The sequence below is a fragment of the Benincasa hispida genome, chromosome 1, assembly GCF_027475165.1.
Source record: "Benincasa hispida cultivar pf3 chromosome 1, pf3_genome.v1.1, whole genome shotgun sequence".
Classification (NCBI taxonomy): domain Eukaryota; kingdom Viridiplantae; phylum Streptophyta; class Magnoliopsida; order Cucurbitales; family Cucurbitaceae; genus Benincasa; species Benincasa hispida.
In genome coordinates, this window is record NC_143478.1 from 37692731 (window position 1) to 37764819 (window position 72089).

The 72089-nt window shown below is 34.8% G+C and overlaps 3 protein-coding genes across 14 annotated transcripts; all 3 read left to right on the forward strand.

The window, feature by feature from the left end:
- Nucleotides 1-8920: 8920 nt before the first annotated feature.
- On the forward strand, nt 8921-20998 carry LOC120073949 (Tetratricopeptide repeat (TPR)-like superfamily protein). Of its 12 annotated transcripts, none has more exons than XM_090312352.1 (9): nt 8921-9036; nt 9180-9266; nt 9368-9556; nt 10687-10746; nt 10832-10894; nt 15902-15980; nt 16133-19232; nt 19539-19771; nt 20268-20508. In XM_090312352.1, exons 5-7 carry the CDS (start codon nt 10869-10871, stop codon nt 19172-19174), a joined length of 3147 nt encoding a protein of 1048 aa, XP_090168478.1. In that variant the 5' UTR covers nt 8921-9036; nt 9180-9266; nt 9368-9556; nt 10687-10746; nt 10832-10868; the 3' UTR covers nt 19175-19232; nt 19539-19771; nt 20268-20508. The 12 variants fall into 12 exon arrangements, with proteins under 12 accessions (XP_090168478.1, XP_090168485.1, XP_090168489.1 ...); XM_090312359.1 differs by lacking the exon at nt 10832-10894 and having other exon boundaries at nt 16133-16197; nt 16288-19232; XM_090312361.1 differs by lacking the exon at nt 10832-10894 and having other exon boundaries at nt 8938-9036; nt 16133-17498; nt 17685-19232.
- Nucleotides 20999-23404: 2406 nt separating this feature from the next.
- On the forward strand, nt 23405-29651 carry LOC120070161 (thiosulfate/3-mercaptopyruvate sulfurtransferase 1, mitochondrial-like). Its single transcript, XM_039022014.2, has 13 exons — nt 23405-23751; nt 23904-24005; nt 24107-24295; nt 25358-25417; nt 25503-25565; nt 25741-25865; nt 25959-26121; nt 26556-26615; nt 27327-27385; nt 27650-27731; nt 28582-28645; nt 28809-28876; nt 29334-29651. The coding sequence occupies exons 2-13, from the start codon at nt 23904-23906 to the stop codon at nt 29430-29432; spliced, it is 1134 nt and encodes a 377-aa protein (XP_038877942.1). The 5' UTR covers nt 23405-23751; the 3' UTR covers nt 29433-29651.
- A 20208-nt stretch (nt 29652-49859) lies between these two features.
- Nucleotides 49860-50520, forward strand: LOC120071964 (small ribosomal subunit protein uS9). The gene has a single exon (XM_039024398.2). It carries the CDS (start codon nt 49894-49896, stop codon nt 50326-50328), a length of 435 nt encoding a protein of 144 aa, XP_038880326.1. The 5' UTR covers nt 49860-49893; the 3' UTR covers nt 50329-50520.
- The last annotated feature ends 21569 nt before the right edge of the window (nt 50521-72089 follow it).

The following is a 72089-nucleotide window of genomic DNA, read 5'->3' on the forward strand; positions in this document are numbered from 1 at the left end:
ATTGTCCTATGGCAGAATTTTAAATCTACATGGCATACTATATGCACGTACAAGATTTATTTAATTATAACATACATTCATAATGCATAAATAATTAAATACACACGGATATAGACCAGTTTTGGCATCTTGAACAAACATACAACCAAAATTATTACAATAATAATTAAAAAGGGGCTAAAAAGGCAAACAAACCCAAATCGGTCCCAAACCACCCGAATCGAATCTCTAGGGCTACAAAATGGGCTGAATCGGTCTAAAAGTGGTTACATTGAGCCTCCTTGACCCAAACCGGTTGAACTAGTCCATTTGTGCGTGTGGCTTCTGGGCTGGGATGAACAGCGTTACAACGTTTCATCCCAGTGTTGCAATGCCATGGGAATTTGCTTCATTTTTGGGTTGGCTGAAGAATAGCGTTACAACACTCCAATGGTAGTGTTGCAACGCTGCAAGCCAATAGCTTCTTCTGTTGCTACCAACTGTTGAACTTGCTTCGATTTTTCTTCAATTACAACCTAATTGCAACTCTATTGACTCTATCAAATTTACAGACACTTAATCACATACTAAGACCCATAAACAAAGAGCCAATTACAATAATTAACATTGAATTGAAGAGAAATCTAATGCCAAAACTGAAATTATCCATATCAACACTCATTTTCATACAACCTATGAAAGTCACCCACAAGCTAAAATTAGTGTGAATTAAGTGCTTAAATCACACTAATGGTGGTGACATTCAACATGCGGAAGAAATTAGGATCTTAAGCACTCTAATTATATAAATTTTAGCAAAGAAAAACATGCAAGATCAAATAAAAATATAAGTAGGGTTTCTTAAATTCACACCTCTGTTGAACTCCTCGCTCCTTAAATTCCAGCTCAAATTTCTTCACTAACAAATTGTAGACCACCACTTGATCTTCCCTATTATCCTCGAGGATCTTAGATTGGATTCTGTGATCCAAAATGAGTAGAATTTTAAGGGAATAAAGGAGGATTTTAGTTTGGGTGTAGCATATAAAGAATAACCTTTCTTCTTCATAATTTTAGCATGCAACCACACCCAATTCTCAGCAAACTTCATCTGTTTTAATCCTCTCTTATATGCAATCATATTGCATAAGGTATTGCCACAAAGTTATTCAATTGTAAGTGGATTTTGAGGTGGGATATAAGAGGTTGAAGTGGGATAAATCCACTCAACAAATTTTTAATTTAAAATTGAACAAAATTAAAATTTTCACCTTTTTAAATTAAATTTCAAAATTTAAAATGAAAAATTAATTTTAGAAAATATTAATTCAATAATTAAATTATATAAAATTCATTCATTTTAAACAAAATTAATTTTTATAATTAATTAAATCATTTAATTAATTTAATATCAAATATTAAATCAATTAAACACTAATTCTTCAAATATGAATTCCTATTCATGTAATTAATATCTAAATCATACTTAAATATTATCCAATTCTCCAATTTTGTTTATTTCGATAATTAAACGTATAGTTATATTGTAGATAATTACTAATTCCCTTAATTCGAATTTGAATGTTTCAAATTCTCTCATCACGCTATTCTAAGGTTTAATCTATTTTGTGAGCTAGTTTACCTAATGCACCTACCGATCATGAGCTCCTACAATATGAGATTAATTAGTTAAACTCTTTAAACCAAATTAATTAACATTCGTTAACTACCGGGTCACTCCACTAAAGCTCGTAGCTGTACTCTCCTCACTGTAGATATATTTCTGTCCACTCGATGTAACCATAACTAGCAAGTCAACCCTTCACCGATTGTTCATAATAACGGCTGGGTCAAAAGTTGTTTTACCTCCAAGATTATATCTTGCTCCTTAAGTCCCACTAATCCTCTAATGAATAATTGGTTTATAATCCAATCACCAAACCGAGTCTATCTTGGGCCAATGAGAGAGTGAGGCCCCTTGTTCAAGACCCAGAGTCAATACTTAAGGGAACGATCTCTCTACTATCCCTAAAAGTGGGTAGGAGTGAATTCTATCTTGCACCCTATGTCCCCAACTATCTACCCGGTCTTATCCCCGAAATGGGAGGCTTAATGAGCCAGCGTTGTTGAGTCAACCCTTACTCATGAAAATCTAAGGATGATCCTAAATAAACAGGATTAAGGTCAAGTTACTTAGATCATCGCTTTGAAACAGTCAGTCTTAAATAGTAAACAACGTTATAAAGTAAGAGTGACTTATTTCTCGATCTAGTCTTATACAAACTCTTTGCATAGGACGTCCCCACTCGCACGTCTCTACATGAATAATCCAGGATCACATCGTTTGTACTAAATACAAAGTGGGCTGCATTCGATAGTGTTTCCAAAATAAGGTAGCCAACCTTATCCATATACTACAGAACGTTATGGCTATCTACTCGAACTTGATCCACTCTTATGTCTCCACATAAAGTCCAAGTACTCATGTAATAGTCATGGATCTTAGTTTATTAGATTTAGTTTTTATAAGTGCAATTTACATATTCAATAACAGTTTTATTGAATAAACCTCAATAACTTCTTTATTGCAAATAGAATATGTTTAATTTTACAAACTACGAGTTTTAGGACATACAACCCAATAGCACAGACCGTGATCAATAACAACAATGAAGATCTTGTTGTTGATAGCAAAGGAAGGGGAAAGGAGAAACAATGAGACATGTTGTTCTCTAAAATAGAGTAAACAATGATGAATGGAAAAGGGGATGTACGGAGAGAAATCCATCAACAGAGAGAAAAGAATAGACACCATGGTAATTGGCATGTACTCGAGGGTAATTTCTTATTCTTAAAGAAGAAGAAGAAGAAGAGGAAAAAATAAAAAGAAGAAGAATAAGAAGAAGTCCAGAGCTGACTTGTCCACTGAAGCAAAGCCAATTATCCAATTGACGACCATAAAAAGTATTTTTATGATCATGTGAGGTGTTGAAAACATTTTTTCTTTGATGAAATGTAAAGAGACTAACAATAAAAAAAATATACGATATGAAAAAACAAAGGAGAATAATAAGATAATAGAGAATACAAAAATTTAATATAGAAAATAAATATGAATACAAACAAATGTCTTTGATAGAATAATTAACATAAAATTTGGATGAAGAACATCAAGAAGAGTCTATAAGACCAATAAAATGAAAATCCTTTGGTTCATTCAACTTTTGAATTAAATCTCATATAATAGAGCTTTGACCGATGTGGATAGAATAGTCGTCACCAAGAAGAGTGAGCAAAACAACAATCGAAGAACAGATGTTGCATAGCCAAACACAAAGGACAAATAGAAGGAGATAAGTAATACGTTTGAAGCTTGTAAGAGAATTTTCCAAAAAAAACTAAATACCAACTATTAGAAATAAGGGAATGAAGCAACTCTTTTCTAACCAGACTGCCAAAAGGCCTGCAATAATATAAGAAGTCCCAAAAAGCCGGTAACTTAGATGATAATATTAAATTTACGCATTCCTATTTTTGATATGCCAATAGTGTATCATTCATAGGGCCTACCAAGAAATATTAAAGTCCTCACCAATATACCAAAGTTCAAAACAATATTTGAATTCATCCAAAGAAATCCTCTCTTATAATCAATAGCTCCATATATATTAGATACCCAATAAAAGAACTTACATTGAGTCATAATTTCGACTGATAAAGTGTAACCACCTTTAAGGATCACCAAATTTTCAACCCACATAATAAGAATGCCAACCGATTTTCATAAGCTTCCACAAATATCCAACCGAACTCCTTTGAGCTCCGTAGGGGCGTAATAAAAGGAAAATCTAAGTGCATGTTTCAAGGCAACAATCGTAAACAACCAGTTGTGCATAAGAGGGGGGATGAAATTTCTCGTAGTTTAAACCACAAGCAAAAGATGAGAATTTTGAGGGAATTTAAGAAGTAGGTAAGTAAGAATCACTCCCAACAATCATTTAGGAATAATTAAACGATCGTTTAAGAAATACTAAATAATCATATTGCAATGCCTAAACGATCATTTAACTTATCCTAAGCGATTGTTTATCACTCGAACATTTTAACAACTGCATACCTCACGTAGACGCTAAACTAACAGTCTTATTTTATTCAGTTCTTGGGTAATGCATTCATGTTGCTGATTAAACACATCACCGACTGTCAAGTTTGCCAAATCCTTGCAAACTTCCGATATTTCCGCTCTCAAGATCTTAGAAGGCATTGAATGCTCATGTCTTCCTGAAGACTTAAAGTACATATCTAGAATGCAAGTAATAGTATGTGACGTGTTTGGGATATACTGCTTTCTTTATATCATATGACTCCTTCTTCCTCTGTAAAATGCACTTCATACTATTCAACAAACATTCGAATAAGACTGTCGACCAATCATAATGCCTGAAGACTTTGGTGTCATCGTCGATACCAAATGTCTTTACATCGAATTGTGTCTTCTTCTCTTTTTCCATCACCACAACTTTGATGTATAATGTTAACGCAACCTTCGCGACATCTTCATCGTTTGTAAATCTGAGTTTTTCAAAAGCGGTCTTAATATCCTTGTAAAGTTTTTCCTTCTTCTCATTTGGGCCCTTTAGTCCGAGCAATAAATGTCATAGTCTCTTATTTCTTATATCTCTTTCAATTGTTTCTTCGGTTGGCCACAACCTAGTTATCAAATTAAAATCATCTTAGGTGAATGTTACTTTCATCCCCAATATGTTGAAGTTTTATAACATCTGGATTCTCATCACTGACGTCCTTTAACAAAAAATGGTGGAACAGCTGCCCATTAAACACAGGGTCCACATTCAACATTGAACTAAAGCATGTTTTTCTAAACATCACTATTTGCTTTGTGGTAAGTTTCTTCTTAATCAGATCATTCATTTTGTGGACCATGCAAGAGACGGTAGCAAAGAAATATTTATCAACAGGGACAACCATCTTAGTAAACTGTAACAAATATATATATTGCAGCAATAAGTAGATCGTTTAATAAATCTTAAACGATAGTTTACCAAATCCTAAATGATCGTTTGCACAAAAAATTAAATGATCATTTAACCTAAGTAGGGTGATTGTTTAAGTTGTTGGGCAATTGTTTAAGTCGTTGTTAGGCGATCGTTTAATTAAAGTCAGAGAATCATTTAATTAAAGTAAAGGGATCATTTAATAAAGTGATGAGCGATCAATTTCATTAGAATAAGCAAACCCTAAACCATTTTGTTACAGCTGAATGTAAAAATCAACGTGCGTGGAAGAAAACAAGTAAAATACCTTTAAATCATGAGAACAATGTTGGAAATGTGTAGAAACAACCGGCAAGCAATGTAGAGTTGATCAAAGATAAATGAGAGTTGAGAGAAAACTAACAAAAAAATTTGAGAATATGAAAGGATGTGAATGATCCCTAAGTAAAACGATAGAATAGACGTCTGACTTGTATCGTTTGATTTTAAAAAGTAGGACTAAAATTGGTATTTCACATGACAAAGAGGTCAACAATTAAAAAAAAAAATTCAGAAAGAGGTCATCCATAGAAAATTGATTTTTGGGTTATTCTGTGGAATTTTTCCCAACATAATTAAGTAAAGAAATTGTCAAAATTAATTAAAGAAAGAAAAAGAAATGTTAGTAATGAAATGTGTTGCTTTTACCCTTTGTACTTGGTTCAGTCATCTTCTGCAACCCAATTTCCGCCCCCGGCCACCCCCCCAAAAAAATTTCTTCTTGCTGATGCTTCCTTCAATCAGACTGCATCCAGGCTCCGTCCAAATGAGTTACTCGTTTTCTCCATATTCAATAACTTCTGCACTATTTGGACATATAATCAGTTTGTTTATTGTTGGTTGATTCTAAGTTTTCTTTTCGATTTCAGTATTGACACTTCAATTGGTTTACTAGAAATTTAAATATATTCTTTTGCAAGGGTTATTTCTAACAAGGATTAGTGAGGAACTACAAAAATCTGTGTGTTTTTTAACTAGAAGAAGAAAGAGGAGGAAGTTGAATTGTTCTGCATAGTTAGTGACTTTTAATGTTATCCATTTTTTTAGGAATAACAAGGTAGGAGAAATAGGACATCCACCAATCTTCAAAGGATTCTGATGCTTATGAATAGGTGCAACAAGTCATATCCATGCTATAAATGTTTTAGCCATTCAAATTTGATAATGAGTATAGGATGGCCATTCCAAAAGACTTTCACCAACAAATGTTGATTTCTTGTGCGCTGAATCGTTTTGGGAGGAAAAAAAAAACCCCCTAAACTTTGACTTTCGTTTCAAAAGTACCCTTATTTTTCGAAAGTTACAATATTGCCTTTTGTTTCAAAACTGCTCTTTCAGTAAAATCTTTTAGACTTTTGAATGAAAATTAAGACTTGAAATGGTGTGATAGTGACTTTAAATGAAAATTTCGATTGCCATATTGTTCTAGGTCACCACCATACTATCTTAGTCTTGCTTGAAATTCTAGAGGATTTCCATGCTAAGGTTAGATCTGAAAGATTTACGAAGGGTTAAGGGAATAACAAAATTCAGGGTTATTTTCACAACTCAAGCAAAATTATTTCTTGTTGGTTGCCCCTCAACAAACTATGTTCCTACCTCTATTTTATCCTTTAATTACCTTTGGAGGATAGGGTACGGATGATCCTTAAGTCTCCTTTATCCGAAAATTATAGGACCTTAAAGTATCATAAAATGTGGATGAAGATTATTTTGTTTATGTTCAGTTGTTCACTCTCAACCCCAAGGGATGCCTTGGTGGTAAAGGACTTAGGTGCTTAGAGCTGTTCACCGAGGTCATTATGGGTTGAAGCCAAAGTACCCATTTGATGAAATAGAAAGTTGAGTGTAAAAATTGACATACTTCCAAGTTTAAGGGTGAAAATGTTAGGAATGATATTAGAGTGTTATGAGAATTGATAGGTTATAAATAGGGTGGGAGGCGAAGGGGGTAAACAGGCATTGATTCAATTGGTTTAAGGCACAAGTGATTTTAAGAAAGAGAAGGTCCAAGTTCTTCAAATTACTTGGTTTATCTCGTGAGTTCTTTACCTTTCATATTTCAATATGTTGTAGTCTTGTTTTGATACCCTACCAATCAATTGGTATTAGGGGAGTTTGTTATGGAATTTGGTTATAAATAAGGGTTAGGGGTATGAGGAAGGTAGGCTATATTGTGGTGAGTGAATTAGTCGCTTGAAAGAGATCTCAAGAGGGGAAGTTCAAGTATCTTGAATTACTTGGTTATCTTGTAAGTTTGGTTACAGTTTATTGAAGAAAATCAGACATGAGTATTTCCATGAGCACCAGAATGATCATTCCAAATCCCATTCGAAATTGAATAATAACAATTATAGTCAAATGACGAAAACTTACAAGCCATGCACAATACGAAATTACAGCATGCTTAACAATGAGATAAAGGGAAAGATTATACATACCTTTAAAGACTCATCTTTAAACTCCATCGATCACGAACGCTCATTCAGTCTTCAAGACAGCAATACATGAACGCTTGAACACAACGACCGTAATACAGCATGATCATAGCGAACACGAACTCAATGAACGACCTCTAAAAACCTCGACCTTAGTCAAGTTGAGTAAGACACCACCACAATGGCTACCTTGGTATTCTCTGTGTGAGAATGCAGAAGTGTGAGCTCTGTTTGGACTTGGTTAGAAGAAGAGACCGGAGGAATAACAATTGTGTAAACGATTGAGCAAGTGGGAGATGACAAAAATCTATCATGTAGACGAATGCTCAATCGTACAACAAATGCTCCGAGATCATTAGCAAAGGATCCGCGATCGTTTAGCTACGATCAGTTGAGTGAACTATCGTGTAAAACCATTCTCACTTGACAACAATCCGTGAGTACTTCTGAGAATAACAATTCTCTTCAAAATCTTCTAAATTTAGGAAAACATTTTTCCTTTTATCTCACGGTTACCATAAAATCACCAATAATCTCCCACTCAATTTTTCTAGTGATAATGTACTAGTAGATAAATGGAATATCATCATCTTCTCGATGAAATTAATATGATTCCTCGTATTATCTGTCCACAGTCGTATCATCATAACTCATATTTCCAAACCCCATTCTAATATTTTCGTCCTGATTCGATTTTAGCGTTACAGATAACTGAAGTCTACTAAGCTCTTCTCGGAAAAGAAGGAAGAAAACATCATCATCTTTCCTTATGTATCGTGGAGGGGCTTCATATTCAAGCTTATATTTAACTCTCATTATAAGATCAAACTTTGAAGAACTGACATTTGTAACCCTGTAAATGTGAGATTTAAGTTCTTCATACTTCAGTGTAACAGGCACAATGATTCCCGTCAACTCCCCCCAATATACGAATTTTCATTCTCATCCCAATCACCTCCCTATCAAATAAGAAGACACTTTTCTGTCATTCTATAAAGCAAGAGAACATTTATCATTAAGTTATACAAACAATTGAAGTGTACTCTCACTCTCTTTTAATTTTGCTCTCTCTCTTACTCTTGCTCTTTCTCACTCTCATTCTATCTTTCGCTCTCTCTCCCAATACAAAATTTCGTAATGTTCAATTCCTACCTTTTCAGAAATAACACAGCACAAATAATGAAACAAACTCAAAATAATGAAACACTGTTTTGAAAAATCTATTACATTTTGAAAAAGCCTTGTCTTGGAATCCCCGTTCGAAAAAACTTCGTTCAACAAAATCCTGTCGAAAAACTAGAGAAGTAATCATAGTTGAAATGGAGTTTAGAGTTTAAAAAATCAACATTTTATTGTATTTAAGAATTATAGATTTGAGGCTTTAATCATGAAAATTGTCAAATCATCAGTACATGTACAAATTTCCGCTTGGAGCATAGTTTTTAGGGACAATTCACAAATTCTTACTCGGTCTCTCTCGTTTGCCGCTATTTTTCACTCTCAAGTTCTCAACCTCGGCCCATCACTCTCTTCGGATTCTCTATATTCGGTTCAACATTTTGCCGGTAAATTGTTGTTTAGTTTGTTCTTTTCTTCCTTTATCTGTAATCATATATCGCACTTCAATAGCAAAAACACTCGTTCTTTTTTTCTCTTTAAATCGGTCAATTTTCTCGAAGCTACGAGTTTTTCTATGTTCTTCGTGTAGATGGCATCGACCCTTTTGGTTAATCGATTCGCTCATTCTCTATCATTTCCATCTGGCAAGACCCAGATTCTTACTTCCGTCTTCAGTGTAAGTGAAACGTTTGTTTGTTTTGAATTCATCTTCTATCTGGGTTTTTGGTCTGTTAAAGGGTTATGAATTTGCTCTGTTTTGATTTTTCTGTATTGTAGAAGAAATTGTTTCGCGTTCAAGCTAACTCAGCTCGTGTAGTATATAATCGGACTCGGCGATTTTCTTCTTTCATGGCTTCATCTGTAGCAGGGGCTAGAGCTCATTTTTCATCAAAATCCTTATCCACGCATGACCCTGTTGTTTCCCCTGATTGGCTCCATTCTAATCTCAAAGAGCCTGACTTGAAGGTATCCCCTCTTGTTGGTTTCAATTCAACTGTAGTTTTTACTCCAGTGGTTGTTTTAACAAATGCTGTTCAATATGCTAATTGCGATGAAGTAGTTTTGTGCCTTGTTTGATTTAATTCATTCTAGGCTTGTAAACTTTGGTTTCTTGTTATCTATTGTTGTATATTGGATTCGTATAATTTAGGTTTAAGTACCATTTTGGCCCCTGTACTTCATGTTTCCATCCATTTGGATCCCTGATCAATTTTAGACCCAGTACTTAATAAATCTTAAGATTTGTCCCTATAAGATTTTCCCCAAAATATTTAGTCTCTAATAGTATACCCTTCATAGATTGTGAAAATATATTTGCATAGTGTCTTTTCTTCCATATAAATTATTATCATTATTTAATCTACTTCAATAAAAATTAACTTTGAAGGACTAAATTTAAGATTTATTAAAAATATATGAACTAAAATGAAATGGAACAAGAAGATCTGGGACCAAATTGGTACTTTAACCTATAATTTATCGTGTACTTTAAATTGAGTGTTTAAAGTACTCTTGATTGACATTGTAGTTTGTTATCTTGGATATATATTCCTTTCTTTTTCTTCTTCTTCTTCTTCTTTTTTTTTTTTTTTAAATAAAAATCCATGACTGTTTGGTCTAGCTTGTGTGCACCTCAACTATTCTTATAATTATTTTTCTTAGAGAGAAGCAACACTTCATTGAATAAACTTGCTTGATAATTGCTTGGTCCTCTTGGTTATTTAGATGCTCTTAAAACCTACAATATTCATACGTCCAGTTCTTTTCTCTGTGAGGGTGTGTCGATATCTTGTGTCCCCCAATACTTGCAGTATTCATAATTCAGTCAGTACGCTTATCTCCATCAAGTAATTGATTGTGGTTGATGTTTTATCTTGAACAAGTTTTCACTATGCCCGAACCTAGGCAGTACATATTGCTTTTGCCTTGGGACCATGTCTTTGACGTTAATTTCTGCAGATTCATATAAGAATATTCTGGCTCATTTCTTATTAATATATCTTGATCTTGACTAGAATAATTGTGACATGTAAGTCTCGTAGCTCTATGTTTTGTATTTCTATAACTGTTCTACCTTTTAAACTGCTTGTTTTCAGGTGTTAGATGCATCATGGTACATGCCAGATGAACAGAGGAATCCTATTCATGAATACCAGGTAGTCAATTTATAGATGTGTTGTGAACTAGATTTTATATTGTGTGGTGAAGTATCTGTTCTTGGTGTGGTTATAATTTTAATAGGTTGCTCACATCCCTAGTGCCCTTTTCTTCGATATAGATGGAGTATCTGACCGAAATTCAAAGGTGAAACAATCTCTTTCCATTTTGTTTCCCTTAAATATATCATCATTATATTTTGTGATTGAATTAGAAAAGGAACGTACATCTGGCCTTCATTTGTTTTAATAGTTTTTATAATATATTTATATATATTTTCTTCATTTGTTTTTATTTATTTATTTATTTATTTTAAATTTTATTTCTTAATATAATTAACTTTAACTTTTTATTAAATTTTAAAATAAAGAAATGTTAAAATATTTTTTATTATTAAGTTAAATAAATAAAACAATAATAATACTAACTGATCAGTTTGTAGAATTGCGCTAACAATCTAAAAATCTCCTACTCACTGATCATTATTAAGTTAAATTTAAAATAAAGAACTGTTAAAATATTTTTTTATTATTAAGTTGAAAGCAATGAGTACTCATTTTGATTCAGTTTGTAGTTTTGATCTAACAATCTAAAAAAATCTCCAACTCACTGATCATTTCGTTCATTTCACATCTGAATACGGAAACATTATCATGTCCTTTCGTTGAGTTGCGCTATGTTACTTAAGAGGTCGGCTACAATTCTCCTACTTATTCCATTCTCTTGTGGCATCTCTTGCTTTAGCTTAGTGCTTGTCTTGAAATATTGTTAAAGCTAGCAGTTATTTTATTTAGTTGGAGAATACAGGACTTAGAGCAGGCGTCACGCTCAAGTCGAGACTCTTATATGTCAATAGAGAAAGCAGATTTTGTTTCCCTTTATGAGTACCTATCCCTTATGGGTTCGAAACTTGCTCCTTCCTGAGTTTTTGGCAACAATTCTCTATTACATAGCTCTTCTTCTGTTTCTCTGTATGGAAACTTGCTTCCCCACGGGGTTTGAGCTAACTGTGCCACTAGCCTTTATACCTAAAAGGTGTATCATTTCAATAGAAATATAAAAAAATAGTTATTCTAAATAAAAGAAAATTAAAAAGAAAAACTAATGGTGGGGAATTTTTCCCCCTGGGGACCCGATCCCCGAACGGGGATTCCCCGACCCTGACCCGACTCCTTAAAATGGGGAATGGGGCGGGGACGGGGATGGGGAGCTATAAAGCATTGACACTCCTAAGATGGCGAAGTGTCGGTGTCAAACACCGACACTCAAGTATTTTATTATTATTTTTTAATTTTCAACACGCCCCGACACGGCTGGACATGGCCGCGACATGTTCAGGACACGACACCTGCAAAATTAGAATGAAAAAACAAGGAAACTGCTATTTTTAAGCCCAAAAGTCCATCCCAAAACCATATAATATCAGCCCACCCAAAAATTAGCTTTTAGGGTTATTGTGTTTTTTGTTTTAATTTCTCAAAATCTCAAATTAGATTCCACTTCTACCTAGCCTTCATTCCATTCCTTCGACCTTCCAGCCAACAATCTCCACACCTCCAGGCCCAAAAGCACTCCACACCCAAAACCTTCATTCCTTCGACCTTCCACGCCCAAAGCACTCCACGACAGTCGGCCACACCTCCACGGCCAAACCTTCATTGGTTATTGGACCGTTAGTCATCTTATGACTTATGACATTGGACCGTTAGTCATCTTATCTATTATCATCATTTAATGAATTGTATGGTTGTTAATGATGTCTTTAAATGGAATATTACACAATGTGTTTAATGCACGACATATATTTAATTTTTTTAATAAAAAAAATATGTCCCCGACGTGTCATGTCCTACTTTTTTGAAAATCGGCTTGTCGCCGTGTCACGTGTCGGTGTTCGTGCTTCTTAGACGGGGAGTACATCCCCGGCCCCGCCCTCCCCAGTTGCCAACCCTAGTTATAACTGATATTTCACATTGTAAAAAGGTTAGTTATAGAAAAGTTTTTAGAAACATCCATAGAAAAGTTTTTGATTTTTGGGTTTTTCTATGAAATTTTCCCAATGTAATGAAATGTGTTGCTTTTACCATTTGTACTTGGTTCAGTCACCTTCTACAACCCAATTCCCGCCCCTGGGCACCCCCGCAAAAAATGGAAAAAATCCTTGTTCATCCTTTTTCTTCTTGCTGATGCTTCCCTTCAATCAGACTGCATCCAGCCTCCGTCCAAAAGTTGCTCATTTTCTCCATTTTCAATAACTTCTGGACCATTTGGACATAGTATCAGTTTGTTTATTGTTGGGCGATTCTAAGTTTTCTTTTCAATTTCTGTATTGATACTTCAATTGGGTTTCTAGAAATTTAATTATATTCTTTTTGTAAGGGTTATTTCTATCAAGGATTAGTGGGGAACTACAAAAATCTGTGTGTTCTTTAACTGGAAGAAGAAAGAGGAGGAAGTTGACTTCTTCTGCATAGTGGCCTTTAATTTTATCCATTTTTTGAGGAATAGCTAAGGTAGGAGAAGTAAGACATCCACCAATCTTCAAAGGATTCTGATGCCTCTGAACAGGGGCAATGGGTCCTATCCATACTGTAAATGTTTTAGCTGTTCCAATTTGGTAGTGGGTATAGGATTGCCATTCCAAAAGAGTTTCACCAACAAATGCTATTTTCTTGTATGCTGAATCGTTTTTGGGAAAAAAAAAAAAGACCCTGAACTTTGGCCTTTGTTTTAAAAGTACCCTATTTTTTCAAAAGTTGACCTTTTACTAATGCTTTAAAACGGCCCTTTCAGTAAAATCTTTTAGAATTTTGGACGAAAATTAAGACCTAATGGTGTGGTAGTGACTTTAAATGAAAAATTGGATTGCCACATTGTTGTAAGTCACCACCATACTGGCTTAGGTCCTGCTCGAAATTCTAGAGGATTTCTATGGTAAGGTTAGATTTGAAAGATTTATGAAAGGTTAAGGGAATGGCAAAATTCAAGGTTATTTTTTATAAGTTGAGCAAAATTATTTCTTGTTGGTTGTCCCCCAACAAACTATGTTCCTATCTATTTTTTGGTTGATTGGGGTTTCTTTATATCCGTTACTTACCCTTGGAGGATAGGGGTAGGGGTGATCCTTAAGTCTTCTTTATTTTAAAATTACAAGACCTTAAAAGATCCTAAAATGTGGATGAAGATTATTCTGTTTATGTTCAATTGTTCACTCTCAACCCAAGGGATGCCTTGGTGGTAAAAGACTTAGGTGCCTGGAGTTGTTCTCCAGGGTCATCATGGGTTGAAGCCAAAATACCCATTTGATGAAATAGAAAGCTGAGTGTAAGAATTGACACACTTCCAAGTTTAAGGGTGAAAATGTTAGGAATGATATTAGGGTGTTATGAGGAAATGATGGGTATGTTAGTAAATAGTTAGAGTAGTAGTTTGGATACTCTGGTTATAAATTGAGTGGGAGAGGAGGGGAGTAAATAGGCATTGATTCAGTTGGTTTAAGGCGTGAGTGATCTTAAGAAAGAGAGGGTCCAAGTTCCTCAAATTACTTGGTTTATCTGGTAAGTTCTTTACCTTTCATATTTCAATATGTTGTAGTATTGTTTTGGTACCCTACCAATCAATTGGTATTAGGGAAGTTTTGTTATGGAATTTGGTTATAAATAAGGATTAAAGGTAGGCTATATTGTGGCGAGTGAATTAGGGCTTGAAAGAAAACTCAAGAGAGGAGGGTCAAAAATCTCGAACTTGGTTATCTTGCAAGTTTGGTTATTGTTTATATCTCAAGATATTTGGGTTCCATCGGAAAATTGAATTTTTCCCTAGTATAAGAAAGCATAGTGAAGTAAGGATTAAAATATCAATGTGGTTGTTAGGTACTTAGGTACCTTGGAGAATCACACCCCAAAAGCTAGCTATTGGTGTGGGAGAGCCAAGCCAGTTAAGTACCACATTGGTCATCTATTCTAACTAATGTGGGATAAAAACATCCCATACTACCTTGGTTCCTAACAGTACCCTACCCCCAGAAAGCCAACGTCCCGATGGCTACTCCGACGGTACTTCACTCGGCTACACCCATTTAGAATCCTCCGCTGGTTCCACTTCGGAATGTCAAGAACCGGCTCTAATACTATTGTTAGGTACTTAAGCACGTTGGAGAACCACATCCCAAAAGCTAGCTATTGGGGTGTGAGAGCCAAGCAACTTAAGTACCACATTGGTCATCCCATTCTAACCAAGGTGGGACAAAGGCATCCCATACTACCTTGGTTCCTAAGATTGATGTAGATATTGAGATTTCAATTTTACGGAAATATCGATGGATATATTGATAAAATATCGATATTGACGGATATTTCTGTAAGTTAAAAATTTTATAAACTTTATTTATGTTAATATTTAATTTGTTTTTACTCCCAAACTAAGTTATGAATATTTTTAATAGTATTTTTATTCATATTGGACTAAATAGATGACATTTTTTAATGTTCTACGAGCATTTATAAAAGATATTGAAGATATCAGTGTATATTTAATATCCATACTGAGTCCTTTTATGGGTATATCAACATGTCAACGGATATTTTCAACCTTAGGTAAAACTTGAGTTTTCAGTTATTTATTCATCAGCCAACACTTTTTGTTTCAGTATTTTAGCCTTGTTCTGAAACCAGGGGTCATTGGTTTTTTTATTTGGTTTCAAGACTGATTAAATTCTCTTCTTCAATCTTAGGTATCTTGAAGTATAGCAATAAAGGAAGACTTTTTGGTTGTTGCATTTTATTACTGATTTTGAGGTCAACTTAGCAAGAAGGTTAGTGAGAGCAAACGGGCGAAAAAGGCTGGTTTTTAACTAGGTTGTGAGTGAGTGCCAATAGTTTGCGAACATTTAAGTTTGTTTTCAGTGATTGATCAAATAACCAGTCTTTATAGCATATATAGGATCAAAAGTACAAAATACAGTCAGAGGTCAATCAAAACTTAAGAAGGATATATGAAATCTAAAGATAAAGATTAAATTTCAAATTTACTTGACCAGTCAACTAAGATTGTATATATATATAGAGAGAGAGAAATATATTTTACAAGACACAGAATTGATCTGGGAAATTTTCTCTGATTCCTTGGATTTGATTGAGGTTCATTTTTATGCAGATTTCACGGAGCTCTATCAGAGCCTCAAAATGGAAGAATTGGTCATGTACATGGTAGCAAGTTTAGTCAGTTGCCCCAGGTGCAACAACTTATATAAATTTAGTTGAACTCTTTGAAGTTAAATATCTAAATCTGACTTTCCTGTAAATTGCAATTTTTAATTTGTCGTTTCAATTGGTTTGATTAGTTTAGGAACTTAATTCCTTACATTTTGTTGAACCTTAATGGCAGCCTGCCCATAATTTTCCTACTTCAATCGCTTGGAATACAGAAGTGGGAGAGCAAGCTAGCGACCTGTATGTATCACTTTCTAACCACTCAAATCCTGAAGTCTCATGCTTCTCTCAAAAGGGTTACTCTCTGATCACAGAAGAAATTGTTGGCAGAACAATTCATGCCATTTGCCTAAAGAGTTTGCTGAGGTTGAGTGTGTTCCAAACCAATACATTGATCAATATGTATTCGAAGTTTGGCCGTATAAACTATGCTCGGTTAGTATTTGACGGAATGCCCAAAAGAAATGAAGCTTCTTGGAACAATATGATGTCAGGTTATGTCCAAGTGGGTTCATACTTGGAAGCAGTATTTTTCTTTCGAGATATCTGTGGGATAGGGATTAAACCAAGTGGATTTGTGATCGCGAGTTTAGTCACTGCTTGTAATAAGTCCTCTATTATGGCCAAGGAAGGTTTCCAACTTCATGGTTTTGCAATTAAATGTGGTTTGATATATGATGTGTTTGTAGGTACTTCTTTTGTGCACTTTTATGGTAGCTACGGGATTGTCTCTAATGCTCAAAAGATGTTCAATGAGATGCCTGATAGGAATGTGGTCTCTTGGACTTCTTTGATGGTTTCATATTCAGATAACGGAAGTAAGGAGGAAGTGATAAATACTTATAAACGCATGAGGCATGAAGGAATATGTTGCAATGAAAACAATATAGCTTTAGTAATTAGTTCTTGTGGGTTTCTTGTGGATATATTGTTGGGTCATCAACTTCTTGCACATGTTTTAAAGTTTGGATTATTGACTAAAATTTCTGCAGCTAACTCTCTCATATCCATGTTTGGTGGTTGTGGTGATATTGATGAGGCTTTCAGCATTTTCAGTGAGATGAATGAAAGAGACACAATCTCATGGAATTCCATCATCTCTGCCAATGCACAAAATGCACTACATGAAGAATCATTTAGGTATTTTCACTGGATGCGCTTAGTCCATGAAGAGATAAATTACACAACACTTTCTATTCTGTTATCGATTTGTGGTTCTGTAGATTATTTGAAGTGGGGCAAAGGGGTTCACGGTCTAGTAGTAAAATATGGACTAGAACCTAATGTTTGTCTTTGCAATACTCTTTTAAATATGTATTCTGATGCTGGGAGATCCGAAGATGCAGAATTGATCTTTAGAAGAATACCAGACAGGGATTTAATCTCATGGAATTCCATGTTAGCATGCTATGTTCAGGATGGAAGGCGCTTGTGTGCCTTAAACTTTTTTGCTGAGATGCTTTGGATGAAAAAAGATATCAATTATGTCACTTTTACCAGTGCATTGGCTGCCTGTTTAGATCCTGAATTCTTTGGCAAAGGTAAAATTCTCCATGCTTTTGTTGTCATTCTGGGCCTGCATGATGATTTGATCATTGGAAACACATTAGTTACGTTTTATGGAAAGTGTCATAAGATGGCTGAGGCAAAAAAATTATTCCAGAGGATGCCCAAGCTTGACAAAGTAACCTGGAATGCGCTTATTGGTGGTTTTGCTGATAATGCAGAACCGAATGAGGCAGTAGCAGCTTTTAAATTGATGAGGGAAGGAGGGACATGTGGCATTGACTATATTACCATTGTAAATATTCTTGGTTCTTGTTTGACTCATGAGGATCTTATCAAATATGGGATGACCATCCATGCACAAACAGTTGTGACAGGATTTGATCTGGATCAGCATGTGCAAAGTTCCCTTATCACTATGTATGCAAAATGTGGTGACCTTCACTCTAGTAGCTATATCTTTGATAACTTGGTGTTTAAAGCTTCTAGTGTGTGGAATGCCATAATTACTGCAAATGCTCGTTATGGTTTTGGAGAAGAAGCTTTGAAACTTGTATTAAAGATGAGAAGTGGTGGAATTGAATTTGATCAGTTCAACTTCTCCACGGCTCTTTCAGTTGCTGCCGACTTGGCTATGTTGGAGGAAGGCCAACAGCTTCATGGATCAGCAATTAAACTAGGATTTGAATTGGATCATTTTGTTATAAATGCTGCTATGGATATGTATGGGAAATGTGGGGAACTGGATGATGCTTTAAAAATACTTCCCCAACCAACCAATAGGTCAAGATTATCGTGGAATACAATGATATCAATTTTTGCCAGACATGGAAATTTTCATAAGGCTAAGGAAACTTTTCATGAGATGCTAAAACTGGGTGTAAAACCTGATCATGTGTCATTTGTTTGTCTTCTTTCCGCATGTAGTCATGGGGGCTTAGTCGACGAGGGTCTTGCTTATTATGCTTCAATGACTTCTGAATATGGAATTCAACCTGGAATAGAACATTGTGTGTGCATGATTGATCTTCTTGGAAGATCAGGAAGGCTTGTAGAAGCTGAAGCTTTTATTACAGATATGCCAATTCCACCTAATGATCTTGTTTGGCGGAGCCTTTTGGCATCTTGTAGAATATATCGTAATCTAGACCTGGGAAGAAAGGCTGCAGAACGTCTTCTTGAGTTGGACCCATCTGATGATTCAGCTTATGTTCTTTACTCGAATGTCTTTGCAACCATTGGCAGATGGGAAGATGTAGAAGACGTGCGGGGACAGATGGGAGCACACAAAATTCAAAAGAAGCCTGCACATAGCTGGGTCAAATGGAAAGGCAATATCAGCATATTTGGAATGGGGGATCAAACACATCCACAAGTGGAACAGATAAATGGCAAGTTGTTAGGACTTATGAAAATGGTTAGAGAAGCTGGTTATGTTCCTGATACAAGCTACTCACTGCAGGATACAGATGAAGAACAGAAGGAGCATAACATGTGGAACCATAGTGAAAGAATTGCTCTTGCTTTTGGATTGATCAACATTCCAGAAGATACTACTGTTCGAATTTTCAAGAATCTGCGTGTTTGTGGTGACTGCCATTCTTTCTTCAAGTTTGTAAGTGGAATTCTCGGGCGAAAAATTGTTTTGAGGGATCCATATCGGTTTCATCACTTCACCAATGGCAATTGTTCCTGTTCTGACTATTGGTAGTGAAGTTACTCACAATCTGATCAATTTCTGACTTCTCCACCGATATAAGGAGATACAGGTGAACACTAGAATCCTCCAAACTCAAAAATTAAAGGATACCTTAAAATTCTTGAATAGCTTAATGTCCACGTATCCTTTTTAATCTACTATATAAAAATGGAAATATCTTCATTTGGTGGTAGAATATAATCTTGAATGAAATAGGAAGAAAGAAAACTAGTTTGAGGATTGTTGTACGTACACATCTTGCATCATGAGGTGCATCTGAAAGCATGACTATTTCTTTACAATGTCTTGTTTTAATGTAGACCTGACGTTTTAGTATTAAGTTAGAACGTAAAGTGTCATTTATTTTTTATTACAGGCAAATGGAAAATTGATTCTTGGTCAGGTCTTGGATTCAGAGCTGACCGTAATAGGTGATTGAGAAAAATAGTTTTTGCAGGCCACATTTAATATAATTTGGCCAACTCAATTTCTCTCAAATACCTGAGCTGAATTCAGATGGACAGTGATTCAAATATTAAAACTGAAAAGTTCTTCCTGGCTCCCCTCCTCTATCAGCCTATTTTCTCTTTTCTTCTAGCTTTGTGAAAAGTAAGTGCTTGTATACTAATTTCGTTTCAGTTTTCTATTTCAAAAACAAGGCTAAATTCTAAAAAAGAATATCCCCGCAATCCTTTGTTTCATGAATACTTTTTTTTTTTTTTCTTTACTCTTGACCTTCCATATACGTTCAATAACTAGCATTGGAGTAGAATTTTTCATAGAACTTTGGCAAAAACTCAGGACTTGGAACAATGTCGTGATGACCTAGAGTGGTGTGATGATCCAAAATTTTGTTTTAGATTATTGCCACATTGTTTCCGGTCCTAATTTTTGTCTAAAATTCTAAAGGATTTCTACTCCAATAGTAATTTTATAATGTTTATGGAAAATCAAGGGTAATATTGAAACCTATAAAAGAATAGGGGTTATATTTTAAATAAATGGCAAAGTTCCGAGGTATTTTTCATAATTTACACTTTAAACAATCATTTATTTTGGATAAATTTTCTTTTTCTTTATTCTCTTTCATTGTTCCAATGGATAGATGTGTCTGGCAAAAGCCAAAGCTTGAAAAGCAGGAGAGAAGAACAGTGGCATGGCACCACTGTGGTGATCGGTTCTTGGCCATACGCCTATACCCATCAAGAAGAGGTAGCTATTTATGAGTCCAAAGTGCTTTAGAATGTAATTGGTTCTTTCAAGTTTTCAATTCTTTGTAGCTGTCTCACGAATTTCAATGTTCCTTCCTAATCAAGTTAATGAAATGAGAATGAACATTGTGCCTACTATTCCTCTCCATCAATCAGTGCTTTAAAATTTCTTATTGATATCTTGGTTTCATTTCGCTATGAGAATATTTCAGGAGAAAAATACTTGTTTCTTCTCATACACTTACTCGAGGAGATCGAACAACGTCGTTATAAAGGGAATTGTGGGGTGTTTGATTATGATATAGACAATTCGATTGGAAAACGATGTAGAGAGTTTATGTGCAGGTAGTTAGTCTTTGGCTGGTGGAGTGTTGTTTTGGAAGAAAAGCTCTCTAATGGTGAAATCATTATTTTGAGTTATATCAAAGTTGTAAGAGAAAATTGTTTTGGAAGAAAAGCTCTCTAAGGAGAAAATGGAGGGAAGAACTGAAGCAGCAAGGAGAAAGATTTGAAGATTTTATGAGAAATTTAGAAGCTTTGTCACTCTTTTTGTTTGCCCCTTGGTTTCTAACAAAAACTAATCACTCTTTTGCAAAGTAGTTTCACTTTTTGGTTTGTTGGTGAATGTTATTGTCCAATCCAATTTCGTTGTCTTGACTGACTGAATGCCTTTATGTGATGCATATTAGCAAGATTTCATGTTTCACTTGCCATGATGATTCCAAGAACTTGATGTTTATGATGTGAGAGGTTGAAACATACAAAATTCAGGGCTCTAAAAGATGCTAAGATAAGAAAATATGGTGAATTTTGAATAGTCATCTGCACCGTTGATCTTGGATGATTTTCCCTTATAATGTACCTCCAGTGTCAATAAGGTTTAGATGAATATGATCATTTTGTTGTATTTTAACTTGGAAGGTTTTTTGTCGAACATGAACATAACTCAATTGGCATAAAGAAAGCGTTGAAATTCAAATCTCCTATCTTGTATATTGTTGAACTAAAAAAATCTAGAAGATATCTCAAGGTTGGGACTCGAACGAAAGTTAATAGAATATGAAGCAATATACTTTATAGTAGTGAGAAGATATTGGTTTAACAAATTTGGGGATAAATATATTATTTTGATTTTATTATTTGTTTGATTTAACTTTGAATTATATTTTAGGTTAAAGGTTGATTTACACAAGGTTAAATCAATGAAAACTTCATATTGGACCATCCCTATACATTCAAGTAAAGTGTATTTGTCACATCGCAAATTAAGATTGGATAATTTAGTGGAATACACAAAAATAGATGTTATTCGGGATACGCCTAAATATTTTTTTCATAATTATATTCATTTTAAACTAAAGTCTGGCCTTGATTTATATATCTAATAGATTTGTTTTATTAAATAAATAAATAATTTCTACTCTTATTTCATCAAATGCTAAACTTAGATAAATATTAAAAAAATAAAAAAAAGCAAGAACCTTCACAATGTATTGATCCCAATAAGATTAACTTTTTCTTTATGCACGAATTTTAGTTTAATTAGCACAAATTAATGATCATTTCAATGAGAAAAATAATTGCGTGAATCTCAAGTTGCACCAATCTTTATTCAGTTGGTATAAATATCTAATAAAAAATTGTCTGTGATAACTTTTTTTTAAAACTATATATATATATATATTTTCTCCGTTTGTTATCGAAGGAGTGCAACCCAAATATTAATCTTTTAATAATATTAAGTCACAAATTTAAATGTAATTAATGCACAAATTAGACATTAAATAACTTGGTTAAAACCCACAAAATTTAGCTCCAAAGTCGTTCTTCATTAAAATCTCATAAGTTTTATGTCATACCTATGTTTTATAAATCATTAAACATATATGAAGATACCTTTTTTTTTTCTTAACGAAATTTCAAAAAATAACTAATCATATAATAAAATTTTCAACTCTTTCAAGTTTAAAATTAAGATCGGAATATATGTAAAGGTATTGTAATTAAAGTGTGGAGTAGGAGAATCAAACCTGAGATCATGAGGTTGATAGTATAAACAGTTGAATTATTTCGATCTTAATTTCAAGTTTAAAATTAAGATCGGAATATTTGTCCAATGTTGGGTTGCAATCTAATGATAGTTGAAAGTCCAAAATAAAGATTGATATAACTTGACAACCTTATTGTTATTTTTTCCTCTAAAGTTTGTGTCTATTTAGTTTTCAACTTTCAATTTTATATTGAATAAGCCCTTCAATTTGGTGCCAATCATTGTGTCGGTTTCTTCCCGAGATTAATCACAGAGTCCAATTTCAAGTGTGGGGATGACATGCATGGTAAAATGGTTATACTTCAACCATCACCACACTTTTGAGTTACCTTTAACATGCCTTGGTATTTACACCTTTTAGGTATTACTTAATTCTCCAATATGCGACAACATTTTCCCACTCCTTTTAACTTTTGCTATGGGCCTAACGCTTTGTTTGAGATTTCTGTAACATTAAAATTAATTGTTGACGATTGCGTTTTTTTTTATAGAAAAATCAACTGTGAAAAAAGGTAAAAAGTATTTCTAATTTTATATTGAACTTGAAAAAGTAAGTTAGAGCGTTTGGTAAATAAATACAAAACAACTTATTTTAGATAATAACTAGAATAGACTTATTTTCCATAACTCAAAATTTTGTCTAGATTAAATTTTGTTTTCTATAGATTAAATTCTAAATATTAAGTAATGAATATGGTATACTTTTTTTAAAAGTTGTGCATTTAACTCATGAAAAAAAAAAGAAAATAGTTTTGATTAGGTGAGAAATAGATAAATATATAAAATAAATATTCTTTTTAAAATATAAAATTTAAAACTAAATATCAATTTAAAATTATATCTAATTTAGAAGGATATAGGTTTTAAAGTGAACGTGAAATTAATGTATTTTTCAAAGTGATTTTAACCTATTTAATTTAAATTTATTTTACTAAATGTAAAAAACACAGAAGATTTTTTCAATGAATTTTTGATACAGTTAACAATGTCAAATGTAGCCAAAGTCCAAGAGTCTTTTCTAACCTTTTACATCAAAATTAGAGTTGAAAATTTTAATTTATAGAAATTTTGTAATTTTGTAGGACTACAAATTTATCCTATCTTAGACAATTAACAATAAAAATAATTTGAAATGAAATTAGAATAAGATGAACGGAGCATAATTATCATCTTCATACTGGTTGTTGTACCTTGTAGCGTCGTTTTTAGGGACAATTCACAAATTCTTACTGGGTCTCTCTCGTTTGCCGCTAATTTTTACTCTCAAGTTCTCAACCTCGACCCATCACTCTCTTCGGATTCTCTATATTCGGTTCAACATTTTGCCGGTAAATTGTTGTTTAGTTTGTTCTTTTCTTCCTTTATCTGTAATCATATATCACACTTCAATAGCAAAAACCCTCGTTCTTTTTTTTTTTTTTTTCTCTTTAAATCGGTCAATTTTCTCGAAGCTACGAGTTTTTCTATGTTCTTCGTGTAGATGGCATCGACCCTTTTGAGCAAAACCCTTTTGGCTAATCGATTCGCTCATTCTCTATCATTTCCATCTGGCAAGACTCAGATTCTTACTTCCGTCTTCAGTGTAAGTGAAACGTTTGTTTGTTTTGAATTCATCTTCTATCTGGGTTTTTGGTCTGTTAAAGGGTTATGAATTTGCTCTGTTTTGATTTTTCTGTATTGTAGAAGAAATTGTTTCGCGTTCAAGCTAACTCAGCCCGTGTAGTATATAATCGGACTCGGCGATTTTCTTCTTTCATGGCTTCATCTGTAGCAGGGGCTAGAGCTCATTTTTCATCAAAATCCTTATCCACGGATGACCCTGTTGTTTCCCCTGATTGGCTCCATTCTAATCTCAAAGAGCCTGACTTGAAGGTATCCCCTCTTGTTGGTTTCAATTCAACTGTAGTTTTTACTCCAGTGGTTGTTTTAACAAATGCTGTTCAATATGCTAATTGCGATGAAGTAGTTTTGTGCCTTGTTTGATTTAATTCATTCTAGGCTTGTAAACTTTGGTCTCTTGTTATCTATTGTTGTATATTGGATTCGTATAATTTAGGTTTAAATACCATTTTGGCCCCTGTACTTCATGTTTCCATCCATTTGGATCCCTGATCAATTTTAGACTGGTACTTAATAAATCTTAAGATTTGTCCCTACAGGTTTTTCCCCGAAATATTTAGTAATAGTATACGCTTCATAGATTGTGAAAATATATTTGCATAGTGTCCTTTCTTGCATATAAATTATTATCATAGAACTACATTTAAGATTTATTAAAAATATAGGAACTAAAATGAAATGGAACAAGAAGTTCTGGGACCAAACTGGTACTTTAACCTATAATTTATCATGTACTTTAAATGGAGTGTTTAAAGTACTGATGATTGACATTGTAGTTTGTTATCTTGGATATATGCTCCATTTTCTTTAATCTTCATGACTGTTTGGTCAAGCTTGTGTGCACCTCAATTATTCTTATAATTTTTTTTTTTTAGAGAGAAGCAACACTTTATTGAATAAACTCGCTTGATAATTGCTTGGTCCTCTTGGTTATTTAGATGCTCTTAAAACCTACAATATTCATGCTTCTAGTTCTTTCCTCTGTGGGGGTGTGTTGATATCTTGTGTCCCCCAATACTTGCAGTATTCCTAATTTGGTCAGTTCGCTTATCTCCATCAAGTAATTGATTGTGGTTGATGTTTTATCTTGAACAAGTTTCACTATGCCCGAAACTAGGCAGTACGTATTGCTTTTGCCTTGGGACCATGTCTTTGTCGTTGATTTCTGCAGATTCATATATGAATATTCTGGCTCATTTCTTATTAATATATCTTGATCTTGACTAGAATAATTGTGACATGTAAGTCTCAGTCTCGTAGCTCTATGTTTTGTATTTCTGTAACTGTTCTACCTTTTAAACTGCTTGTTTTCAGGTGTTAGATGCATCATGGTACATGCCAGATGAACAAAGGAATCCTATTCATGAATACCAGGTAGTCAATTTATAGATGCGTTGTGAACTGGATTTTATATTGTGTTGTGAAGTATCTGTTCTTGGTGTGGTTATAATTTTAATAGGTTGCTCACATCCCTGGTGCTCTTTTCTTCGATATAGATGGAGTATCTGACCGAAATTCAAAGGTGAAACAATCTCTTTTCATTTTGTTTCCCTTAAATATATCGTCATTATATTTTGTGATTGAATTAGAAAAGAAAAGTACATCTGGCCTTCATTTGTTTTAATAGTTTTTATAATAGATTTATATATATTTTCTTCATTTCAGTTGCCAATCTAAAAACTTGAAATAATCTCCAGTTACCACATATGCTGCCGTCAGAGGAAGCTTTTGCTGCTGTTGTCTCCGCCCTTGGCATTCGCAACGAAGATGGTGTGGTTGTTTATGATGGAAAAGGACTTTTCAGTGCAGCTCGTGTCTGGTGGTGAGATACAGAAATAAACAATCAACTTGGAAGAGTTTATGTTTTTGATGTTGTACGTGAATTGAAGAAATCAATTTTGGTAATTGAATATAGGATGTTCAGAGTATTTGGGCATGAAAGAATTTGGGTGCTAGATGGAGGATTGCCGAAATGGCGTACGTTAGGATATGATGTTGAATCCAGTGCATCTGGTGATGCTATTTTGAAAGCTACGGCTGCAAGTGAGGCAATAGAGAAAATTTATCAGGGGCAAGTTGTAAGTTCATGACTTCATGTGTTTTATCCTATATTTTGTATGAAGGCGTCTGGTCCCATCATAGTTTGTGTAATTTGTTGTCTCTGTATAAACACTATATCTCCTAAGTTACTTAAATGTTACAATGACAACAATTACTCTTTTTCCCAGTTACTTCTTTTAACATTACCTTAAGTATATTTTCTTCATTTGTTAATTTTCTTTGCATAATTTGATAGGATTCAGAAGCTGTAGAGGAATCTGAAATCGTAATTTATAGATTTACATGACTCGGTCCTTACCCAAAGCCCATGTTGTGTTCCAACTAAAATTGAACAACTTTTATTCTTGTTTTCAATTTTTTTTGGGACTTTTTTTTTTCTTTCCCTTTTTTCTTTTTTTCACTTCCAATATTGTTGTGCATAGGTTTCACTGTAGTTGGTTTGGTTTTTCAGGTTGGGCCAATTACATTTCAGACTAAGTTTCAGCCACATCTGGTCTGGGACCTTGAGAAGGTTAGGGTGCTTATAACAAGGCTGTTGTTAGAGTTTTCTTTCCTTTTTTTTCTGAATGAAAGTTTGGTTCCTATCGCCCCCCCCAAAAAAAAAAAAAAAAAAAAGCAGAAGAAGAAAAGGGAAAAAAAAAACTGTTTGTATAGGATATGAATAATATAATGCTTTATAAAATTATGTAGCTATTACTGATATGTTTAAGGATTTTTAATAGTTGAAGTTTGAGTTAATGTATTAACTTGTCATTCATGGTGAGTGATGGGGGGCATATAATTAAGACTCTCTTCTGACGAAGGCAGTTCATATTACAATGTTGGTTATTGGTATATGTTTGGCCCTGAAAAAGATAGATTTTGAAGAAGAATAATACTTGGGTGTAGCTTGGGCTGCACCAATCTCACCCCCTTTCACAAAGGGGAAAAAAAAATATATAAAAGGTATCTTTTATAAAAGAAAAGAAAAGAAAAGATTGTCGCTTGGCAACTTCTGATTGTGCACCTAGATGAGCTACACAAAGCTGGGTGCAGCCCATGATGCACCCAAGTATTTTTTTTGGAAGAACTATCATAGCATTTGACCTCCAGCTTAAAACTAAGGATCTTTGAGTTCTATTATGCATGCAAATAGTTAAATGTAGAGTGGACGTGTCCAAAAGATTAAATTGTGTTTTATAGGCACTTTGGATATGAACCTTTTCTCTCTGACATGTTCTAGGTTCAAGAGAATGTTACAGGAAGAACTCACCAGCACATAGATGCCCGATCAAAGGCCAGGTACGGTAGATTCTAGATTTTATTGATTGTTCTATTGATGAATATTTCCTTTTAACTTTTTTTAAGGCTTTCGAAATCAAGCTTTATCATACCGACTTCTTCATATCCTATCTATCAACTTCCTTATCTGTCTCTGTCCCTTTCTCTCCCTCCCTCCCTCAATTTAGTGAGGAAGTATTTGGTTGAATAATCTGTGATAAATTTTTCACTGTTGAAATTTGAAAGATTTCCTTTGTATCCTTGAATTACATTTCCTTCTTGCAGATTTGATGGGGCTGTCCCAGAGCCTCGGAAAGGAATCAGAAGTGGCCATGTTCCTGGCAGCAAGTGCATTCCTTTTGCCCAGGTTTGTATCAATATTTAGTACCTTATCTTTGTGGTTCATATTTAGGATTAAAAAAAATTTCACATTGAACCGACCCTTTTTCTTTGGAGTTCGTATTTGGTGGTACGCATTAAAATTTCCAATTTTGCTGAAGTGTGGCATACTATCCATCATTTAGGCTGTTTAAATTCTGTGTTTCTTTGAGATCTTATAATTATAGATAACACTTTTATGTATTATTTGTAGCATTCCATCTCTCCCTAGTGCTATGATCTCCTCGATCCACCTTTTAAGAGAATGGCTGCTTTTTATGAGCTTTCTAGTGTTTGTGTGCAATCTTATTGGGCTGTGGAGTGGGTGGAATAGTCAAGTGCTTAGAGGGAGTAGTAAGGGGCCCTAGTTAGATTTGATCCTTCGTTTGCTTTCATTTTTTTTTTTTGTGGGCTGCAATTTTGAACACTTTTGTTACTATTTTATAAACGTTTTTTCACATAGATGGAATCCGTTATTGTAGGGAGCTCCCTTCTTTTGTGGGCTTGTTTTTTTTGTATGTCTTTGTATTCTTTCATTTCTTTTTCAACGAAGGTTGTTTCATTTAAAAAAAATGTCAAAATGTGATTCTGTGAAGCATCTAGCTGGAAATAAATAGAAGTGTTTTTTTAGGGTATATAGGGAGCATTAGAATAGACGGATATATCGTTTTTCTTATAAGCTCTTCATTTCATTTGTTATAACTTGTACTTATAATTTTAGCATTATTCTCATGTAGCCTTTTGCAACTACATCTATATGACTTAATATGGTTGATGTTTTGAAAAAATAAAATGTAATGCCACAAAAACAATTGATAAATGAAATGGATATTTTGCAGATGCTGGATAGTTCACAGTCACTTTTACCAGCAGATCAGCTCAAGAAACGGTTTGAACAAGAAGGTAAGTTCCTTACCTAACAAAAATGAGTCAAATCACCAAAATGGTGTTTGTTTTTCGTTTTGCTCTCTTGTTCCACACGTACCCAAGAACAAAACGCCATTCTTCAAGGGTCTCGGGTCCCAAAGCTACACGATGGTATACTAAAGTCTATCAATTTTTGCAGGCATCTCTTTGGAAAGTCCTATTGTAACTTCTTGTGGCACTGGTGTTACTGCCTGCATTCTTGCATTGGTATATCTCTCATTCACATTAGACATTCTTAATGTTAGATCCAAGAAGCATGAACACTATAAGTTGTCTAACATGTTTGTGTCGGACACTTGTTGGACACGTATTGAAGACTTGTTAAGCACAATTGACACTAGTCATAAAAGTCAATATGAGTCCAACTTTTTGTTAGACACATTGAATACTTGTTAAAGCATACTGAACACGTAATAATATAGCCTTAAAAGGATATAATAAATTTCAAAAGTGAAATACATCAAACTCATTTTTGTAAAATATATATCTAGATAAACGTTTCCTTGTCATATTCATATCTTAGATTTTTTTTTTTTTTAAAAAAATAATGTCGTTATGTTCATACTATGTTATATTCATATCTCGTATCTGTATCCGTGCTTCTTTGAATTATTAGGTTTGGGTATTTGATTGCTTAATTGACTTGAAATTTTGTTATGTTTAGGGCCTCCATCGACTTGGGAAACATGATGTTCCAGTTTATGATGGATCTTGGACTGAATGGGGAGCTCATTCTGACACACCCGTTGAGACTGCTTCATAACTGCGGCTGCCATTCCTTATAAATTTTCTTCCTGTAAATGCTTAGAACTTGGTTATCTTCTTTTCTATTTCTTTTCAATTGATCTGAGAACTCAATTTACATTTGTGTTGTTATTTCTTTATCTCAAACTGTAACTCAGATGACTCTCGTCTTGTCTCATGAAGATAAATTTACGTTGTATTTTTTTAGCAAGAGAATGCAATTTCCTTAAGGTTCCAACGTGGATTTACGCTTATTTGGGATAGTAATTGGTATCTTTTTATTTCTTCTAGCAATTAAGATTTTAAAAGTCCCCCCCCCCGCAATTAAGATTTTAAGTCATGAAATATAGGTAATCCTAATGCATAAAATGCTTAGCTTGAACATCCTAATAACAGTCCATTCACTTGCATATCCCTTCATAATAGGTTTGCTTCATTCACTTACATATGTTTCACAATAAGTTTGATTGTTGCAGATTTAGAAAATAAATTTCTTGCTTAACAACTATAAGAAAGGTTCGACTTTATCCTAAGCTTTTGCCATGTTCGAGTTTCTCATTCCACATGATATTATCAGGTATCGACAATTTAGCTTAAATTTCCATCCTAATGCGTGGATGTTGCTCTTGTTTCTGATTTACACATCTTAAGGTTACGGTCGATTTTTTGAATCTTTCAACAATTGCTTTCATTTCCTATCTCCTTTCCCTTTTGTAACTTAATCATGGATACAACAGTTTAGTCAATTTCCCTTTTTACTTTAAACATCCCTATGGGATTCAAGATTTCAGAGTTATTGTCATCGTGTTATATCAGAAATGATTTTCTGTTCAAAGATGATGGTAAGACAACTCATTAGATCTTATATCAATTATCAACACAACATTGCTCTAAGATCTTCCATTGCTTTGAGTGGCAGAATGACCCATCCAACCAAAAGCTACAAGATTGTTCTCATATACACAAAAGTACTAATCAAAATTCACCATTCACCTTTTTTTGTCATTCATTTATTGGTTTGTACTAGCATCCTTTTTTTTTTTTTTTTTTTTTTTTTTAAAGAAACAACATCAATGAAATGCTACCGCCCGAAAACAAGAAACTAGTTACTAAATATGATAATAAGAATTCGCAACAAGAAAACGTTTTGGAAACTAAAAACAATCTAAAACAATTGAACTGTTACCAAACAAGCTCTAATTTATCCATCACGAATGAAAATCAATGACCATCATAAATCAACACTATTATCAAGATGCTGAATTGTAATTAAAGAAGAAGAAGAAGAATAAATTAAACGTGGTAGCTAGAGCAGTGTTGTTTCTCTCTTCTGACATCATTTTTTGATCAAAGGCTAAAAGCCCTAGTACATAAATAAATTTTAAAAAAAGGTGAAATTAAAGCCTTAATAATATAAATGAAACAAAACTAATTGTGATCATTATACATTAATTAATGTTTTGATAAACAAAGGAAAAAAAAAAAAACTAGAGATCAGTACCTATAGAATAATTTTTTTGTCTAAGAAAATGAAAAATTGAAATGAGTTTGCTGAAGAAAATTAGCTTGATCTGCATCTAAACAAAACTCCGAGGTTAAAGTAAATAAAAAATAATCTGATCAGAGGTTTGAATTTCTACCTTACAATCGTACCATTGTGATTTGAATCGCAGAAAAACCTCCATTACTACTAATATAAGAAAACTTAACAAAATTGTTCTGATGGGAAGTTCCTCTTCAGTCATGGTGAGAAGGAAGAGAAAGAGATTGATAAAAAACAAGAACGGTTTTTACTAGTTTTTTTTTTTTTTTTTTAGATCAACTATTTAAAAACTTGTATACTATTTTTTTTCTCTAAGATATTTGTTAAAATATTAGAAAAATATGTTTTAAAAAAATATTATGGTATTTGTACTTGCGTTGAACTCATATTTGATTAATCAAATTGGAAATGGTCTAATTAAGAAATATTCGAGAAAATAGGGCTTTTGAAACGAGAGATAGCAGGAGAAAAAATAGGAGAAAATGTTATTTAGAGTTAGTAGTAAAAATGAAAATTCTGTCTAATTGATAGACCTATTTACAAATTTAGCATATTTTTTATAATTTAAATTTGGCTTGATTTTAAAAAATATTCATAAAAAATAGATAAGAAAATAAGAAATTTAGAGATAGAATGAGTGTCTAATCTTTCAAGTTTTTGTCTATTTAGTATTGTTGATGCCAAATTTTAGCTAGAGAAAACGCACTTGATCTTCATGTGACAACAACGGTAAGTTTGTAATTTGGAAAATAGAGGACCTACAAAATAAAGAAAACAGGCGAATTATAGAATAGAGAAGAAATCAAAAGTTTACGTTACCTCATATGGAGTTATAATGATATATTTATAGGTTTTGATCATTCTCCTCATGGTCGAGGTCGATTAGTCCAACATTCTTACTTAGTGCTTTAAGGGTTCCATCCCTTCTTGGCTAAGCTTATGTTGGGCTCATCAAACCCGAGCCCTTATTGATGGGCTCGTCAAGGTCAACCAAGCCCATCTTTCTTTTGGGCTTGATCTCCTCTCCTTCGCTTGATGTTCATTGACCATTTTACCATTGATTCAAGAATCTACCCACAACATTGGCCCCCACCCCCAGTTAGAGTTCGTGGTTTTTCAGGGTTTTGTTCGCGAATTTTAATTCTTGAAACCTATCTTGGTAATACAATCTCTCCTTCAAACTCTGTGCCACCCCGTCGTGAAACTCATTTCAGACTTGCTTGGGGCTGTTGGGCCTATCGAACTAGACCCTTTTGAGGTCCAACTAATTTTTCAATACGGTTCTCCATCTCATGACAAAGTTAGGCACCTAGCTGTGTCAGGCCCACTTCAAGGATGGACTCAACTCAATTTTTTGCCCTTCATACCAAGCTGTATAGGTTGTGAGCTGACCTGGAATATTGCTTGGCCAACCATATTAGGATTCAACCAGCTTACTAGCCCAATCCTTTGTCCCTTATGCGGAGTTATAGTCCTTTTATCTTTATGTTCCTTGGATAATTTGCTGGTTCTCCTTTGTCGATCTTTTTTGTCATATTACCTTTCCTTCCAACTCTGCCTATTTTGTTACTAATGGTCGTGCGTTGGGATTGGTGTCCTACATCTCTTGTATTTTCGTAGTTTATAAACATCGTATAAACAAATTATTATTAATAAAATAATTGTTATTTTATGAGCATACACTTAGTCTAATAAACTAAGATCCAAGGTTATTTTATGTAATTTAAACAAGTATGTAGAGACATATGGATGGACCTTGTTTAAATAATAACCTAAATGGTCTATAGTAGATGGATAAGACTGGATACCTTATTCTGGTGACACTACGGATACGACCCGCTTTGTAGAAGTTACAGGTGTTGTAAAATGCTACAAATGATCTGATCTTGATTATTCATGTAAGACATGTTAGCGGGGGTATCCTGTACAAAGAGTTTGTATAAGACTGGACCACGAAATGATTAGTCTGATTATATAATACCATTAATAATAGAGACTTACATTTCACAAAGATGACCATAGATGACATGACTTGAATCCTGAGTGAGTTGCGAACTCTTGCCTATGAAGGTGGTAATTTGATTTGTATGGATGAGAGTGGCCAGATTTTCAACTCAATATGCCTACCATTTCGGGGATTCGTCTGATTAGGGAATTGGGAACACAACTACACAAGAGGAAATTCACCCATTCCTTAATGTCGGGATAAGTAGATAAATTGCTCCCTTAAGGGCTGATTTCGAAACTTGAACAATATGATCACACCCTTTCTTGGCCCGAGAGGGACTTGGTCATAATTGGACTATAATTTATTGTTCATTAAAGAAATCAGTGGTATTTAAGGAGTTAGATGTAACTACAGGAGCAAAACGGTAATTTTGGCCCAGTTGTACCTACGAGCAATTTGTGAAGGGTCATCACACTATTGGTTGGTTATATCCAATGGACACAAAAATATATCTGTAGTGCGAAGAGTGCAGCTGTCGATTTTTAGTAGAATGACTAGCAGTTAATGGATGTTGGGTAATTTAATTAAAGAGTTTCATGAATTATCCAAGTACCATTGAAGCTTCAATCTACAGGTCCATAAGATCCACTCTGTAGCTCAACAGGGATTAAATTGAGAATTGATTTTGGATTAATTTGAATTGATCAAATTAATTAATTATATATGATATAATTAATCAAATTAATTAATTATATGTGATATAATTAATAAAATGTATTTGATACATTATAATATAAAGTATTTTGTGATTCAAATACTAATTATATGAATGAGATTCACGTAATTAAATTTAATATAAATATGATTTATGTTAAATACCATAAATAGTTGAGAGAAATTAAAATATTTGATTATGATTCGAATATTAACTATATGGATGAAATTCATAAAATTGAATTTAATATAAATATGATTTATATTAAAAGTCACGCATTGTTGAGAGAAAATAAAACTATAGGTTATATTGTATTTGATACAATATAAAATTATAAGTTATATGTTATATTTGATATAATATATATAATAAAGTAGTTATTATATATATATTATTTAAATTAAATTAAATTAAATTATTTTTTTTTAAATTTAATTAAAGGGACGGAGTTACAACTCTCCCTCTCCCCCAATTCTCTCAAGAAAACCGTACAGTGGGTGGGGAACAGTTGAACAATTCATTCCATTTTTCATTTTCTTTCCCTGAATGTTAGAGAAGAGTTCTCAGTGAAAAACTCTCCTCCCCCTCTCAAACTCCTTTTCCTCTTCCAAGAATTCAAGCAAAACTCATAACTCTTGCTTGAATTCTTAATCCCAAGAGAATATAGAGGGTTCTCAAGTGGTGGTGCCTAATTGGATTTTCAAATTGGATATTTAAAAGAAGAAGATTCGAGCCGAGGGAATATGTGAAGAATTGATTGGCTTCAAAGGTAAGTGTCATCTTCTTCCCTAATTCTCCCTCAAAAGCATGTTGTAGATTTTTGTTTATTAATGCATAATCTCTGCTTTGATTCTATAATATTTATGAATTCTATGAAAACTAAAATGTGAACGTTCCACGCTTCCATTGAGAAACCTTCGATGGTTTCGCTTCACATGTTGCTTCCATGCCATCTGCCATTGGTCTTTAGTTCATTTAGTACCACGTGTTGCTCCCTCTTTGGTTGGCTATGGACTGAGGTCGACTAGCTTAGTTGCCTTTCAACTGACATCCTTAGATTTGAAGTCTCCCCTTTTTTGGCTATTACATTACTTTTCTCAACGCTCAAGGGAATCTCATTGATTCTTGCATGCCTTTTTGTTTTTTAGCAGAAAAAAACCTTGATTCTTTTTTCCTTGAATTATCATGTCATGTCCTTTCTTGCTTCCCATGCTTTTGAAGGAATCGTATTCCTGCAGCGGAAGTGAGTGATCACTTGTGTCAATGAATTTAATTTTGAAATAACTTACAACAAAAAAGAATTACAGAACGATAAACATCTAACATTAAACATGCTTTCTAGAAAGACAAAGAGGAAAGGAAAAGAGAAATAAAGTTACCCTTGAAGAACTTTTTCTTTGCGTTTCCTCTCCGTTGGTCATGAACACTTCCCCTCCTCTCGAACATGTCAACAACGAACACGTTAGGAAAGCAGTGAAACATGGACACCACCACATACAAAGCTTCTTCACTATTCTCAAGGTGAGAATCAAGGCTTGCCTGGTTAATTTGGGTGAAGGAGAAGGAAAATCTTGAGAGAGTGTTCCTACAGAGGAAAATGATGAAAATCTTGCAGAGGGAAAAACCAAATATATATTATTCTCATATAATATATAACTTATAGTTTATATTATATCATATATAATATAGCTTATATGAGAAATATAAGCTATAGTTTTAATATAAATCATATTCATATTAATTTTAACCTATAGTTTTTATTTGAATCTCATTCATATAAATAATATTTGAATTATATATACATACATATATATATATACATACATACATACGTACACACACACACACATATATATATTAATTGTATCTCATATATTCAATTTCCTTTAATTAATTTAAACAATTCAAATTAATTCAAAATTAATTGATTCTCATAAATCCTTATTGAGTGAGTAAGGGACCTTATGAACCTACAGATAATGATATGAAATTAATTAATTAAACTATTTAATTTAATTAATCAACCTTCATTAATTGTCGGTCGTTCCAGTAAAGATCGACAGCTGCATTATTTACACTATAGATATTTTTCCTGTGTCCATTGGATATAATCAATCAATAGTAAATTGGACCTTCATAAATTACTCATAACTACAGTTGGGTCAAAATTATCATTTTACCCCTGTAGTTACATCTAATTCCTTAAGTACTATTAATTCCTATGAATAATTAGTCATAGTACAATTATAACTAGACCCCTCTCTGACTAGTAAGAGGGTGAGATGCCTCATTGTTCGACACCCAGAATCAGCCTTTAAAGGAGCAATTTATCTACTTATCCTATGTAACGGGAAAGAGTGACTTCCTTCTTGTGTAGTTGTTTTCCAGCTCTCCACTCGGACGAATCTCCAAAATAATAGGCTTATTGAGAAAGAAACTGGCCTCTCTCATCCATACAAATTAAAGAACTGCCATCATAGGCAAGAATTCACAACTCACTCAGGATTAAGGTCAAGTTACCTATGGTCATCCTAGTGAAATGTAAGTCTATTTAAATCATGGTGTTATAAAGAGAGACTAATAATTTTCTGGTCCGGTCTTATATAAACTCTTTGTACAGGATACCCCCACTCACATGTCTCCATATAAATGAATATGGTCAAATAATTTGTAACACTTACAACAACTGCAACAATTACAAATTGGGTCGTATCCTTAGAGTCACTAAAATAAGGTACCCAGCCTTATCCATCTACTACAGACCTTTCAGGTTATTACTTAAACATGATTCACTTGTATGTCACCACATATATATTTAAGCTACATTAAATAACCTAGAATCTTAGTTTATTGGATTTGGGTTAATACAACTAAATGCCAAATAAAATATCAAATAATTTTATTAAATAAATAATCTATCTATACAAATAAATTTACAAACTATGAGACCATGAGATTTAGCACATCAACCTCAGTAATCTCCCACTTTTCCTAAAGCTAGTGGGGTGTACAAATACAAAGTATAAACTAAAGTACAGTACACAAAACAATAAACTAGGGCATACACTACGCCTAGTAACACCTTCCACATGCCCTAGACTAGATGATGCATGTATCATAGACCCAAACTCTTCAGGTGACCCTCAAACACTTAGTCGTAAGGGTCATTGTAAATGGATTACCAACATTGTGCTCCGAAGCGATCTTTGTGACGATCACGTCTCCTTGATGCAAACACGTCTCCTTGATGCAAAATCTCCTGGATGAGATGATATTTGTGCTCAATGTACTTCCCTCTCTTATGGCTCCTAGGCTCCCTGGAATTTGCCACAACACCACTATTATCACAATTAATTAAGCTCTAAGGTCTGAAATTGGGGGGGGGGGGGGTGCGAAAGTTGTTTTTTTACTTGTCATCTTATATCATCGAATCTCATTCGGGATTGAGGCTTGACTACTATATTTCAGAATACATTCATATGAGGGTTCCCAATCTGGATGAGTGTATAACTGATCCTCTTCTCGGTGACGTTGCTTTTTATCTGACCATGTTTTCTTTTGGTATTTGTCTTCCCTTATGCTTCTTTCTTCAAAGTTTTTTGGCATTGGTTCAGTTAGCCCCCGCTCAGATTGTTCCCAATGGATCCCCTTCAGTTAGTCACTTGTTGGATTTTTATGCTCTTTGGGCTCAACACGACAATGGATGCCCTTTATTGGCAACGACTTTTATGTATTTTCATAACTTAAGTCGTAATCCGAGGTTTGGTGAATATTTCTACTATCTGAGTGCCAAAGAGGGAATTGTAGTACGAATAACTTCTTATGTAAAAAATTGAAAAAATTATTGATTTTGGGTCAATGGGAACTGGCTCTTTCTTTCCTCGAAAGACTCCCATTACGCGGTTCCAACAGAGTTTAGGGGAAACAGTTTGTTACCATCACCTCCCTTTTGTTGGAGCCACCTTTCATGATCCCACTTCTTTAACCTTGTTATTTTTCATGTGCAGTACCCAAAACTTGCAGAGGATCTTCTGGCATAGCTTCTTTCTTAGATGTTGTTTGTTGACAACTCTAGTCGCTTCGGTTCTACTTTAGTTCAACAACACATACTGGTTTCTCTTGGTCTTGCTTCTCCTCACGGTCTATTATCTTCTTCTGGCTTTCCCCTCGAGTTCGGTCCTTTTTATTTTACTTCCTTCTTTGGATTCTCAGAGATTTTGTCTTGTAAAGCCTCAATATCGGAAATCTAATGTAAGTGAAATCAGAAAGGGGTTGAAACAGACGAAACATCTAGGAGGCTGACATAACCGACCATATTGATGACGAATCTATCAAGCAACACTTCGTTCATCTTCCTTATCGTCTTATTCTTCCGATGAGTCGTCGATCACCTCGGCTTCGTAGTTAGACTCCTTCCTTTCTAGGTGATTCTTGTTTGGAAAATATGTTGTTCCATTTTCCTTGTGGATACTTCAGGTGGGTGGCAAAGCTGAATTACTTGCTTAAAGCTTTGTTCTCTAACAAGGTGTAGGGTCGAGGCACTTGTCTCGTCCAACTGGATATGATGACCTCACTACTGCTATTTCTCGAACTTTTAATGACTTTTGTGATGTGTGTTGTTATATTTCACTCTATCTTTTTCTCTCTCTTTTATTTTTCTCTAGTCACCCTCGGCTTATGCTTGGGTCAGGTCAGCCACTTTAGTTTGTTAACTTTAAATGGTCTCCTTTATCTTTCCTTCCTCAGTCTTTTTCCCGTATTGCTACTTCAATAATGAGCATGGCTAACTATATCAACTATCTAACTCATAAAGAGTTAACTCAGGCTTAATCTAACATTACTCGCCTCAACTGTCTTCTTTCTGATTCTCAGGTAGATCTTCAATCTTCTAAAGCTGATATGTTAACTCTTCAAGCCAAATTTGAGAGAGTTGAATCTCTTCTTTTTTATACTACATACCTTGAATAGAAATTTGTGCAAACTGAAGCCTATAAAAAAATGCAGGATTCTTGTATAGAAGATGGTGTGGTCTTTAGTAAAGAGAAGGGTTTATTTCATCATCATGAGATGAGCTTTGACTATTTGATTCAGGATTTTGAAACTTTGTGCAAGGACCTCTATGATTTTCACTTTTTCTGATGAGAATGTTGATGCTGACACTTGAAGTTCCTTTCAACTACTTGTTAGAGTATATTAACGTGTAGCGGAGAAAAACAGAATCAACAAATACTCTAATTATACTTAATTTGAGTTTAAAACATGCTTCAAAGTAACTTTTAGAGAAGAGGGTTTGCTGAACACAATACCTTTGAAGAATTCTCTTCAAGCCTAGGTGAGTTCCACGTGAAAGAGCTTCAATATTCAAGTAGACCACCATGAAGATCTTTTCTACTATTCTCTTACAAGGATTGTGTGGTAGAAACACTAAATTGAGCTGGATATATATATGATGTGAAAATGGTTTTGAGGGTAATGGATTTCTACAGAGTTCTTCAAGGAAGTCTTGCAAGCATGAATCAAATTCATGCTTGATTCATGCTCAACACTTTAATTTATAGAGCTTTCATCATGCATGTTCATGGCTTGCATGAAGGCCAACTCCTACTTCATGGAGAAAATGAAATTAAGTGAATAAGGTGGTTTATATCTTAGTGGAGATTTCCAACTTTTGGAAATCTCCACTTTGATTTTCAAAATGATTTTTCAACAAAGATTTTTCAAAAATGATTTCAGAAATCATTTTCTAAATTAAACTTATTTAATTTGATTTATTAATTTTATAAAAATTAATTCAATTAATTAATTTTTAAACAAAACTAATTAATTAAACCTTTTAATTAATTTTGTTAATTTAATAGCTAATATTAAATTAATAAAAAAATAATTCCATCATAATTTAATTAGTATTATACAATTAATATTAAATCATGTTGTAAACATTAATCATTTCTCCAATTTCATTTAATTTCGATGAAATTAAATATTTTAATTGTATAGAATACAATAAATAGAAACCCTAATTGAATTTGAGCATTTCAAATTCTAAACCCCTAATTTCAAATCTTATTAAGATTACTCAATTTACTAATCCAAATTATGAGCTAGTAGAGGGACCTTATGGACCTACAGATCATGAGCTCCAACGACATGTAATTAATTGGTTAAACTCTTTAAACCGGATTAATCACTATTCATTAACTACCAAGACATTCCACTATAGCTCGATAGTTGTACCCTTTTCACTGTAGATATATTTCTTTCCATTTTAACCATAATCAGCAAGTCAATCCTTCATAGGTCGTTCGTATTTACAGCTGGGTCAAAGATAACCGTTTTACCCTTGTAAATACATCTTGCTTCTTAAGCTCCCACTGATCTTCCATTGAACAGTTGATTTATAGTCCAACTTAATAACCCTCTCTTTCATGAGAGAGCGGGGTCCCGTTGTTCAAAACAAGGCATCAGCGCTTAAGAGAACAACCCATCTGCTAATCCTAAATCGGGTAGGAGTGAATTCCATATTGCAAAGCTATGTCCCCAACTATCTATCCGGTCTTATCCCCAAAATGAGAGGCTTATTGAGCAGTGCTGTTGAATTATCCTCACCTATGCTGATCAAAGGATAATCCCGAATAAACAGGAGTTCATAGTTAGCTCAAGATTAAGATCGAGTTACCCTAGGTCATTGAGTTTGAGATAGTCAGTTTTAACAGTAAACGGTTGTTAGAAAGAAAAGTGAATATTTTGAGGCCCAGTCTTATGCAAACTTATTGCACAAGATGCCCCCACTCACATGTCTATACATGAATGATTTTTGGATTACATCATTTGTATCAGTATACAAAATGGGTCGCATCCAATAGTGTCACTAGGATGAGGTACCCAATCTCATCCGTATACTTATAGACCATTTTGGCTACATACTAAAACTTGATCCATTTTTAAGTTACCACATAAAGTTAAAGTATTCATGTTAGAGCCATGGATTCGTTTATTGGATTTTCATAGAAGGATGCAATATCAATAGTAATTTATTGAATAAAAAAACTCAACAACATTTTTATTGATAAATAGAATATGTTAACAACATTTACGAACTGCGAGTTTAGGCCATTCCCAAGAATCTCCCACTTGGACTAACACTCTAATGAGATAAACTATAAATATATAATGTTTACAATGTTGAGAAATAAAGAGAGAAAAAATACAATAAATTAGGACTTCTAAAATACCCTTTGACATTCTCCCAGTTATAAACATATTTTATAGCCTCGTGTTGAACAGAAGATGATAGTTGCTCGAACATATCCTATAATGACACCATAATTTCACGGGCTATGGGCATGGGTTCATGTTTCTTGTTGAGCACATCAGATATGCTCGCTAAGATATAGGCCCTAGCCTTTTCATTCGTCCTCACCCACCTATCATATGCATCCCGAACGCTTCGATTTGTCGTCGAACTGGGAATAGGAGGACATTCCTCCGTTAACACAAATATCAAAACATCAACTACAAATATCATGTTTAAATTTGACTGCCAGTTGGAATAACCCTCTTCATAAAATTTTTTAGAAGCTAGAAGTTGTATAATTGAGTTTGACATGATGGAAAATAAACAAATATCCCTATAGTGATTTATAATAAGTGCTAACGGAGATAGTTAAATATCCCTTCACTAAAGCAAGACATTCTTGACTAAATACGATTCTAGAATAATTCATATTTCGACAGTCATTTAGTTACCATTTTCCGGTCAAGAACTTACTAACACTTAGTAATTTTATAAGTGTGACCCACCATTTTAAGATCTTATAGAACGATATGAACATGGTCCCCAAATTAGAAGTCAATCCTTCACAGATCTAATACAATTAATATTTAGATCATATTTTAAACATTAATCGTTTCTCCAATTTCGTTTAATTTCGATAAAATTAAATATTTTAATTGTATTGATTACAATAAATAGAAACCTTAATTGAATTTGAACATTTCAAATTCTAAACCCTAATTTCAAATCTTATCAAGATTACTCAATTTACTAATCCAAATTACGAGCTAATAAAGGGACCTTATGGATCTACAGATCATGAACTCCAACGACTTGTAATTAATTGGTTAAACTCTTTAAACTGAATTAATCACTATTCGTTAACTACCAAGATAGTTCACTATAGCTCAATAGTTGTACTCTCCTCACTGTAGATATATTTTTGTCTATTTTAACCATAATCGATAAGTCAATCCTTCACAAGTCGTTCATATTTGCAGTTGGGTCAAAGATTACCGTTTTACCCTTGTAAATACATCTTGCTCCTTAAGCTCCCACTGATCCTCCATTGAATAATTGATTTATAGTCCAACTTATAAATCATAATCCTCTCTTCCATGAAAGGGCGAGACCTCGTTGTTCAAGATAAGACATCAACGCTTAAGAGAACAACCCATCTGCTAACCTTAAAAATCGGGTAGGAGTGAATTCCATATTGCGAAGCTATGTCCCCAACTATCTATCTAGTCTTATCCCCAAAATGGGAAGCTTATTGAGTAGTACTGTTGGACTACTCTCACTTATGCTGATCAAAGGATAATCCCGAATAAACAAGAGTTCATAGTTAGCTCAGGATTAAGATCGAATTACCCTAGGTCATTGAGTTTGAGATAGTTAGTTTTAACAGTAAACAATTGGTATAAAGAAAAGTGACTATTTCGAGGTCTGGTCTTATGCAAACTCATTGCACAGGATGCCCCCATTCACATGTCTCTACTGCTGGGATTGATACCCTAAAGTCTCGTATCTTGTAGTTTGTAAATAGTATGTACAAACGCTTGTATTGTTAATATATGATATTTACTTCACATCTTGTATTTTGCTCAGTTATTTGTTTTATTTGCTTTACCACAAACCAATAAACATAAAATCCCTGGTTATCTATATGTGACTCAAGCATGTATGTGGTGACATACAAGTGGATTATGTCTTGAGTGATAACCAAAATGGTCTGTAGTATATGGATACAGGAGGGAAACCTTATCCTGGTAACGCTACTGATGCGGCCCACTTTGTGGAATGGTGACAAGTGTTGTGACTTGTCACAGATAGTCTGATCCTGATCATTCGTGTTGGGTACATGCGAGCGGGAGCGTCCTATACAAAGAGTTTGTATAAGACTTGACCACGAAGTGTTAACGTCTTGTTATATAACACCATTCATGACAGAGACTTCACTTCACTAGGATGAATATAGGTAACATGACCTCAATCCTGAGTGAGTTGAGAACTTCTGCTATTGAGGGCGTTCCTTTGATTTGTATGGGTGTGAGTGGCCAGGTCACCGATTCAAACCTATCATTTTGGGGATTCGTCTGATTTGAGAGATGGGAGCTCAGCTACACAAGATGGAATTCACTTCTTCCCCAAGGCAGGGGTAAGTAGATAGATAGCTCCCTTAAGGGCTGATTCCGGGGCTTAAACGATGTGGCGCCACACACCTTCTCTTGGCCCGAGAGGTGTTCACACATAGTTGGACTATGTTGTATTGTTCATTAGAGGAATCAGTGGTACTTAAGGAGTGAGGTGTACCTACATGGGCAAAATGGTAATTTGGCCCAACTGTACTTACGAGTATTTGTGAAGGGTCATCGTACTCATGATTGGTTATATCCAAATGAACATAGAAATATATCTTTGGTAAGAAGAGTTCAGCTGTTGGTCTTTAGTGGAATGCCTGATAGTTAACGGATGGTGGATCTTGTGGCTAAAGAGTTTAGTCAGCTATTCACGGACCGTTAGAGCTTTGAGCCACAGGTCCATTAGGTCCACTGGATAGCTTGGACAAAGTCGAGAACCAATATTTAGGTTAATTTGAAATGTTCAAATTGACAATAGGAAGTTCGATTATATATGATATAATTGGACCGGTTAATTATATATGATATAATTGGTTAAATGTATGAGATACATTATTTTGGAGGAAATTAGATATAAATATGATTTATATCAAGTAGAGGAGAAAATACTATAGTAGAAATGTGATACCAAACTATAGGATAAAAATATAATATGATTATATTTATTAATTAATTAGTTGGTTAATTATATGATAATTAATCCAAAATTCATGTTCGGACGTGGGTTAGTGGGCAACGTCGGTTATTGTAATCGATGAGTTAAAATAAAAATAGTTTTCATTTTGGTCAAAAAAAAAAAAAAACCCGAAGAGAAATCGTGAGAGAGCACGCTGGTGTTTCCTAAACGATCGCTTAAAAAAATCGAAAACCTATAAGATAGTTGCCTCGCTCCTAAATGATCGTCCACCTCGCGCTTAGACGATAGCACACTGTCGCCTACATGATCGCATAGCTTCTCTAAACGATCGTATAGTGTGCCGATTTAGTTAAACGATCATATACCTTTTCTTAAACGATCGTTTAGTAAATTCTACACGATCGTGTAGCTTCTCCTAAACGATAAGCAGTCTGCTATGCGAAGCGTCTTTTTCCCTCCCACTTACTTATCGCCTACATGATTCGTTTTTCCTCCCTCCTCTACCAAATTCACCAAATACCACGCTTTGGGTTCTCACTCTGAGAATACCCGGGGCTCTTTATTAGTGGTGTCCTCCTTGTGGCGTTCGTGTTCATGCAGTTGTTCATGCTGCTGGACGTTGGTAGATCCCTTGGAGTTTTCCACTACTTTGAGTGCTGAAGTTTGAAGAATGTCTTCAACTGGTTTGGCACTCTTTCCCTTGTTATTTTTTTGTTCATAGCATGCAGATAATTAGTGTTTGTTTGCATAACTGTTTATATGAATGTATAATGTTGTATCTCGGTCACTGTGAGAACGGAGTGATCCGAATGCACTCATGAAACTCTTCAGTAAGAGATCCTTCATCTATATGAATTATTTTTGGATTACATCATTTGTATCAGTATACAAAATGGGTCGCATTCAATAGTTTCACCAGGATGAAATACCCAATCTCATTCATATACTTATAGACCATTTTGGCTACATACTAAAATTTAATCCATTTTTATATCATCACATAAAGTTAAAGTATTCATGTTATAGCCATGGATTCGTTTATTGGATTTTCATAGAAGGATGCAATATCAATAGTAATTTATTGAATAAAAAAACTCAATAACAGTTTTATTGATAAATAGAATATGTTAACAAATTTACGAACTGCGAGTTGAGGTCATTCCCAATACTATGATGCTTCCCTACTTGTTGATTTTATCTTTGTTCTGTATTTTGCTATTTCCTTGGATATTGTAGCTTTCCCTTTCTTGTACTTGTTGTATGACTTTATCAATGAATAAATGGATCTTCATTTCGTTGCTTGATTGGGTCGACCTTAACCTTCTTTTTGTTTGGATCACCTCCAGCTTCCATTTGACTTGGTTCAGCCTCAATTTCACTTTGACTTGGGTCGACCTCAACTTTCCCGTCCATAGGGTCAGCTTGAACCTCTCTTTTATTTGGATCGGCCTCCACTTCCTTATTCATAGGGTCAGCCTTAACCTCCATTTGACTTGGGGCTTCAGCCCCTTACTTTGCACAATTCCAAGTCAAAACTTCAAAAATTGATAGAATTTTGAGATGATATGATAGAATATTTGTTAGGCGTTGACTTGATTATAATATATTCCTATCATTGTTGAAACATAGATTTGTTCAAAACTATCCATAAAAACAGATAAATGTTTCCGATCTTTATGTTATCACAATAATCTTTAATCCACATTGTGCTCATATTAAATAATTTTGAGTAAAAATTCTCCAGTGTAAAAAGCTAGAAAATTCCATCATTCTGAAACCTTTTGCCTCTTTTGCTTTTCTTTTTTTTTAAGAGTGTGTTTCAGTAGGTACACTAAGGTATCTCAACTAGGTTGAACAATATAACAACCTCATCATATCCCTTTCCCAATCATTCATTAATATAACAATAAGAATAAAGGGGAAGATGAACTATTTCCTCCCTTTTTTTTTCCCTTAGAGTTTGATTCTGTAAGTACACTAGTGTATCTCAACTAGATTGACACACTAGCTCCCTCATCATATCTCACTCCTAATCATTCATTAATATAACTAAAAGAACAAAGAGAAGGTGAAATCTTTCCTTTTTTTTTTTTTTCATAGTGTGGATCAATAGGTGAACCAGTATATCCCAACTAGGTTGACATACATTTAGCACTCATCATTTCTCACTCATAATCACTCCCATTAAGTTCTTAGTACTAACTCCATCAACAAGAAGTTGCATCTTGCTCACATGTTCTCTGGAGTATCTTCATGTTAGCTAGATAACCTAGCGGGTCATGAGGAGTGCCCGATTTTATGCTTGGCAAGGGTCAGCCTCGACTTTAGCCGAAGCTGAATATCTTCTTTTGGCAACACTCTGAGCCTAAGATGATCTTTTAGGTCGAGACATGCATAAAACTTGCACCGTTAGGTACTTGGCAAGGGTCAACCTTGACCTTGGCCTCAGTCGAGCGTTTTTCTTTTACTATACCCCAATCATAAAATGATCTTTTGGGCCGAGATATGTGTAAAACTTGCCCAGGCATTTGGCAAAGGTCGACATCGGCCTTGACCGAGGTCGAGCATGATGGCTTGAGCCAGGCTTAAGCCAACCCCCTTGCCCATATTTGTTCTTAGTGTCACTTTTAGCTCGAGATTTGGCTATTTTGTAGTTGTGAGTTAACAATGTAGACCCCACTTGATATATTCTTTCTTATGCCGCTTCGTGATCCCGTCAATTAGCTCGGCCTTGACCTCAACAAGTCGACCTCGACATCGATTTGACCTTAACCTTGGACACTTGGGGTTCACGCAACCTTCTAGACGTTAAGATTGGGGTGATCTCTAGCCTTTGTGTGCTTAAGGTCGGCCTCAGTCTCGATTATCTTCTATAGTGTGCATGGTGTACTTGGATATGTTTGGACGGTGAAAATATTGTTCCTTGATGCGCTAGAGACTAAACTTTTATATTAACTATAGAAAAATACCTTTTTAACTTTGTTTGTTAGGGAAAAAAAACGGAATTTGTAGAAGTTCAAGCCAAAATTGGGCCATGTCAAAATTAATTTAGCTTAACTGGCAACCATATGTGTTGAGCACCAAAAACCCATGTTCAAATCCTCCACCCCATTTGTACTAAAAAAAAAAATAAAATCAGGCCACGAAAATAGAGCAAGAATGTGTTTTTTTTTTTTTTAAATTTTTAGAAGCAATGGTGCAGTGACCTTTCTATAATGAAGTCTTTCATCATCATTATTTCAAATCTCCATTTTTTGGTTTAAAATTCTATATAATTTATAATCCAAGGTTACAAAAGCCAAAAAGGAAATGGTTAGGATGGTCGTGACTTGAGTTAGGTTGAAACATTTTTTAGATCCAAGTCAATTGTTTGAATTATAAAGGAAAATTGGAGGAAATAGCAAAATCGAGGAGTGCCTTTTGATTTATGTAAAAAAAACGAAAATAATAAGATTTTTGGCAAAAGCGTGCCATGCAAATGATATATATTTTTTAATCCCAAATTGCCCCTAGTATGGTCGATTAACCGTTTTCTCGAGTACTATATAATATACCGTATATAAATTCTTAATAGAAGTACAATGTAAATGGAATCGTTTGTTATAAGACCGTGTATCAATTCTCAATAAAAATAACGTGTAAATGGAATGGATTCAAGAGATAAAGGTGTCAGATTTCTCTCATTTTGAAATTTGTCTTGATAGTTTCATATCTATTTTGATTTGATTTAACAACTTCTTGAAAATATTCAAAATTAATCAATCTATAATTTGTTTTTCATCATTTTGATTTTAATTTATAATATATCTTTACATTATTTTATTTGTTTTTTTTTATTATTTTAAATTTGGATTAATTTTTTTTATCCTGATTAGGATTTTACTTAATATTTTATACATATTATCATCTAACTAATTGTATATTTCATTTAAATTTTATCATTTTTTTGTATTGTTTAATCACCTTTTATTCCTTATCATCTTATTATATTATTATACTATCAATTTGTCTTTTGACAAACAAATAAATATTCGCTTTTGCAATCTTATTGTTTTTGTTATGCCTTTATAATGAGTTAAGCTTCTATTGTAGGTTTTGTGGTTGATGGAGTTATAAATATAATTGTTGAAGCTTAAATGAAAATGAAATTATGAAATAAACGATCTCCCTTCCTAATTTTTCTCCCATGAATTATATTTGAATTTATATTCTATCATCAAATTAGATTTTATCTACTTAAATAAAAATAAAATTATGAAATAAACGATCTCCCTTCCTAATTTGTCTCTCACGAATTATATTTGAATTTATATTCTATCATCAAATTAGATTTTATCTAACTACTTATCGAATTAATCACACTAAACATGAACTTCTTTATTTTTCTCTCCAATTTATATTTGAATTTATCTTTTATTATCAAATTTGATTTTATCTAACTAACTTTTGATTTGTTTAAATGTTCGTTACAAATTCAATTATATCTATTTTCATTATTTTATACATATTGTTATCAAATTAATTTGATTTTTTTTTTTCATATTTTTGATATTTTCAATTTTTCATAGAAACACGTAAAAATGGCTTATAAATAGGAACTAAACTTAAATGTTTGAAACATGTATATATATATATATATATATAATGTTCAATTTATTATTATTATTATAAGATAACAAAAAAAACCATAAATCTTTTCTTTTTCATCTTTTTCACTTAACTGCCCCTGAGATCTCTTTTTCTCCGTCTCAATCTCATGTCTGTGATCGTTGGTTTAAGAACCTTTTCTTAACTTCCATCGTCTTGGCTAGCTTTTGACAACCACGCTTGCCAGATTGCTGATCTTTTTTGCTTGCACATATGTTTCTACTTTTGTTTCTAATTTGAACATCATTTTCAACAATGACATTCTAGGATTAATAGTGTTTAAAGTTGGCTATCAAGATCCTAAAAGCAAAATGATCACATGAAATGAAGACGATGAAACTCCGATTTGGTGTCAAACACAATCATATTTCCAATAGTTGCATCGTCCTAAAGTTGCAATTCCTTCAGATACTCATTTCCCAACAACTTCACTGGTACAATCAACTTTTCCCTTTTTCACCTTAGAGGAAATCCATCGTTGTAGACATTCATAAGTTTCTAATGACCCCACTGTATGGTCATCATCTTCCCTTGCATACGTACATTCTAAAAGACAGGCTGAAGCATTAAGGATCATATCAGATGATTTTTATTTTTGCTTCTGGAATGTTTAGATACTATGTATTTGTGGTTCTAGAATGTTTAGGTAGAATATATTTGTGGTATTTGTGCTGTTTTTGAAACAACGTATCTTTGCATTCTCGTTTGTACTTAATTTTGTTGTTTTGGTAGTTTTGTCATTTACTAATTAGTTTTTTCTATTATATAAATTTGTTTTGTTATTTTTATAATTTTGAAACTTTTTTGCCATTTTTCCAAAAGAAACTTTAAAATATGTTATTTCTCTTGTCAGCCCAATTATAAATGTCTTCAACCCAAACAATCATGAAACATTTAGGTTGGGTTGGTTCGGATTACTCGTGTCATTATTAAAATTTTTGTTTTAAAAAAAGTAACACATTAATATACAAAGAATTTGCTTATTTATTTTTACATATTGACTTAAGATTAGCAAATAAATTTCAATTTATATTATGAAAAAAATTATTTTCTTAATGTTAAAAATTTGTTGTTAATAATTCTTGGATAATAAATAATCTAAAAAATCATATTAAATTAAAATAAATATTTGTATATATAATTGTACTAAAAGTAAAAAAATATATTTTTTAAAATTAATAATAAATTCGAATTGGTTCAGATTAATTTGAGTTATTTTATATAAACCCACTAACTAATTCAACTGATAAAATTTTCATTTATTTTAACTTAATTTAGCTCAAATGAGTGGATAACCATGGATTGGGTTGGTCGAATTTTTTTATTATTATTTTTAAGCATCTAGAAATAGAAGATAAAAGTTTAGAATTTTTAAGGGGTCTTTTAAACATAAGAAATATTTAAAACTTTTTGCGTAAATATTTTTAAAATTTTTCTATTTATAAGAATTTCATTTTTATTAATTTAAAATTTAAACCACAAATTGAGAGCATTTTCGACAATCACAAAACCCCTCCACATATCATATAAATACCTTTCTTATTTGCAACTTTCATTTCGATCACGAACCCTAACAATGGCGGCTCCAATCGAGTCTGTGCAATGCTTCGGCCGGAAGAAGACGGCAGTAGCTGTGACATACTGCAAGCGCGGGCGAGGCTTGATCAAGATCAATGGCTGCCCAATCGAGCTAGTCGAACCTGAGATCTTGCGCTTCAAGGCCTACGAACCCATCCTCCTCCTCGGCCGCCATCGCTTCTCCGGCGTCGACATGCGAATCAGAGTCAAAGGTGGAGGCCACACGTCACAGATCTATGCCATCCGTCAGAGTATCGCTAAGGCTCTCGTCGCCTTTTACCAGAAGTACGTTGACGAACAGAGCAAGAAGGAGATCAAGGACATTCTCGTCCGCTACGATCGGACTTTGCTCGTCGCTGATCCCAGACGCTGTGAGCCGAAGAAGTTTGGTGGTCGTGGAGCTCGTGCTAGATTCCAGAAATCATATCGTTGATCCAAGAGTTTTAGGGCGTCTATGGCGGAGACTCGCTCGTTGGTAATAGTTATTTTTGGGTTTTCTGTTCTAATTACCTTCGGAGACTTGAAATTTTTTATCCGTTTATGATTATTGTAGTATAAGAATTTTTGACTCGAAGTTTGAATTTCTGATTACTGAGATAATTACAATCGAAATGCTTTTCTGAAACATCATATTTTTCTTCCAAGTGTTGATTGTTCGTATTGGAAGCTGAATTTCCTTTATGTGACATTTAGAACTACTTTATAGATTGAAGATTGTTCTAACAAATCAGCAATGGGGTCTATTACGCATACTTTGTGTTCACCCCATATAGAATTTCTGAGCAGGTTATCCAATTTAGAACTGTTGTAGACTAAGCATACTGATTTTACCAAATGATCATACTTTTGTTGATATAGATAGATAGGAATAGGATCACAATCCATTCTTTTGAACTTTCTTATACCATGTAGTTCCATATCTATGCAATTTTAGAGGTCTCTCATTGTCTCCTTAGAATTCAAGGATGTACAACCTATAGAACAAATCCTGATCAAGTATGATTGTTAGAGGCCTCTCTCATTGTCAAATGGCTCATTCCTGTGTTGGGTTGTAGCCTAACCTAAGAACTTCACATTGAAAGAGACTCATTTACTGATTAAGGTTCTGTTTGACTGAGATCAATAAGGTTTTAGAAAAGAATGTAGAAATCAAGAAAATCTGGCTTGACAGAAACTTCTGGTAAAAGGCGACGAAATTAATCAATAAGAAACGAATGTAGAAATCTTTCATGAGAACTACAAATTGCTTGACAGAAACTTCCACATCTAAAGTTAGCGGAAGAAATCAACAATTTCTTCTATGTCGATTTGGAACAGAACAACTAAGACTGGATTCTTCATTCTTTCCTTCTTGCCTATTGATTTTGGTATATGGAGGGATTGGATAATTAAGAAAATCTGGCTTGGATTACCTTCTATTTGATGTTATAACAAGGTTCGAGCTAGAAAATTTTGATAGGAATTGAAGGTATTTTTATTGTACTCAACTCAGTTTATTCTCTTAGGACAGATTACAATCCTTTGTTTCTCAGGACTTCACTTTTTAAAATTTAGGATAATATAATTTACGATATATTATCCAAGGAACTTTAAACCCATCTGAGTTTTTTTATTACCCTCCATACTTGGGATTTTTATTCAATAGGGTCTAATTGATATCAATCTAATACATTTACCATTGATATTTTATATTTTCTTAATTATTTAATATAAAATTTTATTATTAGTCATTAATATTCTATTTAATTTATATTTATTTAATTAATTTGATTAATTGAATAAAATAATTTAAATAATTTTTAATTAAAAATATTCATTTAGTGATACTTTAAGTAATTAAATAATTAATCAATATAACAAGATATTAAATAATTAAATTTAATTATGACTACACTACATTACTTGTTTTCTTATATTTCACTTCCAAACATTGATTATCCAGTAAATCTAAACACAAACATTAATTATTTTAGACATTTTAACCCATACATTTAATTTTGGGTTGACAAGAAAAATAGTAAAATTTAAAATTTCATTTTTCCAAATGACAAAAAGATTTCAAAATTGTAAAATAGAAAACGAATTTATATAATAGAAAATATTAATTAGAAATGACAAAAGTATCCTAAAAAACCAAATTAAGTACAAATGAAAATGTAAAGATAAACTACTTACAAAATAACTCAAATATCATAAATACATTTTAGGTGTCGGACTTCCTCCAAGGTGAGAAAGATCACTCAATATGGTCTTTTCATTAGAAATTTGTGGATGTCCATTGTTATGGACTTCCTCCAAGGTGAGAAAGATCACTCAATATGGTCTTTTCATTAGAAATTTGTGGATGTCCATTGTGATGGACTTCCTCCAAATTGAGAGAGGAGAGTTCATTGTAATTACAAGCTCAAGAGGATATGACTATTGGAAATGAGATACCCAAGATGATGTGACTATTGGAAATGAGATACCTTCTTCATTCTATGTGACTAGTTTGCCAACAAGATCTTGAAAACTAAGTGAATGAATGAGATTGAGAAGGGGAAAGAGATTTTGGAGTGGCTAAATGAAAGAAGATGAAGTAGATGAGATTTAGGGTTTTTGGTTATTTTATTTTATTTAGATAGTTGAATAATAATATAATAATAAAAAGATCAAATTAATTTGATGATAATATGTATAAAATAATGAAAAAAGATTTAGATACAATTGTATCTATAACAAACATTTAACAAATACAAAATTATTTAAATTATATAAAAAATTGATAATAAAAGATAAATTCAAATATTGGAGAGAAAAGTAGGGATGTTTTTGTTTATTTTGATTAATTCGAAAAGTAATTAGATAACATCTAATAATAAATCGAAAGTTTCTTAAATAAAAAGAAATTTGATAATAAAAGATAAATTCACATGTAAATTAGGGAGAAAAATCAGGAAGTTTTTGTTTATTGTGATGAATTCAGAAAGTAGTTAGATAATGAAAGGTAAACAAAATCTAATTACAAGGACCAGAATAAACAATATAAATGAATCTTTTGAAAGTATAGGGACTAGAATAAATAAAAACCAAAAGTATACTGATATGAACTCGATTTAGTAAACAACCTTGAAAGGTAAACTAATATCCAATGCAACCCATTCTCTTTACAATGCAATCTAATTATGATTGCACCCAAAATTTCGAACGAATTGATAAACGCAAGCTAAACTCACTTTGACTTTCTATCCTCCACCGTGTTCCTTGGTGTAGCAACTCCCTTGCACCATAATGGACTTAAAGGTATTTAATATGTAGTCCGCTTCAAGAAAAGATCCGCCAATTTTGAAGAAATTATACGGATGCCCCATTTTTTGGGCCCAAAATATCAAATGACCAATTTTTAAAAAATAATGCCAACTGACCCTCTGTTAACAGCATTACCATATCAAATTACATAAATTACCCTCATCTCTTTGTCTTCTTACCCTTTTACTGAGGAAAATTTGTACGAATGACCTATTTTTTGGGCCCAAAATGTCAAATGACCCATTTTTTAAAAAATAATGTCAATTAATCCCCTACTGACATCATCGCCATACCAAATTACATAAATTGCCCTCACAAGTGCCTCACGTTATAAGTCTTGCTTTCGTCTGGTCAAACACTCTTGCTCTTGCTTTAAATTCCCTGGTTTGATGTGATTGCTCGTTAGTGTACGAATGATTAGATAATTTTAACGACTGAAGCCTCAAATCAATAATACCTAAACACAATACAATGATGATTTCTTTAAACTCTAAACTCCATTTCAGCAATGATTACTTCCCTGTTTTGTTGAACGAAGTTTTTTCAAACGGGGATTTCCAAGACGAGACTTTTTCAGAACATGACAGGTTTTTCAGAAGGGTGTTTCATTATTTTGAGTATGTTTCATTATTTTTGCTGTGTTATTTCTGAAAATGTAGGAATTGAGTTAAAAATTTTGTATTGGGAGAGAGAGTGAGAGATAGAACGAGAGTAAGAGAGAGCAAGAGTAAGAGAGAGCGAGATTAAGAGAGAGCGAGATTAAGAGAGAGAGCGGGAGTACATTTCAATTGCTTGTACAACTTAATGACAAATGTTCTTTATAGGATGACAGAAAAGTGTTTACTTATTCGATATGGAAGTGATTGGGATGAGAATGAAAGTTCGTATATTGGGGGAGAGTTGACAAGAATCATTGTGCCTGTTACATTGAAGTATGAAGAACTTAAATCTCACATTTATAGCTTACAAATGTCAGTTCTTCAGAGTTCGATCTTATAATAAGGGTTAAATATAAACTTTAATATGAAGCCTCTCTACAATACATAAGGAATGATGATGATGTTCGTTTCCTTCTTTTCCGAGAAGAGCTTAGTAGACTTCAGTTATCTGTAACGCTAAAATCGAATCAGGAAAAAAATATTAGAATGAGGTTTGAAAATGTGAGTTATGATGATACGATTGTGGATAGACAATACGATGAATCATACAAGTTTCATTGGGAAGAGGATGATATTCCATTGTTTACGAACACTGTACTATTAACATTATCACTAGACAACGACCGCACTAATCCAGTGGGCGGTACTTCAGTTGTTGGTAATGAGAGATCATCTAGACTTGATTTTATGGATTGCGGTCATCCAGAGCAACGTTGTGGTCCTTCAGTGGATGGTAATGAGCAACCAACAAGATTGAATGAAATAGATTGTGATCGTAGAGTTGATTATACCTGGTATCTCTTCATCTGGGATAGACATTGAAGTTGGTCAAGTATTTTTGAGTAAAAAAGGACTTGAAAATACGATTATCTATTTTGTCCATCAACAAAAAATTTGAATTTAGGGTTAAGAAGTAACCAAATCTTTGTTCACTGTCAAATGTATTGGTGAGTCTTGTAAGTGGAGCCTTCATGCAATGAAAATGGAAGGGTCTGATATATTCAAGATCACAAAGTACTGCAGTTCGCAACATGTTCCATTGGAATTCTGAATCACGACCATAGACAAGCAACTGCTACGATTGTTGGTCAGTTGATTAAAGATAAGTTTACAAGCATATAGGACGTATTTATAAATCTTGTCATATTGTTGAGGATATGAGGAGAGATTATGGCGTAAACATAAGTTATGATAAAACGTGGCGTGCAAGAGAAGCTGCATATGATCTTACTAGGGGTAATCCATAATACTCATACTCCATACTATATGCTTATGAGGAAGCGTTAAAAATAGATAATCCGAGTACAGTGTTTGAGATCGAACTTGAAGATGATGTGTATTTCAAGTATATGTTTATGGCATTAGGGTCTTGTATTAGAGGTTTCTTAAGTTGTCGGCCTGTGATAATTATTGATGGGTCACACTTGAAAGGAAAGTACAAAGGGACCATGTTAGTTGCAGTTTATATGGATAGGAACAATTAATTATACCCACTGACATATGCAATAGTGGACAATGAAACCGATCGATCATGGAAATAGTTTATGTCGAATTTGAAATGCAGTATCAGAGAATCTGATAATCTGTTGTTTGTGTCTGATCAAATGGTATCTATCAACAATGCTATTTGTGCATTTTTTTCCCACGACATTTCATGGATTGTGCACGTGGCACATAGAACAGAATCTTATTACAAACTTTAAGGATAGTACGGTTGTTGGGATATTTAGAAATGCAATAAGGGTATTTCGCATGACAGAGTTCCAGACAAAATGGGACGAACTCCGTAGTTTCTGAGACGGTACTGTCACAAAATATATGGAAGACATCGGTCTTCAAAGGTGGGCACAGTTTACCAAATAGAACGAATATGACAACATGACGTCCAACAGTGCAGAGTGTTTCAATTCGTTAACTAAAGAGTATCGGCTATTGCCCATAGTATGCTTGATTGAATATGTTTAAGGAATCCTCCAATCGTGGTTCTATGAACGAAGGAATTACTAGGCATCTCGAATGATATTGCACTTTGACTACTGTGGAACTCGATTGACAAGTGAGGTCGATAAGGGCAGACGATACCGAGTTGAGCCTATTGTTTGTTATCGGGTCCACGTGCGAGATAATCGATTGGACGGTATTGTGAATCTTCACATGAAGGAATGCACGTGTAAAAAATTCGACTCACTTGGTATCTCGTGTTCGCATGCAATTGTGGTCACCAAGGAACGAAACATACCCATTCAGAGTCTTTGTAGTCGATTTTATACAGTGGACTCTCTAATGATTGCGTATGCAGAGCCTATAAATCCACTTGGAAAAATATCTGAATGGAAGAGAGCTCCTGGATATGTAGAAAATACATTCCTTCCTCCAAAGTTTGTGGCATAAGTCGGGCGATGGAGAATGAGAAAAATACCATCTAGAGGAGAATTTCGCAAACAAATAAAATGTGGTAGGTGTGGGAATTACGGGCATAACCGCCAAAACTGTAGCGAACCACTCACAACTATGCAACGTACTAAAAATGATAGAAATGACTCAAATTTTGGTCGAGGTTGATTGTCTAAATATAGACCCAATTATGTACTCACTCTGTCTGTCTTGATCTCTCACAATGTCACTAATCCATACAAATTTATGTATAGACTCTTAGAATGTCACTCATGCTTATGTACAGACTCTTATGAATACCATCAGAATGTGAAATCTCGCTGTCTCAATCTCCATAAGTGTTGCTCTCTCTAAAAGTATCGCTCTCTAAATCTCGTTCTCTCTCAAAGTCCCGCTCTTTATCAAAATCTCACTCTCTCTCAAAATTTCGCTCTCTCAGTCTCGCTCTCTCTCTAAATCTCACTCTCTTAATGTTTGAACTTTGAACTTTGAACTTTGAACTTCGATATAATGTTTTATATACTATTGATATAGTGAAAAGAGTAATAACTCAATTATACATGTTTTGATAAAATGTATGATATTGAACTTTGAACTTTGATAAAATTGTTTTATACATGTTTTACATAGACAATAAAAAATATATGTTTTATACACATAAAAAATATGGAGTGTTCACCTACAATTGACACGTTAACTGCATCATATATTCACGTATTTTCTCCTGAGTGATTATGGAAGGATCAACATCAGTCATCAAATGTTCTAGTAATTTTATTGCAAAGTTGTCACAATCAAGTGACCCATGTTGTATGTTGGCGTTCATAGGTCGAGTGATTTTCCAATGAGATGTGGATAGGTCTGACTTTGAATGATCCACATCACAGTAGTGAAGTAGGGATGGTACTGTGATAGTCAACTGTTCTAGCCAAGTCCCTAGCTTCATCATTGGTGTGTATGACGGAACTAAATCGAACACGAATGTATGGCCTCTGTTAATGTCCATTGCAAGGACCATCTAGTGCTCACTGATGTTCATTGCCGTATACATGAAATCCACATTTGCCCATTTGACATCGAATTTACCGGTGATGTAGTTCTTATACATGTCTTCATCCTTCCATACTAGGGCAGCCTCCAGTCTCGGCTTATTCTTTATTCGTTTAAATACCCCACTACGAGCATTAAGGTGACTCTGCAAAATAAAATGAGAAGTTAAGTAACAAAATATATCATAGTAAAATGACTCTGAATAACAAAATATATCATAGTTTACCGTTACTCCAATTGGCAAGATGGTGAACTTGTGCATGCACATGTCAGGTTGGGTATAAAACATTTCTTTCATAAAATGAAATAAAGTATTTATGGTCTGCACAAAAAATTACTATGTCAGTCAAAGTACAAGATATCAAATTGTAAAGAAGTCAAGACTAGGAAACTTACATCGCAGTCAACCCACAAACTCCGTTCTTCCGTGGTCGTAACAATATTAGAAGTGTTAGTCTTTGTATGTGGCATGGTGAGTAAGTCGGACATGTCGGACTCTGCATGTGGGACGTTGGCCTCTATAGGTTGGACGTCAGTGGGTGATATTGTGGTATCGAACTCTAGAGGGGGGGATGAGAGTAGGTGTAATGGTGGTATTTTCAGGCTCTACAGGGGGGATGAGAGTATGAGAGACATTCGCATCAGTGGTATCGAGATCCCGAGATGGGATGAGTAACATCGTGGCATTGTCACCTATATGTGGGATGGATGACCTTGTCGTCTCTTCAATCACCGTGGAACCCTTCAATTAGTAAACTAAAATGATGAGTTCACGAACACGTAAAAACATAAAATGATAGTAAAAAATGCAAACCTTGCACATAGACTGCAACACTGACAAAATGGCCGAAAATTCTCCTTTCAAGTCTGTCATGTTTTCCTCGATCTTAGATACACCACTATCTAAACTAGATATATGGTCATCCAACCTGCTCCGCAGGTACAAATAAATAGAATCGTTGGGATTGCTCCCTCCCTGTGGGTAGCATTCAGGACACTCTTCATCCATAGATTGCTCTCTATGGGAATCTGCAAAATGGACATCAGGTGGGTTCAACTCATCCTCATTGCATACGTCCCCCACCACAACATATCATCACTAGGTGTGTATGTCCCCTCCCTCCATCCTTCCACATTCAGCATCCTCGTGCTTAGAATGTTCGTGTTCATCATTGTTACCTCCACAATGATCATCACCATTGCTTTCAGAACTACCCCCACTACTCGACCTACTGCCACTTTCAGCATTATCATCATTGGCACCTAGATCGAATATTGGTCGTTTGTCCACTGGGGTATCCTGAAACTCTCTCTCAGCGTCGGTCATGACAAGACCCTCTTTAACCTTTGTCTGCATTAACAACCCAGTAAAATGGTTAGTGTCAATTTAACAACCAAATAAACATATTATGCATAGAGTAAACGTATTGTTAGACTCAAATATGTCTCTCTCGAGTACTTTGAAGGACACTGAGTTGGAGCACAACCATCGTAATATACGAGGCAAAGCCACCTTGCTCTTTTGCTCCGGAATGTTCCCAGCTATCGATGCTGCTAGGATCCCATACGTCCATACCTAAATAAAATTTAACATATAGTAAGAACAATAGTAATGTTAAATCAAACAACACAATTATTATGTTAAGCAAATTCTAGCTATCGATGTTGCTAGGATCCCATACATCCACACCTAAATAAAATTTAACATAGTAAGAACAATAGTAATGTTAAATCAAACAACACAATTATTATGTTAAGCAAATTTACCTGGAATGCTTGTGGAAATCCACGCAAAGAATACTTCATGACGTAATTTTTATTTCCTTTTACCTTCATAAGCAAATTTACCTGGAATGCTTGTAGAAATACAAGTTATTGTGGCTCAAAAGTTGGAACAATTAGGGTCTTTAATGATAAAATCTCATCATTTTTAGAGGAAACGTATGGAATTACTCGAACATTATCAAACTCATGCAAAAGAGCGTTTATTGCTAAAATATTGTGACACTAACGCATGATTTTGCAGGATCTCAACAAAAGTCTAACGCATGATTAAGAAAAGTGTCGCAGGCAAAGTCTAAATGCATGGGACATGCGTCGGAGGGATTCAACGCAAGGAAGATTCATTGATTCAGGCTGTTTGTGTCAAATCACCACTTACAAGCATAGCCATCTACAGCGGCGGCGTCTGAAAAGCATCTGAGTGTCAGGTGACTGATCAGTATATGGAATTTAATGTTGCCCATCATCAAATAGGAGAAGACCGATGCCTATAAATAGAAGAAATACCACCAGATGAAAGAGTTTTTAGAATCTTAGTTCTTTTAGCACTGCATAATTCTGAAATTCTGAGACAGTAGAGCTGTGCTGTGGTGCCGAGAAGAACAAGAGGGAAGAGAACCACCACCATCATTGATCAAGGAGCGGAGGAAGCTAAGCTCGAGACAGACATTTCTTCCAATTCTTCCACAAGTGGTTGTACACGAACCAGAATTGAGCCAAAGAGGACAAGAGATTATACTCTGCGGCGTTTGACTCCTTTAATTTCATCTTACTTATTGTTTTCATCTTCTCATTTGATTAAGTATTCGTTTTGTAAAGACAATCAGTTTCTTTATAAATTCACATATTTGATCTATCATACTTCGCCATTGTTTATTTCTTGTTTATGTTGGATACATCTATAACTTCATGCAAAATTCCATTTCGAATGCTTAAGCCAACTAAATCAATTGGTAAAAGCAGCCTTAATTTAAATTATTCGAGAGAATAAGTAAACCAACATCAAGTTAGAAACGCTTAGTACATCTAAAGATAGACTCACTAGTGTTTTATTGCATCTTGTGTTTGATGCATATATCCTAGAGATAGGTATTGTATGATTTTCACATTGAGAAGTGTCGAATAGAGTCTAACGCATAAACAAAGATAAACAAGTCATCTCATTCGCATCATATTCTATTTGTGTACATCTAACTTAGATCGACGCATATCACTTGCATCAAACTCCATTTTCCACACGACCCCTTATCCTCTACTTGACCCTTTTGTATCTTCTTGTACACACACACAGCAGCTGCATGTAAATAACTCTTTTCTACATTTACTTAGAAAACTTGTTCGTTGATTTCATGATTCGAGCTTAGGAGTGTATTGTATAAAGTAATTGGAAAAATAAGTGCAAATGTGAATGATGCGTCGATGCGTTAGTGACGCGTTGATGTGTTAATGATGTGCAACAGAACGTGTGACACTCCTTTATAGACGTTCAAGTTTTCCTGACTCAGATCCAAGTATAAATCCAACTCAGGTTCCTAGTAAGTCCAGGGTCGAACTCAGGGATTCAGATTAAAGCTAACGTAGGCCTTGCGTTGTAACTGTTGCTGAAATATCCTAAGTGTATGTAGAAATCAGTTATTTACACTAAGCTGCTGTGTGTGTGTGCAAGAAGATACAAAAGGGTCGAGTAGAGAATGATGGATCGTGTGAAAATGAAGTTTAATGCAGGTGATATGCATCGATCTAAGTTAGATGTACATAAACAAGAATATGATGCGAATGAGATGACTTGTTTATCTCCGTTTATGCATTAGACTCTATTCGGCACTTCTCATTGCGAATATCATACAATACCTATCTCTAGGATGTATGAGTCAAACACAAGATGCAAAAAAACACTAGTGCGTCTATCTCTAGATGTACTAAGCGCTTCTAACTTGATGCTGACTTACTTATTCTCTCGAATAATTTAAGCTAAAGTTTCTTTTACCAATTGATTTAGTTGGTTTAAGCGTTCTAAATGGAATTTTGCATGAAGTTATAGATGCATCCAACATAAACAAGAAATAAACAGTGACGAAGTATGATAGATCAAATATGTGAATTTATAAAGAAACTGATTGTCTTTACAAAACCAATACTTAATCAAATGAGAAGATGAAAACGATAAGTAAGATGAAATGAAAGGAGTCAAGCCATAGAGTACAATCTCTTGTCCTCTTTGGCTCAATTCTGGTTCGTGTACAACCACTTGTGGAAGAATTGGAAGAAATGTCTCTCTTGAGCTCAACTTCTTCCGCTCCTTGATCGGCGATGGTGGTGGTTCTCTTCGCTCTTGGTCTTCTCGACACCACAACATAACTCTACTGTCTCAGAATTTCAGAATTATGCAGTGCTACAAGATTTAAGATTCTAAAACTCTTTCATCTGGTGGGATTTCTTCTATTTATAGGTGTCAGTCTTCTCCAACTTGATGATGGGTAGCATTAAATTCCATACCGTGGTTAGCCACCTGACACTCAGATGCTTTTCAGACGCTGCCCACTGTAGATGGCCATGCTTGCAAGTGGTAATTTGACACAAACAGCCTAAATCAATGAATCTTTCTTGCGTTGAATCCCTCTGACGCATGCCCCATGCGTTTAGACTTTTCCTGCGACATTTTTCTTAATCATGCGTTAGACTTTTGTTGAGATCCTACAATATCATGTGTTAGTGTTGCAGTATTTTAGCAATAAACATTCTTTTGCATGAGTATGATAGTGTTCGAGTAGTTCCATGCGTTTCCTCTAAAAATGATGAGATTTTATCATTAAAGACCTTAATTGTTCCAACTTTTGAGCCACAATAACTTGTATTTCTACAAGTTATGACACAAAAACTTGTTCGTTGATTTCGTGATTCGAGCTTAGGAGTGTATTGTATAAAGTAATTGGAAAAATGTGTAAATATAAATGACGCGTTGACGCGTTTATGATGTGTTAGTGACGCATTGATGCGTTAGTGATGTGCAACAGAACGCATGACACTCCTCTATAGACGTTCAAGTTTTCCTGACTCAGATCCAAGTATAAATCCAACTCAGGTTCCTGGTAAGTCCAGGGTCGAACTCAAGGATTCAAATTAAAGCTAATCCAGACCTTGCATTGTAACTGTTGTAAAGATATCCTAGGTATATGTAGAAATGAGTTATTTACACTAAGCTGCTGTGTGTGTGCAAGACGATACAAAAGGGTCAACTAGAGAATGATGGGTCGTGTGAAAATGGAGTTTAATGCAAGTGATATGCGTCGATCTAAGTTAGATGTACACAAACAAGAATATGATGCGAATGAGATGACTTATTTATCTCCGTTTATGCATTAGACTCTATTCGACACTTCTCAATGCGAATATCATACAATACCTATCTCTAGGATGTATGTGTCAAACACAAGATGCAATAAAACACCAGTGCGTCTATCTCTAGATGTACTAAGCGTTTCTAACTTGATGCTGGCTTACTTATTCTCTCAAATAATTTAAGCTAAAGCTACTTTTACCAATTGATTTAATTGGTTTAAGCATTCAATCTCTTGTCCTCTTTGGTTCAATTCTGGTTCGTGTACAACCACTTATGGAAGAATTGGAAGAAATGTCTCTCTCGAGCTCAGTTTCCTCCACTTCTTGATCGGCGATGGTGGTGATTCTCTTCCCTCTTGTTCTTCTCGTCACCACAGCACAGCTTTACGATCAGAATTATGCAGTGCTTAAAGATCTAAGATTCTAAACTTTTTGTTCGTTCATTTGGTGAGATTTCTTCTATTTATAGGCGTTGGTCTTCTTCAACTTGATGATGGGTGATAACTTGTAGAAATATAAGTTATTTACTGTTTTAATTTGATATTGCGGCAAAAAGAGAGGAAAGTTGCGTCGATAGTATAAAAATTGGCTAAGAAATACGAAAATTATGAAATATCGTAAACACACCCACTAACATAATTGCGATGACGAAATAGAATGTTTCAGTCTCTGTTTTGCAGAAAATAGGTCATCGCATGCGTTAATGGCTCAAAGACAAAATGTACAACGCATTTACATCGCATGTGCCCATCAATCAAGAACGAAGAGATGATCAATGTAATTACGGCGCATGCGACAATCGATCAAGAACTTTAGCGATCAACGCATTTCAACCACATGCGATAATAAAAAACAACACCGCATGCGGCGATAGATCGAAGATGTGAAGAGCAACGCATTCACAAACGATTCTGACAAGTGTACAGCTTTTAATTGTGCAATTTTGACGGATTGATCGTGAAACAGAAAGGAATTTCCCATTCCGCCATTTCAGGAATTGCCATAATTAGACAATGGGGACCACAAATTCAAACAACCAAGGTCTCGCCTATAAAAACCTTCCTCAAATTCACTGATACATATACAGATATAGATACTGGGGATATACATATATATATATATATATATATATATATATATCGCCTATAAAAACCTTCCTCAAATTCACTGATACATATACAGATATAGATACTGGGGATATACATATATATATATATATATATATATATATATATATATATATATATATATATATATATGTATATACTGATACTGAAAGGAGAGAGGCTGGTCTGAAGCGACTTTACAGAGTAAATCCAGGAGAACTAAGAGACAAGGTCGAAAGGTGAGTCTTCGAGCAAAGAATTCTTCTAATTCCTGAAGCTGAAACTCTGTGCAAAAGATTAATTCTACTGGGAAAGCAAGCCTGAGAGGGAAGCTCTCCTTTCCACCACATTCATACGTAGGTAAGCACAAGTCTCCGACCGGGATCTGTGTCAAGACATTGACACTTTTTCGTATTTGTTTCTATTCTCTAATTCATCTTCTTTAATCCCTCATTCACAAACATGTATCAAACGCTTAATTTTAGAATTAAATGTTATCATCATCATTGTTATCATCTCTCTGTCTCTTTCCATACATTTATCATCCATTTTCTCCATGATGTGTTCTTAATCCCCGGTGTAAATAGCGAGAATTAATCGAGTGAGTCAATCTGTGGTAAGGAATCAATTAATTTTAGCTAAAGCATGCTCGATGACATCTTCACCTGTGAGAGCAGAAGTGAAGATGTTATTCCGCCTATTGAGAGAAGGTGGAAGAATGCGTTAACTAAAGCAAGAAGTATTTCCAGAGATGGAAACAACCTTACGTTCATCACGTTCATCTATGTTTCACCATAGACATATGGGAACGCTGTCGATCATCAAGAGGTGTAAGTCAAGGGAAAGTGGAACCTTAGTTGTGTCCTTAATGTGATTGACAAACTTGCAATGTTTTTACTTCTTACTCTTTCTCTTTCTTCCTTATTCATAAGACTTGCCATTGAATTCATCGATTCTCTTGTACATCTTCACAGCCAGTTCTCGACCCCTGTATCACATATCATGTATCATGTATCATAGTAGGTTAGGAATTTACTTTATCAACGCATCTTTACTTTATCAACATATTTTTGTTTCAGCGCAATTTATATTTCTGTACAAACCAAAATTCTCTATTCATTATTAAAACCGGTCGTATGTATCACATAAGTATCGCATTTAATGACTATAATCCCCATATTCGACCTTGGATCACTCTGAGAAACTTGCGTTGAAATTATACTTGGTTTCAGCCAAGGAAACTTGGGACATGCAATACTTCATCGCATACGACGAGCATATCACTATCAACGCATTCACTTAGAACGTAATATCGCATAAAATGTCTTTATCGCAAAGCACTCGAGCGCATACAGAGCATCATTCATTCATTCATCAGCGCAATAGATAGATAACATTCCATTTTCACTGTTACAAGTTTATGGCAACATGAGCTTGTAATATAATATCTATCATCATAGTGCATGCATGATAAGAAATTATATAATTTCAGTCAACAAGTTTATGGCACCGTTGCCGGGGACATGAGCTTGTATGATTACATTCATCCATTAGTAGTGCATAAGCGATACATAACATACATAGCATAACACTCCATTCGTATCCTTACAAGTTTATGGCGTCGTTGCTGGGGATTGGTAACGGTTAGTGTTGAATACTTTTGTGGTATGTTGTAGGATAGATCTCTGCTATACTGTCTATTTATCGCGAAGAGTAGGCTGACAATTTATGAGTACTGGAACTGATCCAAAATTTGAAGCTGACCCAGAGATCGAGTGTACTTTTCACGCGGGGGCACGTCAGAATAAATCAGGGGAAGAAGAGTAAATATGGCAAACAACAACGAGAGGCCCAAAGGAAATCAAGGGGCAATTCGGCCAGCGGAAGATCCAGTCTTTCTTGCTGCTGACTGCAATATCCCCATGAGGAACTATGCGGTGCCAAATCTTTACGACTTCTCGCCCAGGATTTCACGACCAATGGTTGAGGAGAACGTACAATTTGAAATAAAGCCGGTCATGCTCCAGATGATACAAAATGCGGGGCAATTTGGAGGTCTACAAGGTGAAGACCCGTACGCCAATCTGACCAGCTTTATGGAGATGTGCAACACTTTTTCCATCCCTGGCGTCACCCCTGACGGAATTAGACTTTACCTCTTCCCATACACACTGAGGGATGAGGCAAAGAGGTGGGCTCATTCGTTGGAGCCAAATGAAAAGTGGATAATGAGACTCTAAGCACTGCTTGGGTGCATTTCAGAAGATTAGTGAAAAATTTCCGCATATCGAGATTTCCGATTGTGTTCTGATGGAAACATTTTATAACGGTCTGAATCGATCAATACAAGCCGCTGGTGTCGCCTCCGCAACAGGAGGATTCATGGATAAGACCTACATGGAAGCCAAGGTCATCCTCGATCGTATTTCGCGAAACACAGATGACTAAGTGGATGACAAGTATGGGGGAAGAGGCCTCGATAGAAGAAGAATTGAAAACGCCATTGTACCAGCGGATACAATGACAACCTTGGCTGCACAAATGGCCGCGGTGACCTCTCTTTTACAAACGATGGCAATTAATCAAGGTGCCCTCTCTCAAATTTCAGCGCAACCTAATGCACCAGCACAAATGGCCGCAATAAGTTGCGTCCAATGGGGGCCATGCTGCAGAGATGTGTCCATCGAACCTGCAACAAGTGTTTGCTATCCAGAACAACCCTTACAACAACACTTACAATCCAGGTTGGTGGAATCACCCTAACTTCGATTGGGGAGGGAATCAGAACCACGGGGGCCAAAGTAATCATTAGAACAACAATTTGGGGAATCGAGGAAATCCTCAATCTTTTCACTAGAATTAGAATCAGAATTAGAGTCATCAAAGGCAACTGCCTAACCAACCATCCTCATCGAACACCTCTGTTAATTCATCATCATTGGAGTCCCTGCTGAAATAATATATTGAGAAAAACGATACTATCATGCAGTCGTAGGCATCTTCAATAAGAAACTTGGAGATCCAAGTCGAGCAATTGGCAGTCGAGCTTCGTAACAGAACACCGGGAACGCTGCCAAGTAACTCCGAAGCCCCGGGATCTAATGGGAAGGAACAATGTCCTTGATGACATTGCGCAGACAAGTTTGACTACCTGCAGAGGTGTGGATTGTGGTAATCATGAGAAATTTCTTTCAATCAACATCCCTAAAATCTATGTTTAATTGCTTTCTTTACAAATTTCCTTTACTGTTTTCTGCATTGCGTTATTTACTGCTTTCTTAAATTAGCCCTTACTGCTCTATAAATTTACTTTCAATTTAATTCAATTGTGTTATTTCCATGCCTTGTTTAATTCACTTACTTTTCTGCATTAGTTGCGTTGTTTTTAAATCTTTGTGAATGAGTGACTAAAAGAAAATGAACACCATAAAGTCTTAGCGACTTGCATTGTTGATGAAAAAATAATAATAATAAACTTTAATAAACATCCGGTATGCATTGCGATGATGGGTGCTGACAAGATACACTTTGCGTCCATCCTACTCAAATGCATTGTGCTGAGGGGTATGTTGCGCGCGTATGTATATTGCGCCTGTCCTTAGCGAAAATGCATTATGTCGAGGTAGTGTTGCGCCAGTAGAAATACCGTACGCCTGTCCTCCAGAAATGCGCTGAGTTGAGGGGTGTGTTGCGCTAATGCATGCGTTGTTGCCCGTCCTCTGCAAATATGCATTTGCGTTAACAGATGCATTGCGTTAATCTTTAACCTTGCATCCGTCCGAATAAAACACAAAAGATAAATTCTTTTTGCGAGAGAGTAATCCAATCGCTTAGGCTTCCAAGGAAATGATGACTTAGCAGATGAAAGGACGTCCTTCTCTGCTAATTCATAAATGCGAGGAGCATGGCGAGCATGCTTTTTGAGTATCTCGAGGCCTGCCATGCAGAATTTGCGTTGGGCCTATCAAGGATCAACCTATAAATTCCACCCCCCTTTGTCTGAGGAAGTCTATTTAAATCTTTTGCAAACAAAAAAACCCTAGCGAATCCTCTGCATACCCAACCTTCGAAATTTTTTCCTAAGTCCTAAGAACTTTCCCAACTTTATCGCTCATCGGAACCATGGCTGAGCAGTCCTCACATTCATCTTCCCTACCTTCATCACCTTCCCCAGCCCAAGTAACCGTAAGGGAGGTAGCATTCCTCGCCGCAAGCTGACGCCCCGCCGCCCAGCCGAAACCCATCCAAAGAATCGTTGGAAAACCTTGGCGAATACCTATTGTAGCCAAACCACTCCAAATTCGAGAGGGTCCGAGAACGGAGAGTGCCCTACTCCCAACACTGTCATTAGAAAGCGAGAAGAAGAGAAGAGATGACAGAGAAGTGTTTGGGAGCATCCTCAGCAATATAGAGAAGGAGGGAGGGCTACCCAAGGATGCGCTATAAAGAAGAAGATCAATTTGAGGATGCGCTGAGAACATTAACGCAACCGGGCACTCATTGGTTGGTATCTTTAAAAGGCATAAGACCCTTGCATCCAACAAACTGCTTTCGGAAGTGCGTCTTTGGGTGTACTTGGTGAAAAAACGACTCATCCCTACATTGCATGACAAAACAGTTTCAAGGGATCGAGTAATGGTCACATACTGCATAACGCGTGGTATTCCGATCGATGTGGGCCAACTGATCGCAAAGAAAATTCAAGGTTTTGTGGGGCGTGTGAGAGGCCAGTATTTCTTTCCTTGGACGGTTTCGAGCTTATGCCTCTCTGTGGGTATAGGTATTGAAGAAGAACCAATGCCGGAAGTCCATGGTCTCATCAACACAAAGATCTTGAGAATGCTTCTCAAGGACTCTCCTCATTGCCCCAAGCTTCCACTTAAAAGGCCCCTTATCGATTTGAATGCGCTATAGCAGCCAAAGCCCAAGAAACAGTGCAAAGTTGACAAAGGCAAGGAAAAAGTCCAAGAGCAATCAACGTAAGACCAAATACCCTTGGACAATTTACCTTTAGTTATTCGCCCTCCAAGCCCACCTACTGAACCCCTCTCCCCACTCCCAGAACACTTTATAAATCTTCTCCTTGCTTCCGATTCACCCAACGCATTTCCAACAGCATCTTTCTCACCTCCATCTCCACCGCATTTTTCTCCTCCATCGCCGCATGTTGACGACCGACACGATTTGAGTGAAGGCACTTTTGCTCAACCCTAAACCGTTGATGGTGAAACATCGTAGGCGCATCATTCCACTGCAACCCTTGCTGCTGAACTAGCAGACATGCGTTCTCTTCTCTCTCATCAACAAGAATTCTTCTGCCAACGAATAACGGAGTTACAAGAGAGCCACACAGAGGTTCAACGCAGTATTGCGATGACACGGCAGGTGTTGATCAACATTCAACGCAATATCTTTACGATCCACCTGAACTAAAGACAAATGGCAGAGCGCAACCATGAATATTTTAACTTTTTGACAGCCTTTTTACATGGTCCCATGGTGTCTCCGCATTTACAGCAACTCTGCACTTTGAAGAAGCTCCTCGAGTTCCTCTGCAAAATCCTCCACCAGAGCCCCTGCCACAACTCTAAATTTGGGGGTGTGCCACCTTCTCAATAAATCTACAATTTTTCGTTGCGGTCATTCTTTTAGTTTATTCATTTCATTATTTTTGTATAGAAGCTATACCTTGATTTTTTGTACATGCTTAAATTTTGTGTTGCGATAATTGTAATTCTTTGTATACTTGGTTAATTTTAATACCACTAAGTAACTATTTTTCCATATGTTTAGCCTCTTTACTTATCATTCTTTGTCAAGTATTGCGATATTCCTTGTCTTTAATTTTGCGTTATTAATTGTGTTGCCATGATGAGTAATATGCATACCCTTAGCAACATTTCTTATACTTTGCACTTTCTGACTAACACTTAGATAATTCATAGCAATAACACTGCTTTACCTTTTCTATTTCAAGACTCTGCTCAAACCTTATTTTCAAAATTTTGACTAAGTGTTTTATCTATTCTATCCAAACAACGCAATGAGTACCTTACGCATCACTAAATTTGGGGGTGGAGAAGGTCTGAGCAGAAGCGTTCATTATCAAGGAAATGCGTTCGTTATAAAAAAAAAAAATTTAAAAACTCCAATGTCAACGCAAGGAAAAATCTCAACCTGATAAGAGTTAAGTCGTGAAAGGAACCTGCTCGTAGTTGGATGTTTGCATTCACCCATGGAAGCAAGTCAGAATGAAAGTGGGTTTCCAAGATCGACGCAATATGAAAAGAGAAAAAGAGAGAGAAAATAAGAATATAAGAGACAACTCCTCTAATCAGCAAAAGTAAAACTTAGCTGAAAATCAAGAGTTAAAATTGAGATTGGCACACAACCGTAGTTGGATGCTCGCATGACACCCATGGGAACAAGCCAAAACGAAGGGTGTAACCATGATCAACAGTCTCTAATAAAATGACGCAAACCAGACCACCGCATAAAGACATTTCTAGTTGTTTTTGCAAAAAGAGGTAAACATTCTTCTCAAAAAATGAAGGGAATTTTTGAGTAGAGGTTTGTTGTATAAAAGAATAAAGTAGAGCATGTTGATGAATTATTAAAGGATAGAAGGAAATTACGTTGTTAAGTAATGTTGTAAAGGTGGAGCATTCGGAGCAACCAATCGACGTAAAGTTAGGATAGGAATTGAGCGAAATTGCCTTAGTTGAAGATATGCTTGAGGACAAGCATATATCTAAATTTGGGGGTGTGATAACTTGTAGAAATACAAGTTATTTATACTGTTTTATTTATATATTGTGGCAAAAAGAGAGGAAAGTTGTGTCGATAGTATAAAAATTGGCTAAGAAATACGACAATTATGAAATGTCGTAAACACACCCACTAACACCATTGCGATGGTGAAATAGAATGTTTCAGTCTTTGTTTTGCAGGAAATAGGTCACTGCATGCGTTAATGGCTCGAAGACAAAATGTACAATGCATCTACATCGCATGCGCCTATCAATCAAGAACGAAGAGATGATCAACGCAATGATGGCGCATGCGACAATCGATCAAGAGCTTTAGCGATCAACGCATTTCAACCACATGTGGTAATAAAAAACAACACCGCATGCGGTGATAGATCGAAGATGTGAAGAGCAACGTATTCACAGATGATTCTGACAAGTGTACAGTTCTTAGTTGTGCAATACTGACGGATTGATCGTGAAACAGAAAGGAATTTTCCATTCTGCTATTTTAGGAACTACTATAATTAGATAGTGGGGACCACAAATTCAAAGAGCCAAGGTCTCGCCTATAAATAGCTTCCTCAAATTTGCTGATACATATAAAGATACAGATATTGGGGATATATACATGCATATAATGATACTGAAAGGAGAAAGGCTGGTCTGAAGTAACTTTATAGAGTAAATCCGGGAGAACTAAGAGACAAGGCCGAAAGGTGAGTCTCCGAGCAAAGAATTCTTCCAATTCCCAAAGCTGAGGCTCTGTGCAAAAGATTAATTCTACCGGGAAAGCAAGCCTGAGAGGGAAGCTTTCCTCTCCACCATATTCATACGCCGACAAGCACAAGTCTCCGATCAGGATCTGTGTCAAGACGTTGACACTCTTTCCGTATTTGTTTCTATTCTCTAATTTATCTTCTGTGTTCATCTTCTTTAATCCCTTATTCACAAACATGTATCAAACGCTTAATTTTAGAATTAAATTTTATCATCGTCATCGTTATCATCTCTCTGTCTCTTTCCATACATTTATCATCCATTTTCTCCATGATGTGTTCTTAATTCCCGGGGTAAATAGCAAGAATTAAGCGAGTGAGTCAATCTGTGGTAAGGAATCAATTAAGTTTAGTTAAAGCATGCTCGATGGCATCTTCACCTGTGAGAGCAGAAGTGAAGATGTTATTCCACCTATTGAGAGAAGGTGGAAGAATGCGTTAAATAAAGCAAGAAGTATTTCCAGAGATGGAAACAACCTTGCATTCATCACGTTCATCTCTGTTTCACCATAGACATATGGGAACGTGACCAATCACCGAGTGGTGTAAGCCAAAGGAAAGTGGAACCTTAGTTGCATCCTTAACGCGATTGACAAACTTGCGATGTTTTTACTTGTTACTTTTTCTCTTTTTGCCTCATTCATAAGACTTGCCATCGCATTCATCGATTCTTTTGTATAACTTCACAGCCAGCCCTCGACCCCTGTATCACATATCATGTATCATTTATCATGTATCATAGTAGGTTAGGAATTAACTTTATCAATGCATCTTTACTTTATCAACGTATTTTTACTTCAGCGTAATTTATATTTCTGTACAAACCAAAATTCTTTATTCATTATTAAAACTGGTCGCATGTATCACATAAGTATCGCATTTAACGACAACAATCCCCGTGTTCGACCTCAGATCACTCTGAGAAACTTGCACTGGAATTATACTTGGTTTCAGCGCAAGGAAACTTGTGACACACACCACTTTATCGCATATTACGGGCATATCACTATCAACACATTCACTTAGAACGTAGTATCGCATAAAATGT

Bases quoted from the DNA above. Each gene is read 5' to 3' on its own strand.
- LOC120073949 (XM_090312349.1), top strand. From the start codon at position 10,694: ATGCATCATGGTACATGCCAGATGAACAGAGGAATCCTATTCATGAAT. The intron at 10,747-15,901 runs GTAGTCAATTTA...ATTTTTATGCAG, and splicing joins ATCCTATTCATGAATACCAG to ATTTCACGGAGCTCTATCAG. The intron at 15,981-16,132 runs GTGCAACAACTT...CCTTAATGGCAG, and splicing joins AGTTTAGTCAGTTGCCCCAG to CCTGCCCATAATTTTCCTAC.
- LOC120071964 (XM_039024398.2), top strand. From the start codon at position 49,894: ATGGCGGCTCCAATCGAGTCTGTGCAATGCTTCGGCCGGAAGAAGACG.
- LOC120070161 (XM_039022014.2), top strand. From the start codon at position 23,904: ATGGCATCGACCCTTTTGAGCAAAACCCTTTTGGCTAATCGATTCGCT. The intron at 24,006-24,106 runs GTAAGTGAAACG...TCTGTATTGTAG, and splicing joins TTCTTACTTCCGTCTTCAGT to AAGAAATTGTTTCGCGTTCA. The intron at 27,732-28,581 runs GTTTGTATCAAT...GATATTTTGCAG, and splicing joins AGTGCATTCCTTTTGCCCAG to ATGCTGGATAGTTCACAGTC.